The 56665-nt window shown below is 33.4% G+C and overlaps 2 protein-coding genes across 2 annotated transcripts; one reads left to right on the forward strand and one right to left on the reverse strand.

Annotated features, from left to right (window-relative positions):
* The first annotated feature begins 67 nt into the window (after positions 1 to 67).
* Positions 68 to 44584, forward strand: LOC129232520 (activin receptor type-1-like). Its single transcript, XM_054866660.1, has 10 exons — positions 68 to 257; positions 5334 to 5428; positions 10618 to 10822; positions 18180 to 18394; positions 22585 to 22684; positions 24080 to 24450; positions 25423 to 25672; positions 28326 to 28456; positions 31574 to 31724; positions 43408 to 44584. Exons 1-9 carry the CDS (start codon positions 179 to 181, stop codon positions 31706 to 31708), a joined length of 1581 nt encoding a protein of 526 aa, XP_054722635.1. The 5' UTR covers positions 68 to 178; the 3' UTR covers positions 31709 to 31724; positions 43408 to 44584.
* A 5501-nt stretch (positions 44585 to 50085) lies between these two features.
* Positions 50086 to 55295, reverse strand: LOC129232519 (inositol-trisphosphate 3-kinase homolog). Its single transcript, XM_054866659.1, has 7 exons — positions 55121 to 55295; positions 54269 to 54341; positions 54043 to 54178; positions 53553 to 53609; positions 52549 to 52722; positions 50867 to 51040; positions 50086 to 50220 (listed from the first exon to the last, which is right to left on the reverse strand). The coding sequence occupies exons 1-7, from the start codon at positions 55281 to 55283 to the stop codon at positions 50176 to 50178; spliced, it is 822 nt and encodes a 273-aa protein (XP_054722634.1). The 5' UTR covers positions 55284 to 55295; the 3' UTR covers positions 50086 to 50175.
* Positions 55296 to 56665: the final 1370 nt, after the last annotated feature.

Raw genomic sequence — 56665 nt, forward strand, 5'->3', positions numbered from 1 at the left:
AATGAAGATACGGCAACCCCGTCAGGAAATCTGTTTAGTTTATTATAAGTTGACGATGGTGGTAATTTGTAAAGTGTCTGGTTTAATGGTCGTATTTTGATATTTGGTGTCATTGTATATCATTTTTCCATAATTTAAATGAAAATGGTGCTTTAATGTTGCCAAAAAATTGTCTAAAATGAGGACTGATACTTTCTGGTCTTGGACAATATGTATTTTCGTGTTTATTGTGCTCAGTAATTACAGTAATACAGTTCGTAAGTAAAATTTCTTGCTCTTTTTTCGTCTGCAACTTTTTGCTTCACATTGAAGTATTATTTCTAAAAATAAGTTTTGATTGCGTTGCTGCAATGATACAGTGAAGCAAAATTTCAGATTTATTAGTTAAAAAAAAAAAAAAAACTCGTATTTATTTCTGCAACAATTTGTTTAATGATCTAAGTTCAACAAAACTAAAGAGGTCTTCCATTAAAAGTAAATTAAATACCTACCTTAATCTTCCTTTTTCTATACGTCATTGCTATTTACTTTTGTTTCTGAAAGCTCCTAATTACGATTTCAATCACACAAAAGGAAGTACAAAGAAAACAGAAAGTTGTTGAAAATTTAGGGCCCCTTTACACTCGATAACTGGTGTGATTACAGCCGATAAGCTTTACGCAGCGATCTGTGGGAGCCGGCCACACAGCTTTTCGTAGTCTTCTGCAAGTTCATAGTCGCTCAAGGATTGCTGGAGAACAGCGGATCGCAGCAGAAAGAGTTCTGAGACAGCAAGCTACGCAACCCGCACCAAGTACGGGACAGTCGGCGACAGCTATGCAACCAGTTGAGTGTAGAAGGGCCCTTACTGTCATAAAAACTTATTTCTGTTAAATATTTTTGCCAATCAGAAATGTAGACTAATATCAGGCAGTTATTTCAAAATTTTCCTGGGAGGCAAACAATGGCGTAGCTAGGGAGGAGCAGAGGGGGCGATCCGCCCCGGGCGGCCCTTTTTGGAGGGCGGCAATTTCACACTTTTGATGCGAAAAAATTTAACGCGTTTTCCCAATAAAGAAATCATGCTTTTGATCTATTACTGGAGGCCAAAAAGAGGAAAAAAAAAAGTCTTTGAATTGTAAGATTTTAGTAGGACTATGATAAGAAAATTACTCTAATACAAAACGTGTTTTCCTTGTGGACATCTGAGCACTATTGTTTGTTTTATCTCCTGATCTCTCTTTATTTCGGGAGGAAAATCCAGTCTTTGTTGGATACCACTAGATACAGCCTAGAGCCTACATTTACGAGTTTTTTTTGTTTTGTTGAAAAGCTTTCCGGGGTAGCGCCCCCAAACCTTCCCCAATATTTTTACATATCCAAAGATAGCCTAAAATTGCTTTTTTAACACTTCAGTTTCGAAAAAATATCCTTAAGAAGTCCTGACTCCCTAACGTCACCAAAGAATGCATAAAACAAATTTTAATTTTGAAAACTAAAAAAAAAAAAAAAACTGAAGGGAGCTCCAAACATTTTTCCTTATAAGCGTTACTAGAAATTAATTGAATTTCGAATTTTGACTTAACTTTTGTAATGTTTCGGTGGGGATCTGAATTTACTTTTTTTTCTTCTGTAAGAAAAATCAAAAGGAAAAAAACCTTTTTTTTCTTGTTTATAAAAACCTATTTACATAAAATTCTTGGTTCTTTAATATCTCAACTATTTCCCATCAAAAGGGCGGCAAATTGAGGAACCGCTCCGGGCGGCAGAAAGTGTAGCTACGCCACTGGAGGCAAAGGGTATGTATTCAAAACATTTTATAGGAAAAAAACAACAAAATACTACAAAAATGCAAAATGACATTGGGTTTCTAAAATCGGGGGAGCCCCCCCCCCCCCCCCACCGATTACCCAAATGATGGGCCTGATTACAGTCAAATCTCATTATAGTGTTACCTTTGGAACTGTCAACAAACTATTCATAACCAAAATAGTTTTAAAATTCATAATTAAACATTAGCTTATAATAAAATTACAGATTTAATGAAGAAATAAAAAGGTTGATGTTATTATTTGATTTAACTTTTATTTGATTTTAAATAATTAATGAGTAAAATTAAAATTATAAGAAAAAAAATACTTCACTTTGACACTCGCACTTTCCAGAAAGTTGATTATTAAGTGAATAAAAAAGGGTTTCCTGTAATTATCAGCAAAGGGTAAAGACTCTTCAGTTTTGGCCACAATTTGATTAAATTCTGACGGCTAAGCCCCGCCTTTTGAAAGTCAATTTGGAGCTCTTATCTCTTTTTTCTCTCATATTCTTCTTTTATTCTCAATTTTAGTGCTATGATATACTTTCATATGGTTCATTCTTCAGAAAACGAAACTTTTGAACGCAAATATTTTTTGAAGTTTGAAACCTTTTGTTTTCTTTTTTTAAATTCTTACATGAAAGTGTTACCTACTAGAAGTAACCATAAACAATGGCCCAGTTAAAGTTCAATCATTTTACTCATAAATAAAAAAATGCCTTGTTCACGGAAATAAAAAAAAAGAAAAAACTAATAATGTTTAAAAATTAAGACCAATTTAATATCAAAGTAGTAATTTTGTAAATTGTGCAAACAATCAGCTATTTTAATGATTAGTGGGAATATAAAATTAAGCTCTCTTAATTAAAGTATGACTTGATTAGTAATTTCAAATGTATGTTAAAAAATAATATTTAGAAAAATTTGAGGATATACTGGCAATTTATAATTTTGGTAGAATGCCTATTATTGATGTATCTCCCCTCCATCAGTTATTTTCACCGCAGAAATAATGACATTGATAAGGTTTGTCACGGAGATCAGGATCTTTCCATTAATATAAGGTAATAGATACATTTTTCATAGAATTTTTTTTTCTTTGTTCTACAATCTGCACATGTTAAGCATATGAAAACATGTTCACTTCTTTTTTTACATTAATTTACATCCCTGGAATTCAAGTTCACGGAGCTGAGAAATCGTAATACCCACGCACCTAGTTTTTAAAGCAAAATCCATGTTCTTGTTTTTCGACAAAAATCTCACAACTTTTTTATGGCTGAAAATAAACAAGAGGGCTCCCTTGTATCATGGAAAATAAAATTTGATGTCATTACTTCCATGCGTTAATAAGGAATGGAATTTTGTGTTCAGGTAAGGAAGTGAAAATTTATTGTGTGACAAGACCCCTTATCCTACTAAAACAAACTAAAACACAATATTAAAAAACTAAATATACTTAAACAATTACTATTTGAGACACTTGTGAGAGGAATAATAAATAAATAAGTATATACTTTTAATTAAACAAGATATTAAGCAACATAAACAGTCACACAAGGTGTGTGACATGCCACGGAGATGAGAATTCAAATGTTATGAACCAAAAATGTACTAAAATAAAAATTATTATTAAAAAATTGTTGGCAGGTTTAAATAGATATATTTTTGATGAAATTAAAAATAATTGTTAAATTAATTGTTTGTTAAAGTTTTTTTTGTAAAAGGCGTATGACAGAAAAGTTACCTACACTTTTTGAAGAATGACCCATATGTAATATTTATTTATATATAAAAGAATATATATATATATATATATATATATATATATATATATATATCAGGGGTCTGTCCAGGATTTTTCACAGGGTCCGTTTTTTGTGAAAAATCATTTATTTTTGTAAAAAATCAAATTTTGCAAAAAAATTTTTTTTTTTTTGTAAAAACGAAATTTTTGAATTTTGAGATGGCGCAAACTGCATCATTGACACTTAATGTTGAGTGTTTTCCCTCTTTTTTGTTGGGAATATCATTCTTGAGTGTTTTTCGAGTATGGGAGGGCGGCATCGCTCTTTGGGAGATGGGTATCCCTCAAATATCAATATTTATTTACCATTCTACATTATGTTAAATTATACTAGAAATGTTATATGTATAGTATTTAAAAGAATTGTAATAAAGAAATTCAGGCAGGGGTTCAGCATTTAACTTTTTGAACCAAGACATTGTTAAAAAAGACAAAATTTCGTTTAAAATTTATAAACTCCATGATTTTTACAAAAATAAACAAATATTTTAATTGTTTACCTCTTAACAAAGCGTACTAAACATCAAAAATTTGAAAAATCAGATTCCCATAGCGGATGCAAACTGATCTCAATCCTCAAAGTAAAAACATCAAAAGTGCAAAAACGGCTTGTAAAATAAATATTTCTCATAAAATTATTTTAGAATTGCACTTTAGAGTCCTATGATAAACATTTCATTAATGTCTGGACACAGTTGAATCAAAATAAATAAAAAATAAACCATTGATTCAGCATTTAAATTTTTGACTCATAAAAGAAAATAGAATTCTGCTTTAAAAACTTAAAATGAGCGTTGTTACAAAAATAAAGAGACTTTTCATTTATTTGCATCCTAATAAAGCGAAGTTAGCTTGAAAAAAGAATAGAGTAGGATTCTCATATCGAATCTAAAAAGATTGCGCTTTTCAAAATGTAGACATCTAAAGAAAAAAACAATGAAAAAGAGTCCATTTAAAATTAATTATCCTTTTTAGCATCGAAAATTCAAACCCATATAACTTTCTTCCAAAATATCAATTAAACATCACCCCGCCAGATGCTAAATGGCGATAAGTTTAAAGTTGGTAATCCTATCTGAAGTGATCACATTCCCCCCCCCCCCCCAACTATCCTTTGAAGTTCTAAGTTTATTTCCCTGTATATTATTGTTTATTAAATCATGAGCGGGGGGGGGGGGAGAAAAGTGCTTACGATTGACTTTTTCAGAGAAGTTTGCAACAACACCGCTGCAAAAAACAAACAAGTAAAATTATAAACCAAACTGACTTTCAGCTGTTAATTTCTTTCATAGAAATCAACAACAAGCATTATATTTATTTGGCCTTAGTAGTTATTTATCGCTTGCAGGAGCCTCATAAGAGCGCCTTTTTTTTTCTTTTGCAAAATTATCAGATTTTGTGTAAGTTAATATCTCTAATTAAACTTTAAAAAAGGTTCCAAACATTATCGTTGGAAATATGCTGCGTTATTTTGATTTGAGATTTGCTCTTCCAATGAACAATTTGTGAAAGATCCGTTTTTGTTTGTCAGAATTTTGTGAAGGGTCCGTTTTGGTTGGTCGAGATTTTGTGAAAGGTCCGTTTTGGTTGATCAGATTTTTGTGAAGGGTCCGTTAACGGACCCAAATTTCCTCTGGGCAGACCCCTGTGTATATATATATATATATATATATATATATATATATATATATTAATTTACTCTTTATCATATAGATTTGTTCTTTTTCTTAACAGATGCTGTAATCAATTCAAAAAATGTATCCCGATATACTTGCTATAACTGTGATGGAAACTGTGACAAACCCTCTACTTGTGATAATGCTATTGTAGTATGTTTTATTTCATTAATTTTTAAATTTCCTTTTGAATTAGCTTTTTCATGTTAAATATTTCAGTGCTTGGAATTAAACATTTGATATTCAGGCTGATTTTCTCTACTATTGAACTAGTCTAAAAGGAAAAGTGATTGCTTGGTTTTTTAAAAGCAGTTTCAAAAAAATATGTTTTCTTTCTCATATAGTTAACAATTTTATATCAAATTTAAGTTTTACTTGAAAATATGAAATAGCGAAAGAAGATGAGTGAGCAGCTACAGTGTGGCATAGTCAAGGAGAGGGTCCATAGGGTCTGGACCCTCCCCAAAATGAGTTGAGAAAATTTAAGAAATGAAAATGTTAATTTTTTCACGCATAATTCTATTTAAATAGTACTCTGGAGAATAAAAATAATTTCAATACATAAAATTGCTATATTTGCTACTCCTTGTATAATGTGCCAAAAATTAAATTTGAAAACATGCATTTTTTCCTCTTATTTCATAATAAAAAAGAAGAAAAAAAAACCCTGTTCGTTATTATTTTACCCCCCCCCCAAAAAAAAAGATGTTACAGCAAAATATACTTGAGTGTAGTTGTTAGAAGCAAATGCAAAGCCCAAGATTAGTCTGAGCCATTTTGTTAAAAGCGTGTTAGGGTAAAATTTTACAAAATGCTTGGGTTTATCAATAGATCTATTTCAAACAAATCTAAGAAAGTTCTTCTGCCTTTATATAGGAGTTTAGTAAGACCTCATTTGGAGTATGCTGTTCAGTTTTGGTCGCCTTATCTGAAGAAAGATATTTTTGTATTGGAAAGGGTTCAAAGAAGGGTAACTAAATTTGTAAGGGGACTCTCAGATTTAGATTATGATACCAGACTTAATAGGCTTAACATGTATAGCCTGGAGCAAAGGAGAGACAGAGGGGACATGATTCAGTTATTTAAATTTATCAAAGTGAAAGATGTAAATGGATTAAATTTTTGCGGGGAAAGCAGGACAAGGGTCATTGTTTTAAGCTATTTAAATCTCAGGCTAACTTGGAAATCAGGAAAAACTACTACTTTAGCAGGGTCGTGGGCACTTGGAATAGCTTACTGGAAGAGGCGGTAATGAGCAAGGGAGTGGATAGCTTTGAGAGGGCCATTGATCTTCATTGGGGACTAATTAATTGACTAGGAACAGCCTAGCTGAGCCCAGAGCCTGTTGCTGGTCGTCACATTTGTATTTGTATAAAAACGTTTGAAAATCCAGAGCTATGTTAAGTCTCCTAACTTGTTAGGAGACTTGAGTGAAATCGAATTTGAGGACAAAGATATATGCTATTAGGGTTTTTTTTTAACCCCCTCTGAAATGAAATCCTGGTTATGCTACTAGGCAACTAATGTTTTTACTATTAAAAATTAATACCCCCGTCATAGAAAGATTATTACAAAGAATAAATGGAAAATGTAATTTCATTTATAAAATTATTCTCGTCTGAAATTTTTTTTATAAACCATAGAATTAAATAAATCAATTTTATTTTACGTGCTTTTCCAATTTTATATTTTCAAAACATTTAATGCTTTCATTTAAAGGGAATTCAATCAATCCTATATTGGTTGAGCTATCAAATTAGAGAAATTTGCATCTTTCATTGCATTTCTATGAGTGTTTAATTCTGTTTTGCCAACTAATTTCGGGGTAGCGTTCACCAGTAACAGACCAGTAACAAATAGTACTTTAACAAACAGTCGTAAGTTTGGATTTAAATAGTTTTAGGCTGGTAAAACCGATGTTGCTGCGACCTATGAATATGGTGCAACCATCTAGTGTTATCAGAGTGAATTTTATGAGCAAGTTGGCAGACTTGCATAATATAGATGAACGACGTTTGCAGAAATTTTTTTAAAACTACATATTAACGTTAATTTAAGAAAAAAAGAAAAAAGAAGAAATTAAAAAAAAAAGCCCCCACTTTATTTCTGTTTCTTCCTAATCTTGTGCAAAATTAATCTAAAAAATAATGATTTCATCTTGAAATCGTGATCATAGTTTGCTAATTAGTTAAAGACAGAGGAGTAAACAATTGCAAATGCAGACAGCTTTTAGCATGACTGTATGGTTTTTTATTTTTACTCAGCTTGAATTGCGTGAGAGGAAAATTAAAGTTGTGTAAAGTAAATAACTTTGCAGACTACAGAACAGTCTCTATTGGTGAATTTTGCTGTAAATTCAGTCTCATTGCGTTGAGAGAGAGAAAAAAAGCACCGATAATCCACGGCAGTGTATAACACGCACCTCATTAATTTTAAACTTTAACAGATAATATGCAGGAATTTTTTTTGGCAGAAATACTTAATTTTAACCAAATCAGTAGTTTTTGTTGATTTGTTTACAAAATCAAATATCTTCATAAATTTTTCAAGTAAAAAGCAGGTAGCTCATGTTTTATCAGATCTACATGAACTTTTTCACTATAAAATGAAAATAATAAGAATGATCATGTTCATGTGATTGATATTGGGCCAAAAAAAAAAAAAAAAAAAAATGGTTAAGGCAATTTTCTTCATTTGGTGAAAAGTAAGCGTTAACCATAAGTTGTATTGCAAAATTTTTTTAAATAATTTTAAAGCATTTTTTTTTTTGCCTTTTTCATATTTTAATATAAATTATGGGTGAATTAGGCAAATTAATTATTTGTAAAAAATTTTGCAGTTATTTGTGTTCGCAGAAAGCTTTTAATTTTATATAAGTCTGCTAGTTGGAATTTACAAGGCAGTGGTGGAAGGTTATGAACAGCGACCAAGAGGTCTACCGGTGTTTTATGTTTGAATTTAATCAAGTTTTAGATCTAAAAATAAAAAACTTTTGCACATTTTGATGAGAAAGGGAGAATTCTGTCCATTACTCACTTTCCTCATCCTATCTGTTACTGGGTGTCATTGAGTTAACCTAAGAGACATGTCTTAAGCATGTCTGTTACTGGTGCCATTACCCTACACCATTTTTTTGGTGAACATTTTGCAAGTCAAAATAATGTAACTTCTGTTAGTTTTATTTCCCCTGAAAAACAGATATACAGAATTTTTGGCCGATTAATGAAATCGAAGATTGAACAAAAACATTTAACAATAACTCGGTAGTTATTGTTTCATGTTTTTATTAGTTACAGGGCTCCCAAATGGTCAGCTTTTCCCGTCAAAGTCCGTTTTTAAGGATAAAGTCCGCTTTCAACCACTTTTTAACATTTTGGTCCGTTTAAGCCGCTTTTATATTGTTTTTTCATAAAAATCAGATTTTAAAAGTTTTCATTGCGTTTAAAGATAGTGTGAGCTGATCTTTGTTATGCCCAAACACGTGGTGCCTTGTTTCTAATCAACCTTACTTTCCAGTATTATTTCCATTCAGATTGACATCATTACTCCTCCTTCAACAGCTGCAGCATGGAAATCTAGCAAATGGAGAGGTTTGAGGGTGGAGTTATGACGTCGTCGTATGCCCTTGAACAGTGCTTAAAAAAATTTCATTTTCAAGTGCTTAAAAAAAATGTGAAAGTTTTTTTTTGGAGCTTCAATAGGAAGCATCACGAAAAACCTACGCTTCCTACGTTTGCGATTTCAATCTTTCTGCATCTTGTTAATATTTTGATATTTTTGACTCTCAGAAGTAATTTTAACATACATCACCTTAGACTAGCTTATTTTATACTTAATTGCAATAGATAATAAAGTACTTTTTTTTTGGAACCATGGCAACATCAAACTTATTCGGACTTCGACGAAAATTGCTTGTGGAGTTTGAGACTTCAATCTCTTTGCATCTTGTAAATACTTTGCTATTTTTGGCAATCAAAAGTTATTTTGACATACACCACCCTAGGTTAGCTTATTTATATTTAATTTTAATAAATAATAAACTTTCTTATTTTTGGAACCGTGGCAACATTGCACTTACTTGGACTTTGCGGAAAATTACTTGTCGTGTTTGAGATTTCTGTCTTTTTGCATCTTGTAAATATTTTGACATTTTGGGCAATCGGAAGTTATTTTGACATACGCCATCTTAGATTAGTTTATTTTGTATTTAATTTTAAAAGATAATAAACTTTCTTATTTTTGGAACCGTGGCAGCATTGCACGATCTCGGACTTTGCGGAAAATTGCTTGTCGTATTTGAGATTTCAATCTTTTTGCATCCTGTAAATAATTTGATATTTTTGGCGATTTTGGAAGTTATTTCGAGGTACCCAAAGATAGATTAAGTTATCTTTTGTTTAATATTAATAGACAATAAGATTTCTTATTTTTGGAACATGGCAGCATTGCACTTTCTCGAACTTCCTGAAAAATTGCTTCTTGTGTTTGAGATTTCAATCATTTTGCATCTTGTAAATATTTTAATATTTTGGGCAGTCGAATGTTATTTTTACATATGCTATTTGGGGGGGGGGGGCTTCCCCATGGCCTCTAAACCATATCTTCTTGGCTTGCAGTACCTTATATCAAAAAGAATTCTGTTTAATCTGATTACGTGAAAGTTTTGTAAATGACTATGTGCTACGTTGTTTACTGTAAAAACTGCATCTGAAAGGTCTTTACTAGATATGCACTGATTCATTGGTCACTTAGCTCATTATTTATAATCAGTCAGTTTTCTCCTGTTCATTAGTAGAAAATTTATTTTTCAGTTAAAATTACTCTGTAAGATCGTAAGTTACATGCTTGTTTGTCACCCCTGCCCCCCATGCAAATGTTTGTAGATAATAAAAGTTAACGAATAAAAAGTTCAGTTGTACAGAAGGTGATAAGGAATTGTATCATTAAAAATCTCTCTCATTATTATGGTTAAATAACAAATTATCTTCACGTATTTAGCAGTAGGCAGCTAATTTGTCTTTTGGTGTTTCCCTGAGTTAACTATGAATGGTCCTCCAAAGGTTCTCTTTTTGATCCTTAACTGGTCCTCTTTAGTCCCTTTTTTCATTGAAAGTGGTCCTCTTTTAGCCTTTTCTAAGGCTGAAATGTGTTGAGAGCCCTGTAGTTATAATTACACTTATACAGTGTTGTTATAAATAATCATCACACTTAATAATATTTACATAATTTAATTACAGGTCCTCATGCGATTTATTCTAAGAACAATTTCCTTAAATTAAAGAAATAATTCTTGATATAATCCATTAATTAATGCATTTACTAAAAATGTTTTATATTTTTAGTGCTATAGTTATAGTGTCATTGATGCATATGGATTTGCGAGTTTCCAGAGAGGCTGCTTGGATAAAAAAGATTTACAATATTTTATGTGCAAAGCCAAAGAATACATACCAGAAAAACCAAACACTGGTCAGTATAGTGGAGTTTGTTGCAATGGAGATTACTGCAATAATGGTTCTTTTCCTGTCCTGACGCCACATACTTCTTGTAAGCATAGTTTCTACTATATAGTTGAATGTACTTTTTTGTATCTAAATGTTTTTTTAAAATAAAATGATTCTTTTTTATTTAAAACTTATTTTTGTAAAAATACATTACGAGTGTGAGCATGAATAAAGTTACCGGATTTTTTGACAGGTAAGCCACATCAGCACATATTCTAGTATGCCCAAATCAGAAAGAACATTTTTCTCCATGTATGCCACATCAGTTAAGAACAATATTTGCTTCAAAAAAATTGATGTGCTTCCATTTATTTTTATTATTATTTTTTTGGGGGGTGGGGGGGGGATGATTTTTAAAATACAGAACTTGAAACTTAAGTTAAGTAGGCTTAATTATTAAACACAAAGCATGTATAATGCAGATTGCATTATACAAAGGTTATGCGGAAAGTAAAGAACATTTAGTGCTGGTGGGTGGGTGCTTTCCCCCACCACTGCTACCGTGTAATTATTGACCTTGGCATTTCTTCTCTTCAGTCGGGCATTAGCCTTGATCCCCTACGGCTAGTTATTGCTTAGCTGTTCAACTTTAAAATCACCGTTACATTTAATGATCTCGTCAAGTATGATATTTGTAGTATCATAAGATTTTTGAATTCAAGAAGGCTGCAACCAATAGAAATTTACAGACAAATCACTAAGGCGACTTTCACTCAGTCACTTTAACTTATTCCCCAAATGTAAGACGTTTTGGGTGGAAAGCGTTATTGCAGTGATGAGGAACTTAAACAAGCTGTTACTGCATGGTTCAACCACTTGGCGACAACTGTGCATGCAGAAGGCATAGAAAAACTTGTAAAATGCTATGACAAGCATGGGTGCAAGACCTTCCGTCTCAGGACAGATTTCCGTCTTGGACAAAATTTGCGAGACGGAGGTCAGGGGGGAAAGAAACTCGATGACTTTCTTTCAGTTTTTACTTAAAAAAGAAAATTGAGTATTTGAAAAATATGCATTAATTACTGGACCGTTCCATAAGCACGAATTTACATCGTCATTCTCTCGGTTTCCCGCCATGGGCTTGTTTTGTTTGCAACGTGCTTTTGGAGAAATGGTTTTTCGACTCGCGCCGTTTGACTTTTTTTAGGTATAACTCTGTTATTTCGAACTCACTGCATTGCAGACCGAGGAGTTGCTCGTTATTCTCCCTGATTTTTCGAAATAATCGGCTCTAACTGATCATCCTTTCGTTTTTTTCATTTGCGGGTTTTTTTTTTGCAAACTTTACACGCATAAATGAAAATAATGTACGCTCTTAAAATGTCTTAAGAGTTGAATCTGAATCATCGATTGAGAGTGATTGCTGACAAGATGAAATGTTTTCTCCACAGCAAAGGGCGTCCACCTACCAGGGAAAACGGAAACTATCAGGGATTTCGAAGATTTCAATGAAAATGGGAATTTTTAGAAATAATTGAGGGAAAATTTCAAGCTGGTTGGAAACTCCGATGGGCAACAGTTCCTGCATTTTTTTTAAAGACTTGAGGAATCACTAAATTCCAATGTCATTGAATCTAACACTCGCTAGAATGGAAATATGGGAGTGTGGGGGGGGGGGAGTGAAGGGAAAGGAGAAAAATAACGGCTGAACGAGTTTGCGAAAAAACGCTGCTCTTGCAAAGAAGGTAATCAGTCTGCAAATTAACCCACGATGAGGTCTTAAAACGTTGATATCTTGGACAATCTAAGAGTGGGGGGGGGGGGAGGTTACTCAAGGGTTCTGATATAAAATATCGAGAAACTGAATTGAAAGCCATTTTTGAAGCTAGGAGTGGTTCGATATTTCTGCTCTGCAAACAATTAAAAATTTAAAAGTCAAAAAGTTTTAGGCTGTCTTTAATGATGTAAAAGTGGGGAGGGGGAGGTTTAAAAGAAAATCAAAAACTGAAAAACTGAGTCTTAAAAACACTAATTTAGGCAATCTTTGGTGAATTTATGAGAGATGGTTTTGGTGTTTTAACATGAAAATGTTTTGTAGATGATGTATTTAAAACTATTTAAGGCTATAATTAAATGACTTGAGTGAGATGGCATTTGGGAACCTCTCCCGAAAAGTGTTTGTAATTGAAGTCTTAAAACTTTTAGGCTGTCTTTGGCAATGTTAAGAGGGAGGGAGGGGGCTATCTTTAGGCGAAATTCCGAAACGGGTGTCATAAAAGCGCAAGTTTAGACCGTCTTGGGGTTCGGGGTTCCCCTTTCCCAAAAAATATTCAAAGCTGAAGTATTCAGAACTCAGCTTTAGGTAATCTTTAAAAGACGTAAGAAGACTGAATTTGAATGCTTTCTCTCCCTAAGTTTTAGAATTTAAATTCTTAAATCTTCGGTGATGAAAAGCGAAACCGCAAATTTAAGTCCAAGGGGAAGAAGTTTGGGGGGGGGGGGGGGCTCTTTCCCCGAAAATTTCTCCATGCTGAAGTATTGAAATGCTATTTTGCCTATTTTTGAGTGAGTTAAGAGTTCGGGAATTCAGGGGTCTTTCTCGAAACATTTTCGAAATTGAAGTCTTAAAACTTTGGATTGGCTTTGGCGATGTGGAGAGGGGAGTTGCTCTCTCAATAGAAAAATAAATCTTAAATAAAACTGCGTTTACTAAACACACTGAGAGAGGGGGGGGGGGTATTCCGCACCCCAGTCCGAAATATTTTCGTTTCTGAAATTTTAAGAGCTTTTTTTGGGCTATCTTTGGATGACTTAAGGGGGAAGGGTGTAGGAAGGTTCTTTCAAAAAGTTTCTAAAATTAAAGTATTAAAACTTTTAAGCTGTCATAAGTCATATTTATAGGTAAGAGGGGTACTATTCCTACAAAACAATTTAGACTGAAGCCTTAAAAATTGAAATTTGGGGCATTTGTGGTGAACTTAGAGGAAGGGTTTCGGGAGTTTTCTTCCGAAAATTTGTTTTGATGCTAAAAATTTAAAGCGCCACTTTAGGCTATATTTAATGCCTTAAGAGGGATGTGATTCGTGAACTTTGCCTAGGGTTAGGATTCAGTTCCCCTATTTCTTTTTTTAATTAATGAATATTGGAAAGGATACCCTGTTTAAAAAATATATCTACTTCACTGAAGCAATGTTTTATTGCTAATTTTACCACCTGCTATCTTATAAAAGAATTCTTTTTCAAATGAAGACTGTGTGGGGGAATGGTGCCAGTTCATTATCATTAATCGGCCATACCCTTCCCCCACCTTTCCTTCTTTTCTGGTTTGTTGGCGCTACCTTATGTAGACATTCCGGTCAGAACTGATTTATGTTGTAAAAGTGAAAACCTTATGTCCTAAGCGATTTTATTGCTACAATAAAAATGTTTACGATCGGCAAAAACTAATGGTGGGGCGCTGCGAACGCTTTTACCACTAACATTAAACGCATTTTTAGACGATGATGAATAAATCCATCATCGTCTAAAAATGCGTTTTTGGAACTTCAATTTTGAAATATTGCTGAAGGAGGGTTCTTGAACTCCATCCTTTCCATAGTGCATTCAAAAGCATACAAACGTTATGAAAGATGGAGTACAATTTCGTTTTTAACACTTCGATTTCGAGGAGAGCCCAGAGCGCGCCCCCCCCCCCTTTTTTTAAAATATTTTTGAAGGCTGCCCAAAATTGTGGTTTTGGAACTATCAGTTTGAAATAATTGATGTAAGAGTCCCTGAGCCCCTCCTTTCCCAGAACTTTTCCAAAATGGCCTACCATAGCGTTTTTTAGACTTCAACTTGAAAAAATTTCTTCGGGCGAGCCCCCCCCCCCCACTTACTTTCGGATGTTAGATTTTTTGGAATTATGATGTCAAAACGCCTAAATATTACAATTTAAAAGCTTAAAATTTAAATCAAACACAGATCCCAAAACTGGCATTTTTAAAATTTACAACATTTATACACATAAATTTTTCTTTAAGCCTGCATGCGGGGGGGGGGGGGGGGCTGAAAATATTTTCCGTCTTGAACACATGACCAAACTTGCACCCATGATGACAAGTGCTTACATTTAAACGATGACTATATGCAAAAAATTAACTTAAGTATCAGTTAATAAGTAAACGGAGATTTACTTTTTTACATCAGTTATTAAAGTTTTTATGCATGACCCTTGTAGTAATTTTCATTTGTGCTGGCTCTTTAAAACCGGTATTAATTGTTTAAATTTTATTCAAGTTTTATGAAACCTGCCATTCGATTTTCTACAACTTCACAAAATGCCTGTTTCATTCGAGTTAGACTTCATTAGATCTAAATATTTCTTTGAATGCTATTTTTCATTGTATGTGCCCGAATCAGTAAGTAAGCCACAGTTGTTAAAATTTAACTGCTCAACTAAAATTTGTGGGATATAAACCATGGCTTATATCCCAGAAAATATGATGCTGTTTGTCAGTGGTGTAGTCATAGGGGAAATATTTGATTTTTTTACTGTGAAAATTGTTCAAATGTAATAGCGCTGTAAAGGTTTAAATACTTGCTTGATGAGTCATTTCCCGAAAATGTCAATCTGTGGGACAAAATTTTAAACTTGATTAATATTAATGTTTTACACCTCAGTTTAAGGAATACATTCTGAATTTTTGATTGTGGCAAGTCTTTCCAAGATGAATGTATTGTGTAGAATAATTACTGCTTGAACATCTTCAAGAACAACATGTAAATATTGCCAAAAGCTATTCAGGAAATGTGTCCTACAATTTTTTAAGCATACACTTGATGCGAATGATATTTTTTACAATTGTTGCTTATAATTTGAACTTTAAGTTTCTTTAATTCTATTATTGAATTTTTAATTTTTTTTAGTTAACCTCGTTTAGTTCAGTGTTGAACAACCTGTTAAGTTTGTCACAAAACGTCATATTTTCCCTTCCACAACTTTTATAGCACTAATATGAAGAAAATTGTGCTTTATTCGCTTCTCAAGAGCTACCTGGAATGTAATTTAAAATGTTGAATTTTTATTAAAATATTTAAACATTTGGTTATCAGCGTGATGAACATAACTGTTTGAAGCAAACACTGCATATTTCAAACCTTTTTTTCAGTTAAAAATAAATGATATGTGTATTTTGAATAAGTTTGTTTTTTTAATGTCACTGCATAATATTTCCAAGAATTAACTTCAATTTTTAACACTAATTTGTGGAAGCTTTTTGTGTAGTATACTGGGGAAAAAACAGCTCAAATTAATGCTTAAAGTAGAGCAAGAAAGCGGAGAAAAAGGCAGTATACTCATTTCTGTTAAATTATTAGCAAAAATGATTATGCATGATAAATAAAGTTAAGGTTTGAAAATAGTACTGTTTTTGCATAAATATCCACCTGAACTTTATAAAAGTTGAGAGCTGAATTTCATGTAAATTGTCTAGGTTGCGAATATGTTACGTTCGTCACAGTATAGTAATTTTGTTTCAAAAACCAGTTGATGGGATTCATTGTGGGTGTGTGTGTGTGTGTGTGTGTGTGGTTTTTTTTTTCTTTTTATGCACACAGAAGTTTTATTCTTTTACAAAATTCAGCAAAATTACAAGTAAATGATTATTAAACATTTAAAATTCTTGTTATGCTATGAAAAAGATTATCTGAATGTTACATTTGTCACGATGGAGTGACCCTGTTATAGTATTTAGCTCCATATTTTTCAAACTGTGTGTGTGTGTGTGCTTATTGCAATAGCATTGAGAGGAAATCTAGGAAAACATTCCATGCAATTGTAAAATTTAATAAATAAATTCATAAATTTGATAAAAATAAAACAGGTTTTCAATTTTATCTTTTGTTGAATTTAAAATTAATCTCTCTATGTACTAAACCTTCTCTATGCAATTGATTTTTCAAATTGGAGCAGTAAAATCCAGGGTTGGTACGGGTCATGGAAATCCTGGAAAGTCATGGAAAAAAAATAACAGAATTTCAGACCTGGAAAAGTCATGGGAAATTGAGGTTTTCATTGAAAGTCATGGAAATTTATTTCAAGTCATGGAAAAATGTCCTGGACAAAGAGAAAGTAATAGTAACTAAAGGAGCATTAGAAATCTTGAGTGATTTAACAGTATTATGCATAAAAGCTATTAAAAGTGGAAAATTGAGCGATCCAAAAATCAAATCTAAATTTTGAAATCTCATTGCATCCACTTCTGTCGCAGCCGCTTGCCATTTTTTTGCGATGTGATTTTACTGCCTGGACATCATTTATTTTGAATTTTCTGTTATTTTCAACACTTATGTTTCATATTCTGTAGTAGCAAAATTTCACGTTCTTAGTTTTGCCACGCCCACTCAAAAAAAGCAATTCAGTTGCATGGGAGTTTGATTCCATCACTTGTAAGAACTTTATGATTAAATGTTTCAGAGTTTATCTTAATTTGTTGAATGTTTTAGAAAATATAGATATTAAGTGAGGCGACAGAATACAGAAAAAGAAGAATTCGAATGCTCTAAAACAGTAGTGCCCAACATATGGCACGCAAAACTAATCCATGCGACCCACTGCTACGTTCAATGTCGGGAATTAAACGTGTTCTGAAATTTCTGTACCTATTAATTTATATTCATTTGAAAATGCAAATTTGTAAACAAAACAAATATACTTTTGACTCAGAAGATTGATTCATTACCGAATGGTTTTTTCAAAAAAGATCTGGTTTGGAAACATAAAGAACTAAACTATGTGGCTTTACTTTAAAGAACCAAAATACTGTCAAGTTATGTGGGTGATTAAAGGCACTGTTGACACCAAAAGGTAACTTTTGAAGCAAATTTATTGAAACTTAATGGTGACTCATTCAACCTTTGTTCCCATTCAATATCATTCTGCCTGTTTTTTTTTAAAAAAATCATACATTTAAGCATCATCATATTTGCTTAGCTGCATTTTTACTTTACTTAAATTTATATGATAAAGACAAATAAGAATAGTTTAGTTTTTTAAGTGTGCACTTATATTTTTTCCACAACAAGTAAGTGCTTCAATGAGGCTGTGAGACGTTTGCTAATGCTCATTTCCAAATATTACCAAGTTTGAGATTAAATAGTGCTATTCTCTTCGTGTAACAAGGTCATGAAAATTTTCATTGAAGTCATGAAAAAGTCTTGGAAAAGTCATGGAATTTTTTCATCCAAATAGAGTATGAAACCTGAAAATCTTTTTGCACACCAATGTAAACATCTGCCCAAATATAAACATTTTATTTTCTTTCTTATTAGTTCACGTATCGTGATTAAAAAAAATTTGTTCATTTATGTTATTTTTCAGCCAAATAATTTCGAACATGGCATGTATTTCTTAGCATATCTTAAGTGTTTAAGAAGCATTTTTAATTGCACAAATCTGTCACAAATCATTTTTTTTTCAGCCCCAGAGAGTGATGCTGCTTCTGATAGTGTAGTTAAAATCCTTCAGTTTATAATAGCTCCAATTCTTGTGCTTTTTTTAATTCTTGCTGCAGTCGTATTCATTTTGAGGCATTTTCATAAAAGGAGAATGGCATCCTTAGTTAGCCACAATGACTTGGAAAACATTTATCAGGATGAATTTAAAGGAGTTGTTACTGATGATAGCAACTTAAAGGTCAGTAAAAGTTACCTGATTTTAAATTTTGTAATTAAAATCTTATAAATGTTCAAAAATGTATTCTTAAGTATCTGAAAGTATGCGAAAATATTATTTTTAGGTAAAGAGATAAATTGTGTCCCCTCGCTCTCCAAGTCTATGTTTTGTTCCAGCAATATGTCTGTATATTTTAAGTGGTTGACAAAAGTATAGAAGCGAGGCAGAAAAGTTAAGAGCTCAAGATTCTGTCATTATTGCCTGATTTCTGTACAACGCATCATTTTACCATGATTTTTACCAATTTCAAAATTATGATCAATTCTGAAAAACAAAATTTATATTAAAATTTATGAATCTTATTACTATTGAAACATTTGATTAGACATTCATAACTTTAAGGAAAAAACATTTTTCCTGTATTCAATATGTCAATCTAAAGTATACATAAGGCAGTGAGAAGCAAACAGATTTAAATGCTTAAATTAAAAATTTGGTGATAACCAGTACACAAATGGTAGGTGAACCTCTCCTCTGTCTTGGTGTGAGAGATAGTACTAGTAGCCCTGGTAGGTCTCTATACAGCAAGATTTAGAAAAGATTTTCAATGAAAGTCTACATAAGATTGAAACTTTAAACACATTTTACTCAAAGCTTGAAAATGTCCACTTACATCGCTTTTCTTCTCACTGCCTCCTAAGTTTACGTACTCGAACATTTATCTTTTAGGTCTTTCATGACTTCGTGGAAAAGCAGGAAATGTCTCAACTTGCTGATATTATGTCTTAGAAATTGACATTCCAACACAGTGATACATTTTTAAATGATGGGTGTTTACAAATAATTTGATTTTTCCAATTTTTTCTTAGAAATCTAATATGCTTTCCCAAAAGAAAAGTCTGAAAAAATTGACAGTAATTGTACACTAAAAATATATCTCACATATTTTTAAACTACCATAATTTTACTGCTATCTTACTTCTCGTGTATTTTAATAATTTAAATAAATATTCAGAGGTCGATCCAGACCTGAATTGGGTCTGCTTTGCGTCCCCTTCACAAAATTTTGCATCATAAGAGCCTGGGGTAGGCAGCCGCCTAGGGTGGCAGATTTTAGGGGCAGCAAATTTCAAAGTTGAAACTTTTTTTTAAGTACAAATATCTGTTTCATCGCTATAAGATTCACCACTTTGACATCAAAAAAGATAATTTAAAGTGTGTACCAGTGCTTGGATATGTAAACCCAGTTTGGAAATTAACTAGAAAGTCACTTTAATTTTTAGCATTTTACTATTATTTCTATTTTATCAATATACTAGTGGTACCCACACAGCTTTGCTCGTAGTAGAAAATTAAAAGGTCATTTGGTTCGCCTGTATATTTACAAATAATGGATGATGAATTTCTCACGAATTTCCTATGTTAAATGGCTCGCCCATGTTACGGTTCCACGTTATAATAATTTGGTAATTTACTCGTACCACAGAGCTCGATTAACATCTGAAGTTAGGGGAAGCTTAGTCTCATTTCAAGGCTCCCCCTCTTTTGTTTTCAGTACATATTTTCTCAAAATTTCATGCACATTGAAACAAAACTCACACCAAAAACGGCCAAGCAGACTTCCAATTAACGTTTATTCCCCCCCCCCAGAGGTATTGAACTTTTGTACACTTATTTTTACTCCTATTCACAGCAGATAAGTTGGTGTTTCTGATTAATCACTTCATAAAATTTATTAAATGTCGCAAAAGTATATTGTAGCACATTGGGGCAAATTTCACAAATAAAAATAGCTTACTACCTTATTTTATGAACTGTGACCTCACTTTTTAAAATTCTTCCAAATTCTTTATTTAACGAGTGCCAAGGTTTGACTACATTAAAAAATACATTCAAAAGCAGAAACTGAAAATTTTCAGTCATTTTTGGGCCTCCTGTTAATTTTGAGGGGCAGCTCAAGCTTCCTGAGCCTTATGGGTAATCAGGCCCTGCTCATCCACGTTAGGATAATTTGCCCGATAAAATGTTCTTGGAATAGAAAAAGAACAAAGTCAAATTTTCGAAAAATCGCTTCAAGGTTGCACACTAATTTTATGCCTAATTTCATGAAAATCGGCTGAACGATCTAGGCGCTATGTGCGTCACAGAGATCCAGATCGAGAGATATCCAGACAGAGAGAGTTCCTGACAGAGAGACTTTCAGCTTTATTATTATTATTTTATATTAATATAATAATTATTATTATTAATATTATTAAATGGGGGCTTCACTATCGCCTAGGGCGGCAGTACTACTAGAGTCAGTTCCGAAAAGAGCAGTAAATTCCCCATCGGAAAAGTGCCCGTTCACAAGGCCTTGACAGCCATTGCACCAAAGCAGAATTTAACACTAATATTTCTGTTGGTTTATTCTGCATTAGTGACCAAATACTTCTAAATTAAATATGTATTTTACAGGGTGTCCTCGCATCTGGAAAGTCATGGGAAATCATGGATTTCAACTATAATTGAATTTGGCTATGGGAAATCAGCATTTTCAGCAAAAATGCTCAAAAATCATGGGAATTGACAATTGGTCTTAGATTTTGAGTACTAGAACATACATGCTGAATAAAATTTATGCATTTTATCTGTTGTTTACACGTTAGCCCTGATTTTTAATCTATATCAAAATTTGATTGCATCTGCTTCTGTAAAACTTGCTGGTTTTTGTTTACTATCAGGGAAATTTGATGAATTTAATCAGGGAAAAGTCTGGGAAATTTTTTTCATAGTTCCTGAACTACCTTGTTGAGATAAATAAATACCTTTGTGCTGAACAATAAAGTAAGAAAAAACAACGTCAAAAAAAGCACAAATTGCCAATTACAGCAGACACGTGTTTTGGCGTTACAGGGAACGCCTTTTTCAGTGCAAAAAGTAATGAGCTTATGGATGAAAAGACATCCGACAAAAGCGTCTTTTCATCCATAAGCTCATTACTTTTTGCATTGAAAAAGGCGTTCCCTGTAACGCCAAAACACGTGTCTGCTGTAATTGGCAATTTGTTCTTTTTTTGACGTTGTTTTTTTTTTTTACTTTACCTTGTTGAACTTAAAGTTATTAAATTAGATAACTTTGTATATCTAATTGAGCTTTGCAAACAAACTTTTATGCTGCTCAAAAATAAATTTTTAATTTATCTATAAATGTTGTAAAATGACAACCATTTGCCTATTTTTATGGAAAGTTTTGACTGGGTTTTAAGCAAGGTTTGTTGATTTAAATCAACTTGATTTTAATCATGATTAAAATCATAATTTAAATCAATTGATTTGAATCAAGTGATTTTTTTAACGAAATATTAATCAAAATTAGTTGATTTTATTTTTGTGAATGAATCTTGCATTTTTGAAATGTGTTGCTCTGAACTGAACTACGCTGCATTATACAATTTTAACATCTTCAGGCAAAACTACATAGATCCCTCTTTCTGTGTGTGAAACAGATTTTCACTCTTGCAATATTGCTTCTACTCCAAAATTACAGTTCAATTCAGTACAGAACCAAATAAGAATTTGCAGTTTTTCTTATACACCATCACTAATATTTAAGAAAAGTAATTGCTCAGCATATTCTTTTACACTAAAACATGCATGATGACTAAAACCTCATTTTTAAGCAAAGCATAAAACAAAATCACTTCTTATCTAAGTATTATAACATATTTATAAATCTTAAAAATGTATTGAATAGTTATAGAACTTATCTTAGTTTTAAAAGTAAGCTGAATGGATTCATCTATTGTATGAAATATATTATTTTTATTAGTGTAAAGTAATTAATATCTAAATTTTTTAAAAAAAAATCTGATTTAAATTTAAAAAAATCCAATTTAAATTTTAAAAAATCCAATTTAAATTTTTAAAACTCCGACTTTTTAAATTTTTTTTAAATAAAAAAAATTACAAACCCTGGTTTTAAGGCTTTGATCATTTGTTGAGGTCCAAAAACTATTTTCCATTCAGTAAAAATTTAACAACAAAAATAAAGGATTAGTATTCAAAAAGTTTTCTAGTTTTCTTTCGCATTAACATATCCAAAATCTTCAATCTTCATATTTTTCTTGCCAGAAGTTTAGTCATTTCTTTCTTGCTTTCTAAATTTCATTTTTTTCAGAAGGCATCAAATGCCTAATAAAGAGTGATATTCATGTGTTTTTCTTTTTGTAGGATATTTTTGACTACTCAGTAACATCTGGTAGTGGTTCCGGGCTTCCTTTGCTTATTCAGCGCACCCTAGCACGTCAAATCACATTAGTCCAATGCATTGGTAATAATTTTTTTCGAACTATGCTGTCATTCTGTTTTGTTGAATTCTTTTGAAAATATATAATTCTGTCTGTAAAAGAAATGCAATAGTCCCTTAATAAGAGCGTTAAATTTTGAATCTAAAAGGTATGTGTTATTATCCGGTAAACACATCGCTTTAATAAATTCATAACTTTTATTAAAAAAAAAAAACCTTAAAAAGAAAAAATAAATTTAATCGGGTGGTACATGTCAATGTCTGGAAAACATGTTACGTTTGTTATGTTTTTTTTTTTTTTTTGAGTGATATAAAAAAAATGTTAGAAATTTTAAAGATATGCTGAAAAAATTCTGTTTAAATCAAATTTTTACTTTTTTCCCTTAAAATGATATTTTCCCTGCCTATTGCAAATCAGTTTTTATCTGAGCTTGTTAGGCTTTTAAACTTCATATTTGAGTGCAAAAAGTAAAAGGAAAATGAAAACTTTTTTTTTAAATACTAGGTAAAATTGTAAATTGGGTAAGCATAGAGTTAAATTGATCTTAAAATATAACGAAGGAAAATTAGGCTACTTTGAGAAGTAGAGCAGTTTTTATCAGGACTGCTGAGTCGGAGACAGACTGATTTTGAGGTAACGGAGTCTGGAGTCGGAGGTTTAAAGTTCCAGGAGTTGGTCATTTATCTTCAAAGTCTGCAACTCTACCAGTGCTTGTGGAGTCGGAATCGAAGGTTCTAAAATTTCCGGAGTCAGAGTTGGTCATTTTCCCTCTGACTCCCCAGCCCTAGTTTTTACTACCCTAGAAATGAAAGTAATTTTTAATATAATGATATTTTCGAGCAATCACGATTGCTTATTGTTCTCACTTGACTGTTTTGATGTCCTTTGGTTTTTTCCCCCGCCTCCCTCTGCAGCACCACCGTCCCATCGGCCGGCCGCTCCCGATGCTGCTCCCTCTAGCGAAAACCGTCTCCAGGTTGTGTCAATGTCCTACACTTACACACATACATACACGCACCTGCACACACACATACATACACCTAAACATGCACACACATACATACACCTACACACGCACACACATACACCCACACACACACATACACCCACACACACACACATACATACATCTACACACATACATACACCTACACACACATACACAAACAGGCATACACACAACTACCCACACACTCATGCCTGCACACAGACACAAACACACGTGCCTACACACATTTACACATACCTTCCCTTCCCCACACACACAAACACACATACACATACCTCCCCTCCCCCACACAAACACACACTCACACACTCGTGATTGCGAAAAACATAATTTGAATTCAAAATGTCAAAATTCAAATTAATTAATTTTATTTACCTTTTTTTCTTTCTTTCTTTTAAAAATCTTTTAGGCAAAGGACGATATGGAGAAGTTTGGAAAGGAATTTGGCAATCTGAAAGTGTTGCAGTAAAAATCTTTTTCTCTCGGGATGAAGCCTCTTGGGCTCGGGAAACAGAAATTTACAGCACCATGATGTTGAGGCATGATAACATTTTAGGTTACATGGGATCTGATGTCACATCAGTCAATTCCTGCACTCAATTGTGGCTTATAACGAATTACATTGAAAATGGATCTTTATATGACTACTTGAATGATCGTCCCCTGACAGCTCAAGAAATGATGACTATTGTTATATCAGCTGCTTCTGGAATAGTGCATCTTCACACCGAAATGTTTGGAACTGATGGAAAGCCAGCCATTGCTCATCGTGATATAAAGGTTAGTATTTTTTATTCACGTTTCTTTATCAAAGCTTTTTTATATAATCTGGCTCTGGTAAGTTGATTGCCGATAGGCTTTTTTTTTTGTTGTTGTTGAAATAGGGGTGGCAAAGGTACATAATAAAATCACTAATATTATTTGAATACTTCGTGAGGAATAAATGCATAGTTTTAGCTTCTTGCCATCTGTTAAAGATACAAAGTCCTGCTCACACTTGTTTGAAAAACATATCATGGTGCCTTCTTTCTCCAGAGAACTCCCCTAGATACATTTATCCTACCCTTTCCTAGCCTTTTAGAATTGCACTAACAGCACAGATTGGTGGCTGTCTCCCCTGGATAAAAGATGGAATTCTCTAAAAGAGCTTTGCAGAAAAGGATTGACTGACCAAAAAACCACAGCATAAAATTCTGAGAAATGGTCAATATACATTTGTTGGTATCAAAAATTGGACTAGAATAGCAATTGATTGTTGACCTATAAGAGTTCCTGCAAATGTGTCTCAAGTTAGAGAGGTTTTCAACTATTGAAATTAGCATGGGCCAATGATAAGAAAAGTAAATGTCATGTTACCGGGGCAGTCGAGTTATCTGCGTGTTGAGTTACCAGAGTTTCATTGTATACAAAAATCTGCTGTTTTAATGTTTCAATTTCTTGGGAACACAAGTCATGAATACAATATTTTTATATGTTCATTTATTCTCATGCTGGTACTCAAAAGTGTTAAGCAACTTTTTGAAAGTCCTTGGGTAGTATCTGGCAAAAAAAAAAAAAAAAAAGCAAAAGAATGAATCCTAAATGGATTTGCCAGTTTGCAACCATTTTGTATTTAGTTTTATTCCTCATGCTTTTTGAAAATAATTTATTAGAAATTAGTCCTGAATTTTTTTTGTTATTCTCTTTAAGTGTGTTTTCAATGTTCTTTTCTTTAGCATTTTATTGAAATGTGTAAACTTTATTGTTTTTTAGAGCAAAAATATCCTAGTGAAAGACAATAGGACATGTGTCATTGCCGATTTTGGATTAGCCGTGACTCACACTCAGACAACAGGGTCAACTGATGTTGGAGAAAATTATAGAGTTGGTACAAAGAGATACATGGCTCCAGAAGTATTAGAAGAAAAAATAAATCCTTCTGTTTTTGAATCCTACCGGAGAGCAGATATGTATGCTTTTGGACTTGTTTTGTGGGAAGTGTGCTTACGATGTTTGACTGGAGGTAATTTTTATGCATTTTATCTGTTGTTTATTTTTTTTACAGATCTTCATATCAACATATTTCTGCCTTTCTCTTACATACAGCTTAATTCAATTTTACATGCAATCAAAGTCACCAACATGCACAAGATTCAAAAATAAGTACTTTGCTGGCCCCAGGTCAAAAAAACACTCATTAGAGCAGCAGAATTAAAATTTGAGCAATCCATGGATCAGTGAAATTTTATTCCTGTAAAAAAAAAACTTAAGCAACATCATGTTTTGAAAATGTTGAGATAAAATTTGCACCTTTATTTACAACTAGTGGTACCCACATGGCTTTGCCCTTAGTAGAAAATTAAAAGGTCATTTGGTTCGCCTGTATATTTACAAATAATGGATGATGAATTTCTCGCCAATTTTCTATGTTAATTTGCTCGCCCATGTTACAGTTCCACGTTATGATAATTTGGTAATTTACTCGTCCATGTTGTGATAATTTGTTCGGTAAAATTTTCTTAAAATTGGAATAAAAAAAAAACAAAATCAAATTTTTGAAAAATTGCTTGGAGGTGCACACCCCATGCTACAAAAAAATTTTGTGCCAAATTTCATGAAAATCGCCCAAACGATCTAGGCGCTATGGGCGTCACAGAGATCGTGACAGACAGAGATCCAGATATCCAGACAGAGAGACTCTCAGCTTTATTATTAGGAAAGATGTTAAGATTTCCTTGGCAAGAAAAGATTGATGTAGAAATTTCCGCAAAGCATTGACAACATACGCTTATGCACTCTATTGCCTTCTGCTAGAAACAACTGCACAGACAAGATTTTATTGGCTCAATCATTTTCTTGGTCAAGTTGTTGCACACTTGTTCCTTTCAACTACAGTGCAAACCTCGTTACAATGAATACCAATGCAATGAAATTTTAATTTTCATTACATTGCTTGGATTCCATTATAACAAACAAAGTTTGTGGTCCCTTGAAGTTTGTCGTAACGAGATTTCACTGTATATTGATTTCAATACTCTTCTTAATTTTGTAAAGAGTAGGAAGACAATCAGGGTTGACACGCACCTAGAAGATGTGGAAAACCTGGAATTGTCAGGAAAATGAAAATCACCTGAAATGATCAGGGAAATGTCAGGAAAAATCTCAAATTATTGAAATTTCTAAAGTGTCAAGGAATCCTTCCCAATTTTTTCGATCTGATTGGTAAAACCACTGCGCCATTAGTTAATGCTGAAGTACAGTAAATGTCGCGTTCCAGGTATTCGAATTTTCCTGATAGGCGAGAGAAAGAAAATTCAAGCCCATTTTTGAAGACTGAATGTAATAAGGTTACAAAAGAAAAAGAAAGAAAAGAAATATCCATACAATAAGCATAAAGTTCTGGTTTATATCACTACATTTTATTTTGATTCTTTTGAAAAAAAAAAGAAAATATCCAAGCCATACTTAGCTAGAAACTACTAGTTTTTTCCGCAATGCATCTGTAGCCTTATTAGTATTTTAAGGGCTTTCAGTCAGCATTTTTCTTTTTTTTTCTGAAATGAATGATGTTCACAACATTTAAAGTCTCAAAATTTTTGATTTTATAGGTTAAAACTTTTTTTGGAAACATGCCAAAATTGAAACTATGGCTTTGCCAAAAATTCCTTAGTGTGTTTGAGATTTCAGTCCTTCTGTAATCAATGTAATTAAATTTTTAGTTTGTCTGCACTTAACCCAGATATAGATTACAATTACTGATAATTTTTTGAGCATTATTTGGTTCATAAAGTAGATTTACTTACATTAAAAATATGTTGTATTGGTATTTAATAACGCAAGTGGGTATTCATTAACCCGGAATTTTTTCTACTGGAAAACCTGGAAATGTGAGGGAATTTCATTCTTGAACTTCTGTGGCAACCCTGAAACAATCATTTTTCTGTAAAGCAGTGTGGTTTATTTTTCCACAAAAGTATTAAGTCTGTGGCGTGGAAAGCTGTGAAAATCGGAGAGGTATATTGTCCATTATCCACGAAAAGGCACTTTACTCCTCCTTCGTATCGTGGTATCGGATGATTCTACTTCACTGTTTTCGGCAGAAGGTATATTCGGATCATAGCATTTTTTTGTGGAAGCAGCAGTTTTTAAAATGTAAGAATAACTAAAATAACAACAGACAAGAAAAGCAAGTGATGTAAGGGACACTAAGAATTTTTTGCACATTAAAATCTACGCCCAAGTTAAGACTGTCTGGTTGTCTCATTTAGAAGTGCATGGATTGCTAACCGATCACCTCCACGTAAAATGGAACTCTGCGTTTGAGGAGGAGGGGTGAAGTCTGTTCTCTTGAAAAACGGATAATACTTATAATAAAAATTGAAAAAGGTGAGAAAATTGTTTCAGTTGAAGTTTTATGCTCAGTTAATGTTTTTTTCAGAATATTTTAGATATCAAACGATTTTACAGAAAATCCATACAGTACTAATCCTGTAGCATCTATAAAATATAATGATCACTGAAATCAAAAATATGTTGAATAATTCTTTCTGTATAATTATGTAATATTTTTTAGTGTGACTAGGAATTTGTCCCAAGTATTGACCTATCCTATTGAAATGTTCAATATTTTAAACACTGTTTTATATTCGGATTAAAAAGTTTGCTTAATGTTTCAGGCATTGCCGAGGAATACAGGCCTCCATTTCATGATTGTGTGCCTAGTGATCCAAGCTTTGAAGACATGCGAAAAGTTGTGTGTGTTGATCAGCAAAGACCTGTAATACCTAATCGTTGGTCATCGGATATGGTATGAATATCAAAATTTGAATTGTTGCCTTTTGATTTTCAATACTTTTCTGTTTTAAAGGTACGTCATTTAGTTTGGCGACTTGTTTACTCTCTACCTTGATGACAATAGAAAAATTGCTTAAAGCGATTGGCGATATCTACAAGTATATGGCAGCTTTAGAGTTTAGAATTTTAAAGTTGTGAAATGTCGCCAACTACAAAACTTTTAATTTGCAATATTAATAAATAAATTAATATTGCCAAAAATTAAAAATGCGCTAAGTAACGTACCTTTAACGGAAAAGTACCTTCTTTCTTTTTTTTTTTTGAAAACTGTTGTATTGGTGCAAAAATAAGTTCATCCCAACCCAATGTACTACAACTTTATTACCAACGCAAAAACACTCATTTTTGATACATGTTTATTTCATTTTCATTCTTTTTAAATTTGTATTTCCCAAAGGATGGGGTAAATGGTTCCTGATTTTTGTCTTGATTTCCCAAGTCTTTACTGTTGTAAAGACTTTATTACAGTGGAATTCGCTTAATTGGACCAATGGTTAATGGGACCAGCCGCTTTTTCGGACCAAATCTTAAAGAAACAAAACCAATCATATTACACAAGCGTAGTATAACTTGCTTATTATGACTGAAAATCCATTTAATCAAACCAAGGAACACGAGAACAAATTGAAAAAGAAATTAAAAATCACCCGTTTGTAGCGAGTTTCAAGTTGGTGAACGAACTGAATAGCTGTGCAATAAAAATTCATAATGGTTCCTTGTAACTTTCGATTAAAATTAGCGATATTAGAGGAGAAAAATGATTAGCGAAACTCCCACTGCATGCGGCACTGTTCCAACAAATATTAAAATTTCAGTGAAATTTTAAATTTTTTCAGTTTAGTTAGCACATTCAAAAATGTAAATTTTTTCAATAAAAAACAAACAACAAAACAAGTAATTTACACTTCATGGTAATTTTCAATTACCGATTAATACTTATTATGACTTTTTTGTTTAAATCGCACATTTTTAGTTATTTTTGGTTATTGAATGGAATCTATACTGACTGTGTGTGTGGAAAGAATGACTAAAACCATATTGGTCTAAACACATTGTCAAACTAGTGTAAAAAGATTATTTGTGTTCTTTTAATTTATTTTTTAATGCAAAAAATTCTTAAGCAACAATTTTTCTTCTTTGTATGCTCCCCATACATATGGGGCTAGCAATACTCATAAAGGCTTTTAAAGTTTTTGCATATAGAATGTTCAGTCAAACTATACAGATCTTGTTCGCCAAGTCCCAATGTGGTCCTATTAACCGGAATCGACTGTATCATTTATAAGAGAAAACTAACTTATGCACAACCTCCTTTAAAGTTTTTTTTTTGTACAAAGTAATAGTAGTAATCTCAACCTTTCTGAACAGGGCTGTGGAGTCGGAGTCGTTGAAAAACATGCCGACTCCGAATCCGGGCTTCTTTTTTTCTTTCCTTTTTACTGACTCTCTTTGTATTTTTTTAAAAACTGAATACCAATTGGTTCGATTACATGTATAAAAAGATACTAATGAGAAAATAACTGCCGTTATGGCTGTCAGCTAACTTGAGTGCTTACCGAACTTTCAGTAGCCGTCCCCTAGTTTGCTTGCTTTTTAACTTAACTAATAGCAACTGTCAGCAAATGGTTTTGTTGCCTACATTTTCAAGTAATCACTTTCGAATAAAAATAGAAATATAGTGTTTTGTTCAATCTCAGTTATAAAATAGTTAATGAAACGTAACAAATTAGTAAGTCAAGGCCAATAGCTAAGATTGAAACGTTTAAGGGTGATCGGCAAATTCAAAGAAGTTCTGGCGCGAAAGCACAAATCCAAAAGATCAAATGAAATAATCAATGTTTTTTTCTTTATTAAGACTATTTCAATAAGCTTGGTTCCCACTAAAAAGTATGGAACAAAATAATGTAAATGATTTCTTGATGACAACACTCAATTATTGCTGTTAATCTTAAAATCTTCATATTAAGGTTAATTCTAAAGCAGCCAATAAAATTTAAATTAAAAATTTAGCGAAGATGAAATATAGGTATAGTAAAAGCTATTCGTACAAATTTGTATACCGCTGCATTTTGTGTAAAAATAGCTCCTGACTTATATGTGCCCTATTTTCGTTGACATTTTATTGATGAAATATAATTTAAAATATATTCGCGAAAATTTTCAGAACTCTGAAATTAACTTTGGATGTCATCTACCAGATAGGTGTCAACCGGGGTAAACCACCTATTCTCAAGAAATTGGATTTAGAAAAAAAGCATTTTTTCTCTCAAGATACAGCTTTTAAAAATTAAAAGCACACGATTTGATCAATATCTATTTGTTAAACATTAAAGCGGGGCAAATTACAGGTAATCCTTTTCTATTTTTTTAAAAGGGATTTTTAAGTCATCTCACTTTTTAACTCATTATTGGAAACATTTGATTTTTAAATTGAATTTCTAACGTTGTATGCGTCTTGGGTTTACAATAAAAAACAAAATGTGAAATTTTCATAAAAAGGAATTAATATTTCAATCTCTGTTTAGAGGTTTTCCCCCTTCCCCTGAAGGGAGAGAGGGAGTTGAAAAAATACAATATAAAAAAATCCGGAATTGGAGTCGGGGTCGGAGTCGGCCATTTTCCTTCCGACTCCGCAGCCCTGTTTCTGAACCTCGAATCTTGTTGGATTTTTGAACCCTGAATTTAGGGTTATATACAGCCTTGTTTACAATATCCCTTCTTATATTTTAAAAATCCCTTTCGCGCTCAAAATTTTGTTATATTTATTCATGCAAAACCCCCTTAAATTTTATGCATAAGCCTACCTAGTTTTCAGCTTTCAATGCTGGCATCACATAAAATAATTACCTTGTTTCCCTGAATTTTTCATCAACAAGTTTTGATTGTAGTACTTTCTAGTTCCTTCTTAAGACTGAAACTTCTGAAACTTGAAACAGTTGTTAAAATACCACAATTGCAATTTGTTTCAGGCTTTAAAATTCTGGGGAAAAAAAAAAAACAATCAGACATGAGATCTAAATTAATTAAATTAGTAGAATTATGGAATCCTTTTCTTTTTTTTTAAATTTAGACTTTAACTTCAATGGCCAAGTTGATGAAGGAGTGTTGGAATCATAATCCTTCTGCTCGTCTGACGTCATTACGGGTGAAAAAGACTCTTGCCAAAATAGCAGCTGCTGATCCCAAGATACACTTGGATTTTTAATGTCTGTGATTAGAATGTGAGTTTTGATCATTTTTTGTGCATTTTCATTCTTTAATTGCAGATAAATATAACTTTGAAACATTTTTACTCCATCTTATCAAAACATACAAGACAAATGTTGAAACGTGGCAACCATTTACATCTAATGCAACAGTCATATGTGCCACCAAGTTTTACAGTTCTTCAATATACAGGGATGAGATTTTTCCGGCTTTTGCCGGAATTCCGGCTTTTTCTGTTGAGTTTTTAAACCTTTCCTCCTTTTTTTTTTTTTTTGCCCCTTTCAGGCCTTATTTTTCTCAAAAATCGGGAAAAAAATAAGATTGTTTTTAATTTTCAGCCCCAGATTTCTTATTCTTTCTATTTTTCTCCTTCGAATCTTCATCCTACGCGATATCTGTCAAAAACGTATGTTTTGGAATCATGCCAACGATATCAAACACGTGCTTCAACGAAATTTGCAAGCCTCTGTGACGTTGTGAGTCACAGAAATAAAGATTAACGAATCCAATCTTTTCATTAAATCAAGTCACAACACGAACAAGGAAGGACTAAACCCCTTTTTAAAATTAACAAAAAAAAATTTATTTACAGAAAAAAAAAATAATCGTTACATTGATGGGGTTACAAATGCCGGCAAACACAGTTGCCTCAGTGGTGGTCTCAAAAAAAATCACGGTTTCCAACGAAACCGGAGAATGCCTAAGGGCACCTGTTTCTCTCAAGTCCTAGAGCAATCTGCTTTCTAAAAGTGTGGATCGAGGTCTTTTTCGAAGACACGGGGCTTGACAACTAAGCCCCCTTAAAATATCCCATTGGTGGAAACTTGGTGACGAACACTGCTACGTCGTTTTTGTAGAAGAAACCAAGGCCCGGATTCGTTGGTCGACCGGCCCCTCATTAACATGGAGCACACCTCCCCGTCTGCGGTTTTTCGGCAACGACAAAGACGGACACCGTCCAGGGCTGTCAGGCAAACTCGTCACACCCAATTTTAAAACTGTCCGAAGTGGTGCCAGACAGTCTAGTCCTTTATTTAGAAGCGGCATTCCAACAAAGGCACAAAGGCGTAGAAGAAATGGCTGTCTATGTCCCGTCAACCCAGAGCTCAGTCGGCTGCTTGAAGAGATTGTTTTCACGAAGTGGACTCGCGGCATTCAAAACGGGCACATATCTGAGGATGCCACAGCTCCTCCCCCCTTAGGAAGGAAATTTCGTTGTGCAACCACATCAAATTTCAGGTGACATTGTCGTCCAAAACACATTTAGGAAAACGAGGGTGTCCCAGGTCAGTGAACTAGACTCCCGAAAAGGCAGCCTCAGTTTAACAGAACACATTCAGAAAAAAACAAAGACACCCTACCCGTGAACCAATATCAGGTTCTCATGACCTAACATTCTCTCCTATTTTGTTCGTCATTGCCAAAATTTTCAAAACTAACCTGCGCTACATTAATCAGTTTGGAAATGCACCATACTCCTTTATGATTTTCATGATATCCAAAACCTTTAAAGTTCTTAATAGTCATCCGAAAAATTAAGTAACACAAACTCTCGAGCATAAAATCCCCAAAAATATTTAACACAAATAATTGATCAAGTACTTCTTCGACCAAAACAAAAAAAAATACATATATAAATACCAAATCCAAATAAATTTCGATAAATGGAAATTAAATAACCCAAAAAGGTATGTTAATTTACCAGAATTTTTTTTTACAAATAGCCTCGGGGCCCGTTATGGTTCCTGTCTGCTCAAACCGTCGGCGTTACCATTTCTTTTCCCCGATTTGTGTTCAATTTCGAAATTGAACTGTTGTAGACATAAAGCCCAACGAGTAAGTCTGGCATTCGTTCCCATCATTTTTTTAAGGTATGTGATAGGGGAATGATCGGTTTGTATACGGAAAAATTGGCCGTTTTAATAGTGAGCTAGTTTCTTTAACCCATAAACTATAGCGGCTAACTCCTTTTCGATAACACTGTAATTTTTTTCAGCTTTCGAGAACTTTTTACTGAGATATAGAACTGGATGTTCTTCCCCATTATGCATCTGAGCTAGTACAATCCCCATTCCACTCTCACTTGCATCAGTTTGGAGAATGAACTCTTTCGAAAAGTCAGGGGCATAAAGAATAGGGCTCTTTAGTAAACTTCCCTTTAAAGCACGGAACGCCTCCTCGCATTCATCCGTCCACACTACCTTTTCTTTTCTGATCCTTCCTTTCAATGCGCTTGTTAGGGGGGCTGCTACCTCGGAAAAGTTCGGAATGTATCTGCCGTAATACCCTACCAATCCTAAGAATGACCGTATCAACGTTTTAGTCGCGGGGGTTGGAAAATCTTGCACGGCTTTTAACTTCGCCTCGCTCGGAGATCTCTTCCCAGAACCGACATCATGCCCCAAAAACCGGACACTATCTTGTGCGAAACGACACTTAGAAGGTTTTACTGTTAATTTTGCGTCACCCAATCGCTCTAGCACTTTGTCCACATCGATCACATGCTGTTCCCAACTTTGCAAATATATGGCTATATCATCAATGTAGGGTGCCGTAAAATGTTCAAAGCCATTCAAAACTTGCGCTAAAAGTTTTACAAAATAATATGGAGCGTTGAGTAATCCGAACATCATATTCTTTGGGCGATACGTCCCAAAGGGCGTGACAAAAGCCGCGTAACGGCTTGCTCTTTCGGTCAGGGGTATCTGAAAATATCCCTTTGTTAAATCCATCAGCGTTATGTAAGGCGCTGCGCTCACCCGCTCAACTACTTCCTCAATGTTTGGTAAGGGGAAAAGCTCAGTGCGCGTAATTGCATTCAACTTACGATAATCTACGCAAGGGCGGGGGTCTTTCCCAGGCACCTCCACTAAAATTAGGGGGCTAGTATAGTCGGACTGCCCGATTTCTACAATTCCCAGATCTAAAAGTCTTTTTATTTCCTCACGCACTATTTCAGTTTGCCGTGGGGACATTCTATAGGGTCGCGATCTCACGGGGTCGGCGCTGGTCAGCTCAATGTCCATCGTGACCAATTTAGTACACCCAGGGTCTGAAGAAAACACTCTTTTATGTTTCTGAAGTACTTTCCCTAATTGATCTATTTGTTTTTCCGACACGCGTTTTTCCAAATTGCTAACCCGCAACATCTCGTGTAAATCAAAATATGTAGGGTCAGGCAAGGGAAAAGGGATCTCAGCTTCTTGCTCGACATCTTCCCCCTCCTCCTCTATTATTAAATTTACTCGTTCGGGGCGCTTATGATAAGGTTTAAGTAAATTTACGTGATAAATGGTGCATTTGTCCCTCCTCTCAGGGACGTCGACCACATAGTTAGTTTCCGAGATTTTGCTCGTAACCACTCCTGGACCTATCCAGTTCACTGCCATTTTGTTAGCTTTATTTGTCGACAATACTAACACCTGCTCGCCCACCTTAAATTGCCTCTTCACAGCGTTCTTGTCATACCAAGCTTTTCTTCGTAACTGCATTTCACTCATTTTTTTTACTGTCAAATCCTGACATCTCTTTAAACGGTTGGTCAAATTTAGTATGTATTCTACCACATTTGGGTCAGATTCTTCTGGCACCATCCAATGCTCGTAGAGCAAGGTTTGGGGTGTCCTCAAATTTTTTCCATGAACGAGCTCGGCGGGGCTAAATCCCGTACTCTCATGATTTACCGTCCGAAGGGCAAACAAAGCCAACGACAAATTCTTCTCCCAATCTTCTCCCGACTCCACGCATAATGCTTTTATTATTCGTTTAATGGATGAATGAAATCTCTCCACTGGGTTGCTAGAAGGGTGGTAAATGGAGGAGTGCCTAACTTTTATTCCGAATCTTTCGAAAAACTCTGTCGTTAAAACACTAGTGAACGACCGCCCTAGGTCACTTTGTACCTCCCGGGGAAACCCTGTCCTCGAAAACGTGCTCAACAGAGCATCTATCACATTTGGAGACTTAATATCGGCCACCGGTATAGCTTCGGGATACTTCGAGGCCATACAAATGGACGTTATTAGGTATTTATTCCCATTTGTGGATACGGGAAGTGGTCCAACTGCGTCAATATTTACACAGGAAAAAGGTTCCGAAATTATCGGCACAAGTTTCAATGGTGCTTTCTTCCGATCACCTTTCTTTCCTACGCGTTGACAAGCATCACACGCCCTCACATACGACTCAATTTCCGCATAACAATTCGGCCAAAAAAAATGACGCAACACTTTATCCTTCATCTTTGTAGCACCCAAATGGCCTGACGCGCCATCATGACAAAATTTCATAATTTTTTCTGTCAAACTCGATGGTATACAAAGCTGCACCCTTTCCTCTCCCAGCTTCGATCTACTCAGACGGACCAGTTTTCCTTTCATGCATTTAAAATCCTTTCCCTCCCCTTTCGAAACCTCTTCCCACAAGGGCTTTAGAACCGAACACAATTTCTGCTCTTTCTCGAACGATTCCGAATCTATTTCAGCTAACGCTAATCCCTCAAAAGGCTCTATGGGGGGTAAACCGCAAATTTCCTTCCCTTCTTCTTCGCAGGAGGGAAACGCGCTCGCTATCTCCGAATTCCCTAGAGTCCCAGTCCCAGGGTCCAAGTTCTCCTCACGCATACGCTGACGTAAGACGCTCCGAGTCTCTACCACGTTTACAACTTCGTGGGGAGTTGCTTTCAACTGGAAAAACAATTCCGCTGTCCTGTTGCCCAACAGATAAACTTTTGAGTCACTATCAGTGGTCTTAACTGCCGCTTTAGATATCACACAACCTTCTTCTGTTTCTATGCAAACTTTGGCCAATGGCAAACATTTGCATTCTTCGTCCAGCGGTTGTTTTACATAGACATACTCTCCCGTAAAATCTTTTGTCTCGATCCAACTGCGGGGACAGACGTCAATGGAAGCCCCACTGTCTCGGAGAATTCTCCGAACCTCCCCATTTATTTTCCCCGTACTCAGGTAAGGGGCAAAACACTCACTTAATTCTTTAGTGTCACCAATGTGATTAATTTGCTCCCCTTGCGCTCTCTTGAATTCAGGGCAATTGGGTTTTATATGTCCCTTTTGTGAACAAAAATAACAAACAATTTCTTTCCTTTTTTCGAAATTACTGTTTTTTTCCCATTTGGGGGGCTCTTTCTTATTAGCACTTTCCGATTTAGTATTGCTAGTTTTTGCCGGATCATTTCCTCCTTTCACCCATTTTTCTTTTTTGTGCGTTTTGGGGTCGTTTTGTTTTCCCTCCGATTTTTTGAAAGTACGCCGAAGGCTCTCGTAGTGATCTAACCTTTCGGCGAGGTCTGACGCCTTACGGAATTCTTCCCAGGAGTCCAAAAAGTGTTCCCTCACCTCAGCAGGGGTTCTCTTTTTTAACTGCTCCGTGAGCAATAACTCCTTTAACTCCTCGAATGTATTTACCTCCGCGGTTTCTAGCCAATTGTCTAGATAGCTTCTTAATTCGAAGGTGAGATCTGCCCAGGAGGAACCAAACTTCCGATTATGTTCTTCAAACCTAATCCGCAATTCCACAGAATTTAGTTTGAACCTCTTCATTAACAGGCGCTTCATGTGAGGAAAATCGTCGCTTTTCTCAAGGGGTTCCTTCACAATTAGCTCTGCTACTTCCGGGGGCAACAAAGGAATAAGCTGGGAAACCCACCTCTCTTCCTCTATCTCCTCTTTCTTAGCCTGTCTCTCAAAAATTTCAAAAAATAACGAGACATCTAATTGCTTCGGGTCAAATTTTGGGACCAGATGCTTTAAATTTGATCTCCTAGAAGTATCTGTACTCGCTGACCCATTTGAACTCAAGCTAACCGTTTCTGCTGCGGTAGTTAGTTTCAGTTTATCTAGTTCAAATTGTCTTTCTTTGTCTCTTTCCCGACATTCTCTCTCTAGTTTTTCTCTTTCCCGCTCTCTCTCTCTCTCCCTTTCTAGGTTTTCTCTTTCCCGCTCTCTCTCCCTTTCTATCTCTTCTTTCAAAAGTCTCCAAGTCGATTTTGCAAATTCTTCATCATAATCTGTAGCCCCAACAATCGCTTTAACTATGTACCGACGCGTGTCTGAGTCAGACGTTTCCACGCCAAACTCCGAGGCTATCTTTCTCAGATTATCTTTTTCGATTTCAAAAAGAAAAGAACCCATTTTGCTTAAATGAGATTTTTAGAGCGTTCCCTTTTTTTTCACAAGCAAAACTCTATTTATTTCATGCAAAATCCAACTAATCACAAAAACAGCATGCACATAAATATCTTCTACAGATCAATTTCAATAGATTTACTTAACCTGAAATCTATATCGTCAAAATAAATCATTAATTTATATGACTTTCCTTTCCAAACTGAAATAGCAAAGATCTGCAAAACAATTCTTTTGCAGTCTAACTCAGAATTTAATTCTCACAAGAAACCTTTAGTCCAATTCTATTTTCGAAAACATTGAAAATTTTTACAAACAATTTTACTCTGCTTAAATTCTCTCAAAACAAACCCACTAAAGCTGCCTCATCGGTAACCAAGAAACAAAGACCGGACTCACCCTTTTCTGCGTCCGTCTTTAACATCAGAGTAATCCAAATCCAATTTGGGGGAATGGCACACACAAAATCTTATAGGTTTCAATCAGCTCTAGGACTACTTTATGTAAAAAGTACTTACAGTTTTAAAAAGAATTATCTTTCAAAATTGCATAAAAATAGAAAGACCAAAAGTAACATGGGTCTGTTTCAATTTCTCTGAAACATCATCGCACCCGCTGCCACCAAATAAGCTGTGACGTCGTGAGTCACAGAAATAAAGATTAACGAATCCAATCTTTTCATTAAATCAAGTCACAACACGAACAAGGAAGGACTAAACCCCTTTTTAAAATTAACAAAAAAAAATTTATTTACAGAAAAAAAAAATAATCGTTACATTGATGGGGTTACAAATGCCGGCAAACACAGTTGCCTCAGTGGTGGTCTCAAAAAAAATCACGGTTTCCAACGAAACCGGAGAATGCCTAAGGGCACCTGTTTCTCTCAAGTCCTAGAGCAATCTGCTTTCTAAAAGTGTGGATCGAGGTCTTTTTCGAAGACACGGGGCTTGCCAACTAAGCCCCCTTAAAATATCCCATTGGTGGAAACTTGGTGACGAACACTGCTACGTCGTTTTTGTAGAAGAAACCAAGGCCCGGATTCGTTGGTCGACCGGCCCCTCATTAACATGGAGCACACCTCCCCGTCTGCGGTTTTTCGGCAACGACAAAGACGGACACCGTCCAGGGCTGTCAGGCAAACTCGTCACACCCAATTTTAAAACTGTCCGAAGTGGTGCCAGACAGTCTAGTCCTTTATTTAGAAGCGGTATTCCAACAAAGGCACAAAGGCGTAGAAGAAATGGCTGTCTATGTCCCGTCAACCCAGAGCTCAGTCGGCTGCTTGAAGAGATTGTTTTCACGAAGTGGACTCGCGGCATTCAAAACGGGCACATATCTGAGGATGCCACACCTCGTTTGAGATTTCAATCTTTTTTACATCCTGTAAATATTTCAATTATTTTTAATGTTGGATGTTTTTTTACTATATGCTACCGTATATCTGCTTATTTTATTCATCATTTCAATAATATTTTTATTTCTTTAATTTAGTTTTGAAAAAATGCAAAAGTCAATCAAAAAAAGTGGCATAGCACCCACAGTCTCGAATTTTATTGAAACTTGGCATGTACTTTTTTTGGTGTATTTAAGAAAGTGTAAAAAATATTTATGATAAATCTCAAACCGTTTAGGCTTTACAGCCTGTTAAAAGTTTTGAAATTTCATGATTAAATGATGCGGCTGCAAGTTGTTCTTTAAATTTCGAAATTGTATTAGGAAGTTTTTCAAGACAAATTTTACAGGGTTCGTACGGGTCATGGAAATCCTGGAAAGTCATGGAAAAAAAACAACAGAATTTCAGACCTGGAAAAGTCATGGAAAATTGAAATTTTCATTGAAAGTCATGGAAAAATGTCCTGAACAAAGAGAAAAGAACAGTAGCTAAAGGAGCATTAGAAATATTAAGTGATTTAACAGTCTAGCACATAAAAAATATTAAAAGTGGAAAATTGAACGATCCAAAAATCAAATCTGAATTTTGAAATCTCATTGCATCCACTTCTGTCGCAGCCGCTTGCCATTTTTTGCGATGTGATTTTACTGCCTGGACATCACTTATTTTTAATTTTCTGTTATTTTCAACACTTCTTATGTTACGTATTCTGTAGTAGCAAAATTTCACGTTCTTAGTTTTGCCACGCCCACTCAAAAAAAAAAGCAATTCAATTGCACGCGAGTTCGATTCCATCACTCGTAAGGACTTCATTATTAAATTTATCAGAGTTTATCTGAATTTGTTAATTGTTTTAGAAAATAAAGATCTTAAGTCAGGCGATAGATTACAGAAAAAAGAGGAATTCTAATGCTCTAAAACAGAGTGCCCAATATACAGCACGCAAAACTAATCCATTTGACCCACTGCTATGTTCACTGTCAGGAATTAAACGTATTCTGGAATTTCTGAACCTATTAATTTATATGCATTTTAAAATATGCAAATTTGTAAACAAAACAAATATACTTTTGAATCATAAGATTGATTCATTACTGAATGATTTTTTCTAAAAAGATCTGGTTTAGAAACATAAAGAACTAAACTATGTGGCTTTACTTTAGAGAAACGAAATACTGTCAAGTTACGTGGATGATTAAAGGCACTGTTCACACTAAAAGGTAACTTTTGAAGCAAATTTATTGAAACTTAGTGATGACTCATTCAACCTTCAATATCATTCTGCCTGTTTTTAAAAAAATATATTAGACATTTAAGCATCATCATATTCGCTTCACTGCATTTTTACTTTACTTAAATTTATATGATGAAGACAAATAAGAATAGTGATGAATAAGAAATGAAGCACAGAATTCACAAAAATTCGATTTAATAGTGGACTGTAATGAATGAATTCAGGAGAATTCGCACAAAGAAACTCAAAACACAACTCAAGAATAGCTTCACACTCGGACAAGAACAAAGCACTACTGAACTGGCATAAAGAATACAACCCAATTAATTAGAATGTCGATCAAGGTCAAAGTATTTTTAAGCTGTTACATAAAGAAAAAAATCAGGGAATTTACGGTAATTATATTCAGATAAAATGATAAATCTGGCGTGGGGGGGGGGGAGTAGAACAGCGTCATTTTCTTTATTCTTCCTTTTTTTTTTGTTCTCACTGTATCAAACAAATAGTTTAGTTTTTTAAGTGTGCACTTATATTTTTTCCATTACGAGTAAGTGCCATCAATGATGGCATTCATATAGACGTTTTGCTAGTGCTCATTTCCAAATATTACCAAGTTTGAGATTAAATAGTGCTATTCTCTTCCTGTAACGAGGTCATGAAAATTTTCATTGAAGTCATGAAAAAGTCTTGGAAAAGTCATGGAATTTTTTCATCCAAATAGAGTATGAACCCTGATTTTAGGTTCCAATGCAAGAAAAAAGATAACCAATCGTTTATATTCATATGTATTTATTTATTTTCAATTCTTACTGTAAACAGTATGTTCTACCACATTAAGAAATTTTCGATTTTTCTCTCTTTTGTAAATTTTTACTTTATAAACAGACCTAATTTTAAAATTTATGTTCTCACTCTTTAACACTATAAACTCAAATATTTTTAATGAAAAAAATGCATTTTTGTCTAAAAAATATGAAAAGTTGACACTATTGTGTGATGCAGTCAAGATTGACCTCTGACTCCCCCAACCCTTTGTTCAAGATCTCAGGGGTTAGAAATTGTTGCCTCTTTTTCAAAATTTAGATTTATTTAGGAATAAACACTCTTGCAAGAAATGGTACAATGCAGCAAATTGTACAAAATTATTACTTATACTTAATTCAATACATGTTACCTTTAAAACTGGTAAATGAGCCATTTTTTATTGAATTTTTAAATATCTTGGCTTCCAGGTTCTATTTTGATGCGGTTTTGGATATCATCCGAAATTATTTTGGCTATCATCCTTTTTACGAATTTTTTTTTGGATTTCCTCCTTTTTTCTCTCTGACCACTCTCATCCCTAAATATAGTAGCCAGCATTATGTACAATTAATTTCCAAAGATGTGTAAGTCGTAGGACTCCTGTTGCAGCACCTGCTCTGTTGATAGTTTGAATTGAGTGGTTTATTGCCACAGCCATCTCTGGAACAAATGCCTCTAAGTAGTTCACATTCTTTCATACTAGGAATTAAGTCAAAGTTGCAGGTTTATGGGGCTGCAGGCTGCATGGGGGATGTTACAGCCCATCCCAGCCCCTTTGATCGAGCAAATCAGCAACCTGGCCGATCCATGTCTACCACATTTTGACTCCATCACTAAAGGGTTTTACACACCTTGCACCTTCCTACTATATATATTCTTCGAATGGGGGTTTCAGAAGTTTTTGCTGCAAAACCTGTGACAACTCGAGGAAGGGGACGACCATAAATGAGATGGTTGGATTCTGTTGAATCTGACTTCGATATTCTCAATGTTAAAAATTGGAAAACCCAGGCAAAAAGTAGGACGTCTTGGAAGATTCTCCAAAGGAAGGCCTTGGCCCACCCTGGGCTGTCGAGCCAACTATGATGATGATGATGATGAGGGGGTTTCAGATGTGGGATTTCAGGTCCCTTTATCTTGTCTCATGTTAAACTAGTATGTTGTGGCCATCACGAAACTTTCTTCTATATCTTTCTTATAGTTCTCATCCCTTCCCATGCTTGACAAGGAAGTAATATTCTCAACAAAAACGAAATTACACATGCAAAAACTTGACGACCATCCCAATTCCCAATCTATCTCAAAAGCAAAGCAAAGAATAAGAAATGAAAATTATTTTAAAAGCCTTGTTTAAAATAATTATAAACATTTATTTGTTAACAAACACAAGATGGCAACAGTTAAAATGTTTAAATCATCGTGATTTTCTGGTTATTTTCCAACAATTTAAAACACATGAAATACACAGACGACAGTTTGTTACGATTTTTCTTTCTTATTGTTGCAATTATAAAGTTATTTTTATTCAGAAAAAAAAAAATTGTTTTCGCACAGCTCCGGAACTGTAATCCGTCGATCTACAAGCATTGCCGCTTCGACTTTGGCAATTGTTTCGTCGGAAACTGATGGCCGCCCTGCACGGGCTTCGTCGTGGACGTCTGTTCGGCCATTTTTAAAGTCCCTGACCCATCTGCGCACCATCCCGAAGCTCATACACTCTTCTCCATACACTTGACAAAGTTCTTCGTGAATTTCCTTTGCCGATTTCTTCTTAGCGGCCAGGAAACGAATAACAGACCCCAACTCGCAGCTGGCGGGAGACGCAAGAGGAAGCTCCATCGCTGACGGCTGCTGAGCCAAGAGGAAACGTCGCAAAGTTCTGCATTTCAAAAGCTAATGAGCATACAAGAGTACTTGATGTAGATTCAGAGGGTTTTATTTATTTTATATTTGCTAGTTACAAGAAAACACTATTATATTGTTTGATGCTATTCTAAAAGTACTTTCGCATTGTAAAGCCTTTTGTGTCTTTTTTATGTTATTTCGCAAAATATTAACTTCACTGAAATTTTAAATTTTGCTTTATATTTTTAATATAACCTTCCCACTTTTTTTTTCAGTTCCCTGTGGAGACAAATTAATGTGCACAAGAAATCTTCTTTACTTCTTTGGTGTTTATATTGTAGTAACAACTTCATCAGGGAACAGTCCTATTTGAACGCCATTAAGAGTGAGACTTAGCAGGTTATTGTTCACTGCCATGATTTTAGAAAGATATGCTGAGATTTTATCACTTTATATTGGTATGCTTTTCTACCAATGTGAGAAAGCTTAGAAGCAAGGATAAGAAAGAAGTCAGATCTGCCTGTATTTACAGATCTTTCATATAAATGCTTCACCTGCTAGCTTATTTGTTTATTTTATGCGTTAGTTGTTTTCATGTTGTGTTTAGGCTGCTAAATGCAAAAGGAGCTGCTCTGAACTCCCGATTATCCATGTGGCAATTATTCTTGCAGTTTGAAAATTGGCTTATTATCTGAGTTTTTAGAAAGTTTGTTCTTTAGTGCATGAAGCATCAAGTAACATTTGTGTCACACATGCTTGTCAGGTAACATCAAGAGGAAAGTTTTCTGCCTTTTTTTGTAAGTCGATGGACAAAAAAAAAAAAAAAAAAAAAAAAGAAAGAAAGAAAGAAATCATTCCATACTTTTATCTTTTCCAAACATTTTCTGTGTTATTTGCCGTGCTCAGAACTGAAAGACTGGTAAACATGGGTGTAAATATTATAAATAGCCTCTGTTATCAGTTTGTTTCAAGTCTTGACATGTAATGATTGATATTTGTAATAAATTTATCAATTTTTGTTAAATGCCTATGAAATGTGTTCAACCTGAGTTCCCACCATAATTGTTTAATATTGTTTTCAATAGTGTTAATTTCTTTTATTTTTAATTAAAAATAATTTTAGAAAAGCATATAACAGACATCTAATTTTTGGAAAATGTATGTTTTTTGGGCAGTCCAAAGTGAACTTTTAAGGCCTCTAAATAAAATGAAATGTAACGAGGATTTTTGGTTTACAAGCCAATATTCAGCTATCCGTTCGACATTTCTTTGTGAATAGAACAGTAAAATACCATGGATAATCGGCAGGTTCAGGGTATTATCCTTTGCATTTTGTTGTATCATTTATATTCACTAGTCTTCAGCAAAACTAATATGAAATTAATATCGCCTCTCATTTATCATTAATATTTTAATATTTTTAAAAATATATATAATAATATTTTAGATTAAAAACATAGTTGTATTTGCTTGATCTATAATATCGGAGACATAAAACATGTACTGCCATGGAATCTCATTGCTGCCTTATGTCCTAGAAATTACCCTTTGCTCATTATGCATATTAAGCATGAAATAAATAAGATCTTTGGAAAAATGTTGTTTCTATTTTGCTTGCAATTTGGCAAAACAAATTCAATGTAAAAATGAACCGTCAAAATTTTTCGCATTCTTTACTTTTAACCAAATAATGTTTTTTTTTTTTTTTTTTTTTCGCTCCTACATTCCAGTCTTGATGGAATGAGCTTTTTTGTACCCCCCCCCCCTTTTATTCGACACGTATGGTAATAGCCGATTTGCTAAGTGTTTTATTAGTAATTTAAAAATTAAAATTGTTGTTTCAACAGATATTTTGATTATAAGAAAAAAACTTGGTTGTTCGTAAGATATACTTTTATTTTCATTTTATCGATGCCTCTCTATTTTATAATGTTACCTGTAGGTATTTGCATTACAAATAAAGAACTGCTGCTTGAAGGTTGTACCAATATAAATAATGTGTAAATATAAATTTACCCTGTTTTATTTCGTTAGAAAAATAGGTGTTTCAATAATTGGGAATGCAAATTTTAACTTCCCAAAGTCAATAAGAATTCAGAACAAATTTTTACTTCATTCTGTTTTTAATTGTAGATATGTTTAAAAAAATATTAGTTCTAATCTTATGTATTTATTAAAAACATATTTAATATATTACTGTTACTTTTTGTGTATCATTGCCATTTTGTATATTACCTCATTTTTAACAAAAATTTCTAATTGTCTTGCTTTTCTGTTGATTATGTGTTAATTGTGTTGTACATATGTGCTGATTTTAATTTCTCGATTTTATAATTGTTTATATTTTTGCTATTAGTCTGCTGCAAGGCCAGAACAAACTATGAATCTATGATATTCTTGATTAGACAAATGTATTTCTTTAATCATGATGCTTAAGCACAACAAAATTCACCTATAAATGAATTTCAGGCCTAGCGCTTTGAATGTGCTTAAAGGTCTTGTGTTGCAAAAAAAAAAAAAAAAGCCTTTTTTTTAGAACCAAACAATTTGTTGATAAATTCACATAATTAGGTGTTTTTAACAAACCTGGCACAAAATGCTATACAGTAAACTCCAAATTATCCACAGAATAAAGTGGCACGGTAACTGCGGATAATTCGAACAATAGGTAAAAAATGATATTAGTGTATGCCGTGGTATCCAACCTTTTTTGCTCAAGGGACACATTGTTAATTTTTGGAAGCCAGGTGGCAAACTATCCAGCAATATTTCAGTTCAGATGGTTTAGTTAGCTCCAGTCTCTCCACCCCCTAGACTTTTTTTTTTTTGAATGAGCGTTCAGTAGCAAAGACAAAACAAGATGACTGAGCTGTCCCTTCCCCTAGTGTCATACCTTCATTTTTTCGAGGTGAGGCAAAGATTTGACACTGCTCCCCTTCATTATTTAAGTTTTTTATGTTTAGATGCTCAGGAAGGGGTGGTGGATCACCCCAAAAACCTTTTGAAATTAAAATCCCAAAAACACCTCTGAAAGCTATTTTTGGTCAAATGAGAGGGAGAGGGTAGGTAAGCGACTTTCCTACGGAAATTTTATAAAGTCCCAAAAATACAATTCGAACTATCTTTGGTGACTTTAGGGTGGAAAGTGAAAGTCGGAGCCTCTCCTCTAAGGAGGACCAGTTGACTATCCCTTCACCCCATCTCCCTCAAGTCACACCCACGCTCAAAAATTGTTTTTGAGATTTTTTGTTAAAATGCTTTAAAAAGAAACATTATCACATTTTTGTTCAGTTTGTAGGCTTCCTAGGGGTCAGGAAAAATCGGCTTGTGGGCCGATTTTGACCTGCAGGTTGGAGACCCTTGGTGTATACAATAGCTAAAAAATATTAATAACACTATCCATACATCCAAGCTATAACTAAAAACATTGCTACATTTCATCTACTAACATTAAATATAAAAACTATATGTAAAATCTAAAAGCTGACTGTAGCACAACCATAAGTTTAACTAGTATGTTGTGGCCATCACGAAACTTTCTTCTATATTTTTCTTTTTTTTTTCTGATCCCTCCCCATGCTTGATGCGGAAGCAATATTCCCAACAAAAACAAAATTACACATGCAAAAACTTGATGACCATCCCAATGTCTGAATTGTTGCAAAAGCAAAGCAAAGAGCAAAATTGAAAGTTATTTCAAAAGCCTTGCTTGAATTAATTACAAATATTTTATTTGTTAACAAACATAAGATGGCAACAGTTAAAAATTTTAAATCATTGAGATTATATTTCCGATCATTTCCATACAATTAAAATCACGAGAAATATGCAGACGACAATCTATTACGATTTATCTTTCTTATTGTTGCATTAATAAAAATATTTTTATTTGCAAAAAAAAAAAAAAAAAAAAAATCAACACCTCTTGGAGCGATCAGCGTCAAAACTGAACCAAAGCCTGTTTACATATGGATTCACATATATTCCAAATTTCAACCAGAACGTAGCATTACTTCTTGAGATAGGGCACTCAAAATGGAAAAAAAAACGGGTGATTGCGCTACCCCCTTTTTAGCTGTTGACACAAAAATAAAATCAGGTCTTATACCCACTAAGGGCTACTTGCCGATAAATTTTTCTTTCATTCCGTTCATTATTTCTTGAGATACAGCAGTCACAATTGACGACAAAAAACGTTCTATAACTCAACCCCCGTTTGAGCTATTGACACCAAAATTGAATCAGCACCTGTTTCTGTTAGGGGCAACATATGGACCAAATTTTGTTTGATTCCGCCAGTTACTTCCTGAGGAATAGCAAGCACGCGTAACTCGAAAAACGTCCCATTACTCCACCCCCCTTGGAGGAATGCGCGCCAAAAACTAATGGGCACAAGTTCACATAGGGGCACATATGTGTACTAAATTTCGTTCGATTTCATGCGGTAGTTTTCGTTGTAGAGCGGCCACAAAAAACTGGTCACACACAGACGTGACACACATACATACACACACACACACACACAGACAGACATTTTCCAAAAATGGTCGAAATGGACTCAGCACACCTCAAAACGTTCGAATCCTTCGAAATTCGAAAATTTGCACGAATCCAATACTTTCTTCTATATATTAGATATAGAAGAAAGTAAAAAAGGTGAAAAGATCTGTCGATGACCGCGAGTTTACTGCATTTTAAAATCTTTCCAAGAGTGTCTTAATAATATGAAATCTTGTGGCAATGCCAATGGTTACTGTTAAAATCTATAGTCTTTAAGTCTATTTAAACTTTGTTATGCAAAACACTCATGTTTAAATCTGTGCTATTCATTCATACTTCTGTCAAACATTTTAAAAAACACTCTTGCAGTGAAGGAAGTTCTTTGCTTTATTTTCACTTCAGGTTTATTTCCATTTTATTACTGAAATTTAAAATGGCAATAGTGACTGGTTTGCTTATAAAAGTGAATGTTTTTTTCTGCAAAGGTTGGGACTTGGTATGAGTTTTGAAGATCTAGCGACTTTATATATGTTTAAAACTTCCTATGAGACTATGTTGTCATATTAGATTAAACTATTTAATGTCATTACGTATATGATATTTATATATATATATTAGAGATGTTATATAGGTTTTTGTTAAAAAGGATTTTGTTTTCAAGCTTCATAATTAATGTTATACATGATTTTAATCAAATGTGTTTTGTAGCCATGACATAAGGTCTTTGAAAAATACATGCCTGTATATGAAGTTTGATTTAAAATTTTCACAAGTGCTTGCTGTACATAAAGATGTGTGAAAGTGACAATCAGGTTACTTTTAAGTGTGGTATGCGAGTGAATGATTTTTTATTAAAACATGTGCACCTAAACATAAAAATTTACTTTTTTTACACTGTAACAAATCACGTGAACTCTATATACAAAAAGGCAACATGCCAAACTTTTATGTGAATAGGATACAGAAATATTTTTGTTGTATTGTTACAACAAAAATAAAAAAATTTCTAGTTAACTTTTAATGTTCTGGCACACATTTTTATACAAAAACTTATCACTCTGTGGAGTCTTATAAAATAAAGTCTTGTCATTCCTATAAAATTCCTATTATCATTTTAGAACTGAAATTGATACATGAGTATTATCCTTATAATTAAATTAGGAAAAAAAAGGGACGTTTTCCTATGTAGAATTTTGCTTAGTTTGATTACAAGCTAGAACAAAAACATTTTAGCTATTTCAACAACCAACAAAAAAAAAAAAAAAAAAGTCATGCACCATGAGCTTGGTTAGCAGAGTTTTATTTTAAATGACAAAAGTCAGTTAAATGCCTCCTAAAGTTGTAAAATGTCTATAAATGCATAGTTATTGTTTTAATATCCCATTTTCTAGCACTTTTTAAATTAATGATGTGTCAAGTGTGCTTTGCTCTTAAAACCACAATTCTGTGCTACAGTATTGAAACAAATCTATATTTTGAAATAGCTATGTTTTATTATATGATATGAGTGCTCCAAACAGAATTTCTTTTAGGTTTTTACCTCTTGTGTACTCATGAATGTGAAGATCATTCGCCCCCCCCCCCCCCCCTTTAAATCTAATGCTGGTTTTGTAAATTAATTTGTGCCAAATATTTTTTTCTCTCAAAATTCAATTCTGAAAAGACACTTCGAGATTTAAACAGATGTTCAATGTAACTTTTTTGAGCTTGAATTTGTGTTGTAAAAATAAATTTTTAATTTCATGCTTTGTTTTAATCTTTGTGTTTGGTTTCAATCTTATAGATTTTAGAAAAATACTTTAGCTGTGTGTAACACAACTTAGCTGGTATTTTTATCTTTAAACTGCATGAAGATAAATGAAAATAAATATCAAGAGTCGAAGGTTTTTTCAAGAATATTTTAATACATAATCAAAATAAATAAGCTACAACATATTTACACACAACATATTAACAAAGATTGCCTCAAGTCTGAGGAGTCCAATTATTTTAAACAGCTTAAAATTTAAAAAGGCATGTATTTACAGCAATTATTTTAAAGCTAAATTGAGACAAGTATAATACTGAAAAGTAGTATTGCTTCTATTGTACAAGACATTTTCGAAATAAATCGAAACTAATTTTGCTTTGTAAATACTTTACAAATTGGATTTCAATTTTGTACTTCATGTGACTTTTTGGCACTTGTATTTGATGAAGAAGAGGAGTTGAGTCCTGAGTTTTGATGATTTAAGAACAAATAGAATTTATTAGATTTTGAGAGCAATCACTTTTGAAATGAATTGAACGTATGCTATTGAACGTATGTAAAAATTTTCAACTAGAAAACATCAATGAAAGCCAACAATACAACGTATTTAGCTTGCTGTATTGGTATAAAACTAGAAAAGGAAAAAAGTAGGAACTTAATTCAATGCAGGTATTTGCTAAAAAACTGCCTGCATTTTTTGCTCAAATGAACTACTAAACGACGATAAAAAATTCAGGAATCATGCCACTGTAAGCTTTAAATTCCCAAATAAATGTAACAATGGAATTTTTTCCTATGATTTACTCTTGCTCCTTGATTTTCCACACTGTTTCAGGACCTGGAATGAGAGAAAGAAATATTAAGCTTGTGTGTCCTCAAACTGATCAGTTATAATAAAATATGACACTAGTGATTTCTTGACATTTTATACTTGCAACCTCTTTGTTCATAAAGAATTTGTTCTGCCCCCCGCCCCCTTCAATTTCTTAAAATAATTGAATTTCATAAACGCTATCCTGATATTATCATCAGGCATCTGGATTAAACAATTACTATATTTTATAAAAAATAGATTTATGAACCAAAGAATATTTCTTATAATATTGTAATATGAAATATCAAAAACAAAATTACAGAGAAATATGTTTAAAAGATAGAACCTCAATAATCTGGACTAATAGGGGATCCAGGCTGTCCAAATCATTGAAAGAACATATTTAACAAAATAACTTGTAAATTGAGCAAAGGTACATAAACAACTGTTCACAGTAAAATTTTTATTTTGAATTCAAGAGAATGATATTTATTAGCCTCTAAATTAAATAGTTGCATTGAAATGAACAAAACACTCGTTTCTTTTCCTTTTTTCCCTATTTAGAAAGAATTGTCCAAACTGGCCATTTTCCAATTCATGGAAAATGTTGTCAGACAGTATAAATGCTAATAAAAAAGACAGCGATTTCAAAGGGGAAAAGCTGACGTACATGTATTAAGTTATCTAGACCAGTTAGGTAGCCATCTTCATGATTGCCATTGCACCATTTAGATCTGTGATCTGTCGTGACACCCTCTGGGAGTGGTAATGTTTTTGCGAAATCTATCATCCAAGCACCAGCTTTCTTGCCATCGTGTATTATGAGTATACTACTGCCAATAACCTGCAATAAAACACGGAATTTGAGAATCTCATCTTTCACATGGTTAGCACTTCATTACAAAGAGGTTTTTAGTGAAATTTGTTGTAGCAAATCTAATAATAATTTACTAATCTACAAACCAACGATTTTTAAAAATAGTCATTTTTATTCAGTACATTAGCAAGCAGCTTTATCCTAAATAGAAAGCCATCGATATAATTCTAGCACCTGGTACAATTAGAGCTATGCAGTGATGTGGACCCAGGAGAAAAGATGGGATGACCTCAACAAATAAATAAGGAAATGAAATGAAAAATTGGTGGGAGGCTTGTGTTAAAAATTTAAGAAAAAAAAAAGGGAGGGGTGGTTACTACTGTAAAAGTAAAAAACATAGGGGAATACCCCCCCCCCCCTCTTCGACTGCACCACTTTTACAATTAAAAAACTTAAAATTATCAAGCTCTGCAAAACTAAAACATTTAAAAAAAAAAAAACATCATCTGAGGCATTTTTTGTGAAAATAAAAATTTTTTTTTTTCTTACCGATGTTTTGATTTCAGACGAATCAATTTGAGCTTGAAAGTTTTGAAAGCTCTAATTTTAAGGTATGGAATCTTATGAAGTGGTCGCAAAGCGGACCTAATTTGTGCCTGAATCTACCGCTGCTTAAGTAAAATGAATAAATTAAAAAAAAAGCAGGTTGACAAAGTTGGAAAAAGCTAGATAAGACCATCCAGCAATACAAATGCAACATTCGAAAATGATGGTGTTGATGTGTTGATGAACTAAATAATAAATTATATACATATGACTAAATCAATGGTGCCCAATATTTTCTAACCAGAGAATTGCAACTCATCTTAAGATTAATTCTCGAGGGCCAAAACACTAGCAAAATATAAAATATTTCAAATTGTTTTTGATATATGGGAAAACAGGGAAAAGGAAAGAAAATTACGAATGAAAATTTGTGGTTCTGATTAGTTGCTTATTTTGTCAACACAAATTTTGTGTATGTTTCCCAGAAACCAATTTCTTCTATTAGGCTCTAAAATTAGTAACAGTGACTAATACTGTTTTTTTGAGTTGTATCATTGAAGAAATCAAAGGACTACATAGATAAGCTTCCCGAGCCACAGGTGGTAGGTTGAATACCACTAGACCTTATTAATAACAGTTTATATATATATATATATATATATATATATATATATATATGTAGATGTCCTTGAAACAATAACTCCAAAAATTCTCATTTTATAAGATTAACATTTATTAAATGAAAAGCTAAAAAATATATATTTTAGTTGTTCATTTAAAACACATAAAACTTAACAGCAAAACAGTAGACAGAAAAAGATACATAAAATCAATTTATAAAGTAAGAGCTGGGAGGGAAAAGGTGAAATATTGAAACGGCACAAATACAATCTTCATTTTAAAGATTTTTTTTTTTGTCTAGATTCATTTATGAAGTAGAAAAAAATGAGGAGTATATTTTTTAAATACAAATGTAAGCCATAAAATACCTCATGATGCCTAAAGAATGTGGATTTTTCTAATTTGGCTTTCAGATTTTCAAGTCTGGCAATCAACAATAACCGCACTTTTTCACTCCCATTTAAGAATTGCTTCATTGTCCTACAGATCTCATCTCTTGACTTTAAACATTTAAGGTCTTTTGTTGGTTCTTCACCATGCACCTATATACAGAAGAAAAAAAAAGAGGTTTTAAATTTCAATATCGAAATGCAAAACTTTTATATAGTCATTCAGGGTAAATTTGAGTCATGCCACTTTGCATCACTTCAAATTTTTTACGTGTATTTCACTTTAAATAAAAGCGAGAAGATCCAAAGCTTTACTCTCCTCACAAGATTATGAAATAAGTTTTTTTTTTAACGAAAAATAAAGCTGAAAGTCTGAATATCTGTGACGCGCATAGCGTCTCGACCGTTCAGCCGATTTTAATAAAATTGGGCACAAAATTAGTTTGTAGCATGGGGGTGTGCACCTTAAAGCGATTTTTTTGAAAATTCGATTTTATTCTTTATCTATTCCAATTTTAAGAACATTTTACAGAGCGAATTATCACAACATGGACAAGCAAATAACTATAACGTGGACTCTGACTTTGTAATCTCGTTTGAAGGTCATCCACCTAATAAGATTGTACATTAGTGTAATATAATAAAGATTAAAAGTAATTAAAAAGTTAGAAGTGGGTGTTTATTGAAAATGTGCACCTCAAACTACATGTAACACTCAATGGCAGGATAGCTTTAAAACCACGCTGATTTCAAATTCCCTAATTATTATTTCTTAACTTTGGATAAATATACAATAGTTTAGGTCCCCTTTTTATACCAAAAAATACAAGAAAACTTAAAATACGAGGGGAACAGTTTAAAACAGAAAAATTGTGGCTTAAAATTAACCTGTATGACTATACTAAATACATTATAATTTATGAATTTATTGACTCAAATTGATAACGGATAAAAAGAGTACTAGAAACCAAAAATATACTCACTTTGAAACCCTCAATTCGAAAGCCCAGTTCTGCTGAGGAGCTCAGATTTTCTCTGAACTGTAAGAAAAACATTTCATTAGAAACTACAGTATATTTTCAGTTGCTTCAAATTATGCAAAGCATACAAATAAAACAAAAATACCATTAACTTTACTCTTGTTTTAGGTTAGTTTCTTAGTTACATAATAAAATATGAAACAATATTCTTTCAGTATTTCTCATTTGCATGGTTTAAAGTAAAACATGGGCGCTACTCATGTGCTGTCACAAACGGATGAATGAATTTAAATTTATGTTGTAATTCTTGCAAATATGTTTATCTGTAATCTTTTAATAACCACAGCAAATATTACAAAAAGAGAAAAAAAGTCTCTTAATCAGTCCTACAAGTTAAAACTTTCTTTGGTAGTGTTAACACATTATTGAAAACAGCCACATAAAATTAGACACTATCTTCAGTGAAAAGAAGTGCAAAAACCTAGAAACTTACTTGCATATACCTAAGTTTGGTTATAGCTTTGGTTTCTAGTTCTTCAGCAGTAGGAGCAGTGGGGTCAACTTTTAACATTTTTTCATACAGATCACTCCTAGCTTTGGCATTTTCAACTTCAGACTCCAAGAAAGTTCTAAAATAAAACATGTACAAATTATTTCTTTCCAGATTTTGAAGAAAATAATATGCTTCAATGTGCAGTTACAAAATCTTAACAACTTACCGTGTTCCCATTTTAATATCCATAACTGCAGGGTTTTTAAAGTTATGTAAGAGATCTTGCATTTCAATAAAATCTAAAATTCAAGTCAAGGTTGTTGTAACTAATTTTAAAATCCAAAAACATGAATTTGCTTCATCCAAATGAAAAACTATGATGCTAATCAAGTAACAAATACAGAATACCTTCCAACAACTTAAATTTTTTTAATCATTGTTATAATGCAATTTTTCTTTGTTACCACTGCAGCATATAAACAGCTACTGCTTTTTTTTTTTTTTCAAGTCTCATTTTAGAGCAAAGAATTTCAGTTGTTTCATGTGTGAACACAACTCCACATAAGCTTAGTATAGCTGATTTTGCAAAATATTTTTTAGTCATTAACAAAATCCTTCAACAATATATTGATATCAGTAAAGCTAATAATTAAGTTACATGGTTTTAAATGTGAATAAAATGTAAAAAATTACATAAATTTAACACAGCCGAAAGATGCACCAATTCATTTATTTTTATTTAACAAACTTTTCCTAAAATGCAGTAAAGGTAAAGACTTTTTATTTATTTATTTATTTTTTTTAATGCAACAAAACTGGCAGAATAACAATTTATTTTTTTGTTTATAGAAAATCAATATAGAAAGATTTTATTTTACAATTATATAAGGCAAAAATCTATTCTAACTAATATGTAACAGCAGCAATATAAGCATTTAATACTGCCAGATTATAGAATGCTAAAAGCATCCATTATAAAGAAAAATGAAATATGCATTTTTATACATTGTTTTTTGTTGTTTGTAGTAAGTAATTTGTTTATCATTAATAAGATTCATACAAAGTTATAAAAGGATACATTCGTTATTGTATTCAACATCTTTATAAAAATGTGGCACCATTGAAGAAAGTGGGTCTTTCATCAATTTTTTATAAGCTTCTATTTCAACCCTATCGGGAGAACTTTTCTTCCATATCGTTCCTGGCCCAGCCGGAGCAAAAGAACCTGAAATAAACATCATTCAAATATGAAACAAGATTTTAAATTCATAAAAGGGAAATTTAATTTGAAATGTTCCCACTGATCCAAGTTATAGGGGCTGTATATGGGAAAACAGACATTTTGTACCACACCTGACGGACTCATATACTTAATTAAAAATAATGTAAGAGGGTATTAATGTATTGGAAAGGGTTCAAAGGAAGGCTACAAGGCTAATAAATGGACTTTCTCATTTAGACTATGATTCCAGACTTAGAAGGCTAAAAATGTAGTCTTGAGCAAAGAAGAGACCAAGGGGACATGATTCAGTTGTTTAAATTTATTAAAATGAAAGATGTTACGGGGCTGAAGTTTAGCACTGAAAACAGGACAAGGGGTCATTGTTTTAAGCTATTTAAATCTCAGGCTAACATGGATATTAAGAAAAATTATTATTATAGCAGGGTAGTGGAACCTTGGACCAGCTTACCGGAAGAGGTGGTAATGAGCAAGGGAGTAGATAGTTTTAAGAGGGTCATTGATCTTCACTGAGGATTGTAAATTGACTAGGACCAGTCTAGCTGGGCCCAGAGCCTGTTGCTGGTTGTCACTTTTGTATTTGTAATACAAATTTTGTTACTTAAAAAATCACACGTTTGATTTCAAGCCAAAAATTTTGAAAAACATTTGTGTATTTTTTGAAGAAATTTCTTTTTTTTTTTTCATTATTACCTTTTAAAGTTATTAATTTTTATGAAATATATATATGAACTGTCAAGTGTGGGGCAAAATGGCGGCTTTTCTGTGGAATGTCCCTATTTTATAGTCTCGACTCTGACAAGTTGACTTTTGATTTGCTTAATCAAATCTATTTGTTAAAAAGGGGATGAAGAAAGTTGGTTTGGATGGCGATAATAATAATTGGCACTGCACCAATCTAATCTTCTTGCAACCCAAACATAAATGAACTTGTCCAAGAGTAAGCATCAAGCTACCAGAGTATCAAAGTTATTCTTAAATATGGTGATTTACTGTAGTTGTAAACATGCTGGATATAAGTAGTAAGTTACCGCCCCGTAAGCACGGGCGCCCATATGCAAAATTTTAAGGGGGAGGGCTCAGATATTTCTCCTGTGGTTTAGCAGGATATTTTCCCTATAGAAATTTTCAATGACTTATTAATGGCTGGAGAAGAAATATTTTTACAATTTTTGCAAAGAAAAAAGTACTAAAAGCAAGGAAGTTCTAATTTCTAGGGGGGAGGGGCTTGAGCCCCCACTTGCCCTCCCCTCGCTAATATGGGCACCTCTGCCCTTAAGCTAGTGCTAGGGCAGAAGTACATGCAATAAATATACTACAGGTTATAACCAGGCTGTTGGTATATTGCATGTTAGATTTAGTAAAATAAGAAAACAGAAAAAC

Source organism: Uloborus diversus, unplaced genomic scaffold, assembly GCF_026930045.1.
Source record: "Uloborus diversus isolate 005 unplaced genomic scaffold, Udiv.v.3.1 scaffold_1228, whole genome shotgun sequence".
Lineage (NCBI taxonomy): Eukaryota > Metazoa > Arthropoda > Arachnida > Araneae > Uloboridae > Uloborus > Uloborus diversus.

Excerpts from the sequence above, each read along its gene's own strand:
- LOC129232519 (XM_054866659.1), bottom strand. The coding sequence starts at position 55,283 with ATGATGTTTATTTCAGGTTCTTTTGCTCCGGCTGGGCCAGGAACGATA. Across the intron at positions 54,179-54,268 it reads GATATTAAAATGGGAACACG|AACTTTCTTGGAGTCTGAAG; the intron begins GTAAGTTGTTAA and ends GTTTTATTTTAG. Across the intron at positions 50,221-50,866 it reads GTCTAGATAACTTAATACAT|GTCCTGAAACAGTGTGGAAA; the intron begins GTACGTCAGCTT and ends CTCTCATTCCAG.
- LOC129232520 (XM_054866660.1), top strand. The coding sequence starts at position 179 with ATGAGGACTGATACTTTCTGGTCTTGGACAATATGTATTTTCGTGTTT. Across the intron at positions 18,395-22,584 it reads CTGATGATAGCAACTTAAAG|GATATTTTTGACTACTCAGT; the intron begins GTCAGTAAAAGT and ends TTCTTTTTGTAG. Across the intron at positions 28,457-31,573 it reads ATCGTTGGTCATCGGATATG|ACTTTAACTTCAATGGCCAA; the intron begins GTATGAATATCA and ends TTTTAAATTTAG.